The following is a 72,089-nucleotide window of genomic DNA, read 5'->3' on the forward strand; positions in this document are numbered from 1 at the left end:
GAAGGCACCGTCGATTACGCTGAAGCTAATGGCAAAGCCCCTTTGCGAAAATGTTGACAAAGGCATAGCTGGTGATGTCAAAGTTGGAGCCAAAGACCCTCATTTAGATGTTGGCGAACACATTGCCAATGAAGCTAAAGTCGATTGCAAAGCCTCTCACAAAGTGGATGGTGAAGCCCCTTGCAGATATGGTGGCGAAGGCGTAGTTGATGATGCCAAAGTAGATGGCAAACCCCCTTGCCGGTAGGTTGGCATGGGCAAAGTCGACTTAGGCAAAGTTGGTGGTGAAGCTGCTTGCCAATATGTTTGCAAAGGCATTGCTAGTGACGTCGAAATCGGTGGTAAGGTCCTTTGCCAAAAATGTTGGGTTGGCTAGTGTCAAGATCGCCGAAGTCAGGGGCGAAATCTCTTGCCGAAATGTTAGCGAAGGCGTGGTTGATGACATCGAAGTTGGTGATGGGGCCCCTAGCCGTAGCTAGACCAAAGTCTTGAACAATGGGTCGCCGAACTTTCAATAGCAAAGTGGGGAGCGAAAATGAGAGCAACATATGCATTTCATGGAGAGAGTGCTCTGATTGGATGCATTGGTGTCTTATCATGTTCTTTTTTAGGGGGTGAAATGGGCGAGATACCGCGAAAAGAGCCCCTCGACTTTTTCAGAGTGGTTTTGCGCCAACCACTCAAACATTTTGAGACGAGGGGGCTAGAAGCGGTGAAATGAGCCCCTTGACGCTTTTGGATTACTTTTGTGCCCCCCCCCCCCATATTTTGATGCGAGAGGGCTAGAATTAGCAAAATGAGCCTCTCTGCGCTTTAATTTTGGATTATTTTAGCGCTGCCTCGTAGTCAATGTCGCGGATGGCAAAGCCCTTCGCCGGGATGTTGGCGAAAGCTCAAAGGGATGTTTGGTTCCTTTGTCATGGCTAGCCTCACCTTATCTGTCAAGGATATATGTTTGGTATTGCTCTAGAATCTTGCTTTGCTTAGCAAGCTAGCTTGCTCAGGCAAGCTTTTTAGGCGAGCCGATTCGGCTCTCCGGGGCTGGCAAGGTGAGCGAGACTGCTGAGAAAAGCTACACGCTCTGCCAATCTGAGGCTCTGGCCGACATATGGGTCCATGGCATGGAGCAATACTATTTTAATTGGGACATGCATGCATGTTACTATTTTATTAGGTGAAAAACAAGGCAGCTAGCTGCTCCACTAGCCTAAAAACCAAACGCATATTCTTGCCTTGCCTACATTCGCTGGGTAAGGTTACCCAAGCTTACCGGGCTAGCTTGTGTAGGTAAAGAAACCAAGCAGCCTTTGATGACGCTGGTGCTAATTGCAAAATTAATTAAAATAAGGTTTGCAAAACATAGATTCACACGTTGCTTCTGTTACATGTATTTTTTGTGACGTGAAGTTACCAGGCTCTATCAAATCATTTTTCTTGGGTTGCTCATATTTTTGGTGACGTGAAGTCTCTGAGCTCTTGTTAAATCATTGTGCTTCGCTTGTATGTATTTTTGGCAACTTGAAGTCGCTAGATAAAGTTTTCCAAACGGGCCTGGCCCATCGGGCCAGCACGGGCACGGTGCTGATTTGGCCTGGTCCGAAAACGGCCCGGCCCGGCCTCTCCCATGCTCATGCCAAGCACGGCATGACCTCGTGCCCGTGCCTGGGCCGCTATGCTAGCCCGTTGGCACGGCACGGGCACGGCCCGCTCCAAAGGCTGGCACGGGGTCGGCACGGCTAAGAGCCATTGGATGAAGCCCCCGGCGAGCGCTGGCCGTTGGATGAAGGGCTGCGGTGGGGCGCCTATATAAGCCAGGAGCCACCCGGGGGAAGCTACTATGCTCATTTCTTCCCCCTCCGCGCCGCGCGCACCTCGCTCTTCGGCTCTGCTCTCTCGTTCGAAACCCTAGCCGCTCACTCTCTTCTTTTCGCCGTCCAGTGGCTGGTGACAGCGGCGGTGGCTTACATGGGCACACGGCACGTCCTTGTACACCCCTTCTCTTCTCTCTGACCGGCGATGTAGCTTAGTCGTTGAGATCTCCAACGAATCGTCTTCGTCTCTCTCTCGTCGCGCTCGTCGCACTCGTCGATCTCGCTGGACTCCGGTGTCATTGGGGCTCCACTATGATGCGTTGAGGTACCAGGACGCCGGATCTGAGCGATGTCATCGTCGCCGTTGCCTCTGGTGCTCCGTCAAGCGAGGTGAGTTAGATCTGTTTCTTGTTCTTCTTCTTCTTCTTGATTCGCTGTTCTTCTTCACTTCTTCTTCTTGTTGATCTTGCTTTGTTGTTTTTTACTTCTTTTTCTTCTTCTTGATTTAACCCTAGATCTGTTTCTTTTTTTGAAGCCACTGGCGTTGAGGGACCGGAGGCCGGCGACGACGAGATGTCGGATGAGCAGGAGGATATCGGTCTCTCCATGATGATCAACGACGAGTTGCGCCTCTGCGGGATGACCGAAGATGACGAGGACGATATTGTTGGGGATGCTGAGGAGCTCTTCGGTCGTCGTGCTGCCGAGGAGCTCAACAGTGGTACTGCTACTCACCCACTTCCCGTCGATGACGCTGACGGCCCCAACGCCGTCCAGGGTGACACTCAAGCCGCTGCTGATGACGGCTCAACCAGCCGGCCTAACTGCCCTTCTACCTCGGTTTGCTGGGAGGATTTCGAGAAGCTCTACAAGAAGGTAAATGGTAAGGATATCAGGTATGGCGCTCGGTGTCTTCACTGCCATAAGGAGTACTCTGCTAATTCTAAATTTGGGATTGGCCACCTTCTCCGTCATGAAGACTCTTGCCCTAAAAAGCGTGAGAAATGTCGCATGGCTCAGTCCCACATTACTTTCAATAAGGATGGTAGTATGCGTAATTGGGAGTATTCTACTGAGGTTGCTCGTGTTCAGCTTGTTCGTTTGCTTGCTAGGCTAGATCTTCCCCTATGTCTTGGTGAAACTGAGGCCTAGGAAGATTACATAAAAACTGCTCATAACCCTAGGTACTCAACTGTTTCTAAGCAAACTACAGCTAGAGATCTTTTTAAGTATTTCAATGAGAAGCATGGTCGTTTGATTGATGATTTGAAGAATAATGCCATTTCATCTGTTGCTATTACTTCTGATATTTGGTCTGGAAATGCTAAAGAAGATTATTTGAGTGTTGTTGGTCATTACATTAATGCTGATTGGCAACTTGAAAAAAGAGTGCTTGGCTTAAGGCTTATAGATGCATCACATAATGCTGAGAACATTGCTGAACGTGTTAGTAATGTGCTTAATGATTATGGTATATTGAACAATGTCTTTTCTGTTACTTTGGACAATGCCTCTGCTAATAACAAAGCTATGGATAAACTGAAACCTGTGCTTAAGGAGTATTTAGGTTCTGATTTGTTTTTGCATCAACGCTGTGCTTGTCATATCATAAATCTGATTGTTAAAGAGGCTCTGGTTGCTGTTAGTCCTTTGATTGATGCTTTCAGAACTGCAATATCATACATTAACTCTTCTAACCAGAGAGTTGCTGCATATAAGAGTTATTGCATGGCATCTGGTATTAGACCTAGGAAGTTTGCATTGGACATGGATGTTAGATGGAACTCTACATACCTGATGCTTAGGCATTTGCTACCACACAAGGAAACTTTCCATACTTTCATTGAGTCTAATTATCCTAGAGCTAAAGGTGGCCCCTTTCTTTTGACTCATGATCATTGGGCTATGGCAATTAAAATACGGGAATTCCTTGAACTATTTTATGACTCAACAGTTGCTTTGTCTGGTGTCTACTATCCTACTGCCCCACTTATGGTTCATCATATTGTTAAGATTGCTATACACCTGCATAAGTATCAAAATGATGAACATATTAGAACTGTTGTTCAACCTATGATTGATAAGTACAATAAGTATTGGAGAACCATACCTGATCTTTACTGCATTGCATTTATCTTGGATCCAAGAGCTAAAATTAAAGGTTTTAACAAAGTGCTTAGAAAGTTAAATTTGCTTACCGATGCTGATTATTCTAATAAGCTCATGCAAACTAGAACTCTTCTCTTCAAACTGTATCATAAGTATGATGATTTGTATGGATCTGTAAGGGCCAAAAGGGCTAACCCTCCAAGCCTATCTGGTAAGAAAAGAACAGCTTGGGCTGAAATATATGATGATGATGGTGGTGGTGGTGGTATGGTTGGAGCTGGCTGTTCTTCTCTTCCTCCTAATCTTGATATGTCTAGGACTATTCCTGCTACTGCTTTGCTACATGCAGCAAATTCTTCTAGCAGTAGTTCTGAACTATCTGCTTATCTGGACTGTGACACAGTGAGCCAGTGGGATGATGACTTCAACATCCTGAACTGGTGGCATCATCATAAGCTAACATATCCAGTTCTTTCTACCCTTGCTAAAGATGTTTTCAGTGTGCCTGTTTCTACCATTTCATCAGAAGCTACTTTCAGTACCACTGGCAGGATCATTGAAGAAAGGCGGCGAAGGCTAAACCCTGAGACTGTGGAGGCACTCACATGCATCAAGGACTGGGAAGCTGCTGAGTCAAGGCTACAACATATGGTGGAGGATAAGGAGCTCGAGGAGGCCTTTGAAAACCTTTATCTTGATTAGTCATTCATTTATGTAATGGTCTGTAATTTTAATTGGACTTGGATGCTTTGGACCTGTGGATTGGATGTAATGAACAATTGAATTACACTAAGGGGCTGGCTGCACTCTTTTTCTCTATCCAGGGTTTCTCACAAGGGTGAGTTTTACCTGGACAGGTTTTTAATGAGGCAGCCATTGCACAGCCCTTCCTTTTGATATTTTGTTGCCTGGTGTTCTCTTCTTGATTTTGATTTCTTCATATTTGAGCTATTCTCTGTTTTCTGAAATTTTGATGTGGTTTTGTGGGTTAGTGCCAAGGCACGGCACTAACACGCTGGACTGCCGTGCCCAGTGGCACGGCACGGCACGGTCTGGAGTGCTTAGTGCCGTGCCTGGGCCAAAGGCTGAGCACGGCGGCACTACACGGCACGGCACGGCAAGGCTACCGTGCCTGACCGTGCCGTGCCTGGCCGTACCGTGCCCAGTCGTGCTCGTGCCGTGTAGTGCCCGTGCGGCCCGTTTGGAAATCTTTATCGCTAGATATTATTGTGTACAAAGAGATCGAAAAGGATGCAAGCAGCGATCTACAACTACAGACTAATTTTGATCTAATCAAACATGTTTTGCCAATACTAGGGAGCCTTATGATGCTAAGGTGGCCCTTTCGGCTCATGTGTGCTCATGTGGTGAATGGATGTTATTAATAAATGTCATGATGCATGTGATGGATGCATTCACACATATAAAGAGAAAGGGAAATCATTTTTATTTGGCTTCGCCCTTGCATATCATTGGAGGGTCGAAATCTTAAGCGTTTAGGCTTTCCGTTTACCTTCGCCCTCACGTATTTATAGAGGGTCGAAGTCTTGAGCCCTTAGATTTTTCATTTAGCTTTGTCCTCGCGTATTTTTGGAGGGTCGAAGCCTTGAGCTCTTAGGCTTTTCATTTAGCTTTGCCCTCATATATTTTTGGAGGGTCAAAGTCTCGAGCCTTAGTCTTTTCATTTAGCTTTGTCCTCGCGTATTTTTAGAGGGTCGAAATCTTTAGCCCTAAAGCTTTTTATTTAGCTTGACCCTCGCGTATCTTTAGAAGGCCGAAGTCTTGAACCCTTAGCCTTTTTCATTTAACTTCGTCCTTGCGTATTTTTGGAGGGTCGAAACGAGCATCCAAAACCAAAAGAGAATTGAACTACCCAAAACAAATTCCCCATGAAGACCTCGATGCTTAATCCCTTCACATCGGAAGGTTCGAGCTGGAGCCTCATGAATTTGGGAATTGGAAGTAGAAACCTAGTGCGCAAGGTATGGCGCCTTAGACCCTCGCTAATGACAATGAGAGAATCCACCGTTCTTAGAAGACCCATGAAGGCGCTTAGACGCTGTGTCGATTTCAGCGAATATAGCATAGCCAACTTGGAATATCAGTTGTCTGTGAAGTGTGAATGGCGAATACACTTTCGCCATCTCGGGATACCATCGGCTATGGGCTTTGAATGTGCGTAGGGTGCCCGAACAGACTGATCAAGAGCCGAAACACTCAGCGCCCTGGTCGTTTGGTTTTGTTTGGCTTATAAGCCATGGCTGAAAGTACTGTTGGCTGGTTTGGTTTGAGAGAAAAATACTGTTCGTTGGCTAATAAGCTATGGCTTATAAGCCAAATACGACCAAGCGAACAGGCTGTAGGTTGTTTCTCGCTTGCCCGAGTTGTATGTGCAGAAATATAAAGAAGGTATGTGCGCGAAAAGATATAAGTTTTGTTTATCTGCAGTGAATGTAAGTTTGTCAGTGGTGCTTAAATGTTATGGAGAATCGCACAGGACGAAGATAGATTGTATATTATGCTTAAATGTTATGGATTTGGAAGAATCGTCGTCTGAAATTGTAACGCTGAAGAGGAACAAAAACCTGAAATTGACAACCCGATAAATCAGGCTGAAACAGCAGGCTGCAGCTGGCTCGAGCTTCAGATCAGTCACAAGCCAAACGACACTGCTTTCGTCTTTCAACAACAAAGGTAGGATCATGAAAGGCATGTCTGCTTCTTATATCACTATGAGTGGCAATATGGCATCTCTCCCAAGACACCGGTCAACAAAACTCAGCAGCAGAAAGCGATGCTTCGTCAGAATGGGCTGTTGGATCATCTAGAAGACATGTCGATGGATCGATCAAAGGCGGCGCCACAAAGAAATCATTCAACGCTGCACGTGCAACGCCTCATCCCTTGCCTTGCTTCATGGCCTAACCTTATCGGTTAAAGAAACGCAACATGCATCACGGCTAAAAGATATACTACTCGTAGCATGAAGATGGAGTGGTTCAGACTTCAGAGATATTCCACACATGTGGAGCTCGAGCGTTCAAAGAACGGTTGATGATTCCTCGTAGGGAAATTCTTCTCTAGAACTGGAATGTTTTGGTGATGATGCATGCATGTACATTGTACACTGAATCAAAACGCTTCCAACCGACAAGGGGGGAAAAAGAGAACGAGCATGCTGCAAGGCACTCAGTTGATCCACAATTTCTAAAAGAGCATGATCAGCATCTGTCTGCTTCTAGTCCAAAGTTACAGCTTGCAAGTAACCACAGACTTTGAACAGTCTGTGTTTGGGTTCATGACATCCATGGAATCTGACTTGGAACAACCGGGGAGGGGAGAGCAACCCTAGTTCAAAGCTGTTGCTTTGAAGTTTGAACTACCACTTTGCTCGCCGGCACTTCATTCGTCATTAGTTTGTTTTGGACTGCTTCCAGTAACACGAAAGCGATAGCACTCCCTGCTTGTGCTTGATAAGTAGGTTTTACCTCACTAATGTCTCTATCATATTTTTTGCATGTTGCCAGATTTGTTCACGCGGTCGCAGAAATAAACCGATAAATGGACTAGTGAAAAACCTACAAAATGGGGCCAGGTTTTACTAGTATTAGGTTGAACACTTAGTGTGATTGCACAAGTCAACCATGCAAATTCATACCCTGCAAGAGAGGGGAAACACAACTTTATCTGACAGGTGAATGAACTGCAAATTTTGTACTTAGCAAGTTCAAATACTAACGATTGGGTCAGATTGAATAACTCAAGTTACATGCTATTTCCACTAGAACCACCGTAAGAAAAGACAAAAAAAAGTCATAGATGAATAACAAAATTCACTCTGTCTTTATTATTATATGGGCATAACTTACGACATCATGCATTTGTGACCCCCACGTCGTCCTCGTGAGGCGACTCGGGGGGCAACCCGCCGCCCACCACGAGAACCCCCCTCCAGGCACCCCCTCCGACCGCTGCTGCTGCTCGCCGGCGAGCGGTGGCGGCGGCCTGCGGCGGCGCTAAAAACGGCAGCCTGTTGCAGCTCCTTCTCCCATCCACTCTCCCTCCTCCTCCCCCCGCTCCTCCCCCCATCCCCGACACCTTGCTCCTCCAGTGAACTGCTCGGTCGGCGGGGCGGATCAGGGCCTCCCATGGCCGGATCTGCCGTCCTCTGCCCCGAATCTACGGCCTTGCGGCCGGTGGTGCGATGCATCTCCCCCATCTCCGACGCCTACCTCCTCCGTCGAACCGGCCGGCCGCCAGGGCGGATCTGGGCCACCCATGGCCGAATCTGCCCCCTCCGCCCCGGATCTACCGTTTTGCAGTGGCTAGGGGGCGCGGCGTCTACTCCAACTCCGATGTAAGGCGCGGCGTGCGGGCGGGGGTGCCTGGCGCGGGGGTAGCGTTTGCGGAAGTAGTGCCTAGCACGCGGAGGCGGTGTCCAACCGTTGGTGTCGTGGCCGGCCCCTTCTTGCAGCTATCCACCCTCCTCGTGTATGTGCCCTAGTGCTGTGGTACCCATCGGTTCCTGCGCCTCGTGGGGGTGGTGCCTCTAGATGCATGGAGCTCTAGGTGAAAGCTCAGTACGGTGGTGGCCGGGCGGACGACGGTGACACCTTTGGCACCACATACCTCCCTGGATGCGTCGTTCTCCGTGCCCCATGCTCCTATGCCACCGGTTTCTGGGTGAAAGCCCTGCCTTAGAAGCCTCTAAGGCCAGCGGCGACGGCGTCCATGTCACTGCCATGGGCACCCTCCCCTTCCTGAAGGCGTCGCTGAAGAATCGGCCTAGTTCCTACCGTCGGTTCCTTGAGGAGTCCCTCACTGTGCCTGTTGCGCTTCATTTCCACTCGCATTGGTCTGTCCTGCAGCTGTTGACCTTGCCCGGTTTGTCATCGTGGATTTCGTAGCGGATGCTTTGCCACTGCTGCTTATCCCCCGACGGATGCTTGGCCGCTTGTTGGTTTGTTGGTTGATGCTTTGTCGTCGTTTGGTTTGTTGGCGGATGCTTTGCCGCCGTTGTCGTTGGCCTCCTCTTTGGCAGATGCTTTGCTACCGAGAGCGACCTGTCCCTTCCCCTGCTACGGATGCTTTGTCGTAGCGGGTGTCTTCGCTTCTTCCCCGACGGATGCTTGGCCGCTGGTTGGTTCGTTGGCGGATGCTTTGCCGCCATTTGGTTCGTTGGCGGATGCTTTGCCGCCGTTACTGCTGGACGGTCTTCTATGTAGGCGACCATTGCGATGTTGTATCCTTTTTCTTACATTCGTAGGTTTTGGTGTCATGGGCAGTCGCCATCTTTTGTATCATTTTTTCTTGTTCTTAGTTTCTACTCCAGGTCACTCACCACTAGCTTGGTAGTTTGTAATCTGGGCTATGAGGGTTCTCTCATAGCTGCGTCGTGTAATTCTCTCTGCTTAATAAAAAATGGGCTATATTCTCCTATCGAAAAAAAAAACCTTACGACATCATCTTCTCTAGAAAAAGGAAATATATTGTTCAGCAGACGGTAAATAGGACAAATTTTTGTTTGGCTTCCAGACAGTGCTAATAGGACGTAGTATTAGGTTGCGACCTTTTTGTTTTTTGAGGGAAAGGTCTACTAGAATACTTACAATTTACTAATGGTTTTCCAATCTGGACATTGAACCAGATAAACATATATTTGAAGTCAAAATTGTTAGGCAATTCTCTACGCTAGGATTGGAGCCGAGAGTAATGCCCATTTAATTTAACTGCACGCGCGGGGTCCAGTCTTTGAACAGATATATGCATGCGGACAAAGCTACAGACAAGTCTAAGTCCACTCCGTTTAAAATTACACGTCATAATACTGCCTGTTACTATTCGCCTGATCAAATCAAACTGCTTTTATTCATTAAGGAACGCCGCCTGTCTGGACTGTAATTTCTGCGTCTGAACCAAACAAAACTCCCTGTATGTTCGAAAAACAGCCAGACAGTCAACGTCGGCGCTGGCTTTTGCCTAATTTTTCCAATACACGAAAAGGGAAAAGGTATGCGCGGTAAAAGATTGCGGTGGAGGAAAAGCCAGTGGCCAGAGAAATTGGACGCGTTACGCGTATTGGTTGTTTCTTGCTTTACAAACTGAACTACCCTGAAGTCAACCGTGTGTAACGACGCATTTATTACTGCAGTTTGAACAGACGGGTAACCAGCATCCATCCATCCGTTATGTCAGCTCGATCGAGAGTGAGGAGGAGAGTGTTCGTGTCCACAAAAACACTATTATTAATTAACACATCATGCCCTCTTTCGCAACCAAAATAAAAAAGGGTCGTAGTACGTGTAGTAATCGAGCGTTAAAATGTGTTCCACATCATGCCCCTGAGTCGATCGTGTAACATCTCCCGAGCTTTTTTTTCTTTCTATTTGACAAATTGCTAATAAGCTCAAATTTTCTTGTTGTTTACCTCATGATGTGAGGGCCAGTCGGAAAGCAATGTATATAGGGTTTTGCTACAGTACCCTAAATAACTATGGACCGTCGATCTAGGTGGCTATAATCAAATATTGGCCCATTCGCTTGGCTGAAATTGACTGAAAAAAACAAGTCAAAACTGAATTGTTGTGAGAGAAAAATATTGTTCCGGCTGAAAAAAAAAGAAACTTAACAAGCCGGCTTTTAAGGTAAGCCGAACAAGGCCATTACCTCCTAAAAGGTAATAGGAGAATTTATTATTATTATTTTTAAGAAATCGGAAAGTAATCAAATTTGAGGTAACATATGTATCAATTAGAGGTCTAACATGCATGCAACATGTGACCGTGGATTTGTATTGGATGATTCCCAACGTGACATGTAACATTTTTTTCATTAATTAATTTACGTAGATTTGTAACTTATCTTAACATTAGATTTACATAAACGTTAATTGTACATAAATGTTGGTTTTATTTTTTTCCTAGGATGTGACAAACGTAGAGGTGCATTTTAGCTATTTATTTAAATTAATCTATGTTGGTATTTAAATTAATTATTTACTTTTATAATTCAACATTAGTATTCAATAACCAAAATGCAGCTTTTGACGTTGATTAGGCTCTAACCATCAATATATTCACATGACATGTTCATGTATGTGATGTACCTACAGCTCTACTTTGTCAGGTCCTGCATGGTGCTAGGCACCCTTTGCCTTGCGCGCTCCACCTGCATGTCGCTGTTGCATGTTGGTGCACTCCATCGGTTTCTACGGCAACAAATAACTGTTCTTGATAGTAGATAGCTTAGTATATACATTTGTTTAGTTTGTTGGCTTTTCTTTTTTTTCTTTTTTCTAAACATTTTAATCAATTTATAATTATTTAATTGTTGTATGCAACTTAAAAGTCAAGGGCTAAGATTTATTTGAGATCTTACCTCCTATAAGCAAGGCCCATGTATATATCATTAGGAGGGTCGTGCAACCTTTCCTCATTTTTTACACAAAGTTAATACGCACTCTCAAAATATGTGTCGTTTTCGCTTCACGAAAAACAACTTTGACAAAATATATATTAAAAATATTAATATTTATGGTACATAATTGGTATCATTAGAAAGATCTTTGAATATAGTTTTTAATAAATTTATTTGGAAATACAAATGTTGTACGTATTTTCTACAAATCAAGTTAAACTTACGACACGAAAACCAAAAGCGAGAGATAATTTGAGACAGACGAGTAGCTTTGGCCATCATCTCCATGTACTATGATCAGTGTGTGAATCCTATTCCTAGGGTAGCACTACAGTGGAGCTGAGTCCCTTGATTTGGGTAATGCTGCTGCCTGCAGTGGCTACAACACCACAAAGCGCAGTGTCAGCAAGACTTTCGCACTGCGCCTACTACAGAATCCCATTGTTTATCTTAAGTGGGCTGCTCGAGACGGCGATTAACCGGCGCAGGCGCAGCTACCTATCCAGTTTTCAACTGTGCAGATCATCCTGATTTGTACCGTAGCGATGTTGGTCCGGTAACCGAGATTCTCGGCCCGTTTCTGTCGTGTACCAGAAGGCGGTACTGGCTGACTGACTGACAAGTGGGGCAAGCTCAAGTCACACGTGGCAACTGAATTTCTTTAGGATTTTTTATTTATTCAGATTCAGTTTTTTTTTTTTTTGTTGAGAAAGGTAAGGATGGGATGGGAAAGTGTTTGAAGAATTGCTCGCGCGTTCATCATAACGCTTCCAACGCACTCAATTTTTTTTCAGTCAGGTCGTGGGCTTTCTGCCCATGCCCCATGTTAACATCACATTCACCGTTCTCTGTCCAGATCTTGTCCCAGCTAGCAAATGGAATAATCATGACACATGGAGTGGTGCCTAATAAGAGTGCGGACCGGTCCACAGTGAGCTACATTACTAGAGCCAGTGTGCAACACACTTGTCGTCTTGTCGCAAAATCATAGTACTCACCCAGGCCTGGTTTAGATTGCAAGTTTTTTCACTTTCTCTCCATCACATCAAATTTTTGGACACATATATGGAGTATTAAATGTAGATAAAAAAATAACTAATTATATAGTTTGATTGTAAATTATGAGATGAATCTTTTGAGCCTAGTTAGGTCATGATTGGACAATAATTGTCAAATACAAACGAAAGTGTTACAGTGCCAAATACTGATTCATAACATCAATCTAAACAAGGCCCCACTTCTAAATGAGTAGAACGGAAGGAGTACTACCTAGGTGCATATAAAAAATATGTTCCTATAATTCCTGTCAATTCCTGGCGTTAGAATTCGAGAAACAAAAATAATAAAGTTCGCCTTAATTTGAAGTACAAGCCCAAACTCTGCCTGCTCCAACTATGTTAATTATTTTTGCTTTATGTGAGGTCAAATTTCATTAACTATGGCCAACTTTATATAAAAAATCTGTCAACATTTCCGATACCAAATTTTTCTCAATTTGTTTTGTCAAATTCTTCATGAAATGTACTTTGATAATGTATTTATTCAAACTTATAGAGCTTCATACATTTTCCCAAAAAGAAATTGAAGTCAATGAGTTTTTGCTAAACACAAAAGTAAAGTAAACTATAATTTGAAACCGATGCAGCAAATTAATTAATTGTCCATCTTTTACATGGACAAGGACAACCTTGAAGAAAAATACTGTCCACATTTCCTGACTTTCGGATAATCTTGTTGACGCAAGCAACTCAAATACTACCTACAACCACATGATCACGCTCTGCATCAACAAACCTTCCCTTTTCATAATAACTTACATAGAATTCGGATCATGATCAACACCTAGCCCAAAGTCATATCTTTCTTGTTGTCGATTCATTCATTGTCAGTTCTGTACCATCTGACGCCGGCGAGTTGGCAGATCATAATTCAAGTCAAGTCCTTATATGATTTTGCAAACCTGCTCTTGGACCTGGATCCGGTGCAGTAGTAACTGCTACTGCAAGATAAGCAATTGTTCGCTTAAACGGCTGTTTAGCCTATTTAAACACCATGCAAACGCTACACGATGGTACGCTGTTTCCGTTTTATCATCCGTTTAGCCCGTTTAATGAACTGTTTAGCCCGAATAATGGCTAAACGGTAAATGACCGACTATTTACCGTTTAGCGTTTACGAAAACATTGACCTCAGCCATCCAAGGGACCACCGATGGATAGGATCAGGGCCCCTTTTCTTTCTCATTTTTTCTCCACCATGTGGTATCGGTCTCTCTTTTCTGAGGGAAAGAACAGTGAGCACAGAAGAGTTGACCATATTTTTCATAGGAACATCACGTGTGAGTCACCAACAGCGCCGGACTCAGGTATGAAAACTACAAAATTATACTATTACAGAGCATATATATTGAAAATTACGAAAATATATCTGGAACCACTAAATCTCAAAAAACATATACATAATATTAAAGAGCCAAAATCCCGCCTCCATTTTTGTCCATTCAATCTGACCGAACCGTTCGAGCCCAAAAAAGTTTGTGAATTTCAGAAAATGCTTATTCACCCCCTCTAGGCATTTCGATCATTTCAAATAATTTCTCAACATATATGCTTAAATGAAAATAAAATTATTTTTTCCCATGTGATTTTACCGAAAGTTGTTTTTTGGTGGAACAATTTTTAAAAATCATTCTAATAGTAGACGACTTCGTATTAGTAGCAAACATGCCCGTGCACCGAAGAACACGGTGGCATCAGCTTCTCGACAGAACGCAGGAACAGGACCTGGGAGGAGGTGGCGTAGAGTGCTCCATCTCAGCGCTGGCAGCTGCACGCGGGACTAGAGCAGCGACGACGATGCACGTGAGACGGAAAAAACTGGTGGCGCTGTGCGTGGGACAAGAGCAGCGGCGGTGTAGTGTGTGGGACGGCGGCGTAGGATATAAGCAACGGCGGCATAGGACGCGTAGCGCCGGAAGATGGACACTTTTTTTATTAGAGCGACGTGAGGTGGAGAGATGTGAGCTGAGCTGGACGCGAGTGAGTGGGCTGAATGGTTCGGTCAGATTGAACAAAAAAAAAATAGAGGCGGGATTTTGACTCTTTAATATTAGGTATATATTTTTGAGATTTAGTGGTTCCAGATATATTTTCGTAATTCTCAACATAGATGCCGTGTAATAGTGTATTTTTATAATTTTCATACCTGAGTCTGGAAGTTGTTGGTGACTCACACATGACGAGCAATCCTCCTGGAAAAAATAGCATCAACTCTTTTGTGCTCAGTTCTTTCCCTCAAAGAGAGACCGATAGCACATGGTGGAGAGAAAAATGAGAGAGAAAAGGGGCTACTGATCCTAGCTATCGGTGGTTTTATGGATGGCTGAGATGCTGCTACTGCATATCTTGCAGTAGTAGTTACTACTGCACCGGATCTAGGGTCTTCTTGAAAAAGGGGAGCCTTAGGGGCCGTTTGGTATGGCTCCGGGGGCAGCTCCTGGAGCAACCAAACGGCATCCGAGCAAACGGCTTCACCTGTGGATCTCCGCAAATCGCGCTGACTAGAGCCATTTCGACTGAGATGGAGCTGAAAAAACGAGCTTCACCGGCTCCAATCTCCATCCTTGTGGGGCCAGACCCAAAATGCCCCTCCGAGTCATGATGGCCAGGCGGCGAGGCGCAGTCCGTGATGGCCACGACGAGACGGGACCGCGGGCCCAGCAGCTACGGCGAGGCGAATCGCGGGCGTAGCCGCAACGGCAAGGGAGCGGCGCCGTCGGCTGGCCCGTAGCCGAGCGCAACCCCAGGTGCAAGGTCACGGAGGTAGAAGAGGAGACACGAGGTTGGACCGAACAACGGATAAGGTAGTAGGAAAAACGAAAAGAAAAGAAAAAAAAAAGAAAGGAAAAAGAAAAAAAATGCTGGGAGGCGTGCGAATGAGATAAAAGGATTAAGGATGGAAAATTAATTAATTAAAAAGAAGGAAAAGAGTAAAAGAAACAAAATATATGGGTATTGTAGGTATTTTACTATTTTCAGTCATGAGATGAAGCTGTTTTACCGAATAATCCACAGAAATGTTTTCGCTCCTAAGTGAATCTGTTTCGTAGGTGAAACCACGACCGAATCCGTTTTGGCTGAGCTCCCCAAACGGCCCTTAATAAACGCTGCGAATTGCGTTGCAACCGGTCCCCAACTCTGACTGTCCCCACGTTTTCAGGCCAGGCCGCAAACTTTTCCCCGCCCTGCTCGGCTGGCTCCTCCTCCTGCTCCTGTTCCGGTCCAATCACTAGACCTTTCCCTTTCGATGACCGCCCGCTCGGCTCGGCCTTTGCCTTTATCTTCTTCCTGCAACCATGATGCTCTCGATGCATGGAGCATGAAGCAAAGCACACGCCCCCGGCCCCTCTCACTTGCCCCTCCATCGCCTCCTCGGTTCCTCCTCGCTCCTCCCATCCCGCCATTCCATTCTCTCTCTCTCTCTCTCTTTCTCTTCTTCGATTGAGGAGAGCCCATACATTTCCAGCACTGTAGCCTGCCTCCATATTGTGTGAAGTGCAGTGCAGTGCAGGCCGGCGGTAGCTCCTGTTGTTTTGGCCGGCTTTGTGGCCATCACCTCACCTGCAGCAACTTCAAGTACTTACGGCCACAGCGGCTAACCACAGTGCAGTAACTCTGCTGCAGTCACCTGCGCAGTTTCCGTCACCTGTTACGTCGCCGTCGTCGCGTCGACATGGGGATGCATCATGCATGGGAGTGAGTGCTCGCGGCAATACCATCAAGAGCTCTTCTGGTACCGCGCGCCGCTGCATTCTCGCCTCGCCGCCCTGCCCTGTTTGTGAGTTGTTGGCGTTTTCAGCTGGTGGTGGTGTTGGCTCTTGATCTGGATCTTGCCTTCTTGGATCGCGGGCCTGTGCCGCGGCAGCGGAGCATGATCCCTGGGTGTTTCTTTATTATCGCGTCTTGTTGATCCGGTCCGTGGCGGTGGTGCGCGCACGCGAGACGCACGATGAGCATCCCGCACCTGTTCCGGTGCCCCATCAGCCTGGACATCTTCACGGACCCGGTGACGCTGTGCACGGGGCAGACGTACGACCGCCCCTGCATCGAGCGCTGGCTCGCCGCCGGCCACCGCACGTGCCCGGTCACAATGCAGCCGCTCGGCGACGCCGCGCTCGTGCCCAACCGCACCCTGCGCCACCTCATCGAGCGCTGGCTCTCCGCCGACCACCACCAGATCCCCGACGCCACCGAGGACGACGACGCGGAGGAGCCGTCGCTCGCGGCGCTCAAGCGCTGCCTCCAGTCCGCCGGCGCCGGCGCCAGCGCCAAGGTGGCCGCGCTCAGGAAGTGCGTGGCGCTGGCCTCTGAGTCGGACGTCGGCCGCGCGTGCATGCTCCAGCTGGGGTTCCTCCCCGTGCTGCTGCAGCTCGTCTTCCACGCGCCCACGCCGCGGGACCTGTCGGAGCAGGAGGACCTGGCGCTGCAGTGCGCGCTCACCCTGCTGCCGTCGAGCCCGGCGTCGCCGCAGCACGACTGCCTCAACATGCTCAAGACGGAGGCCAGCCTCACGTCCTTCGTGGGGCTCCTGGCCGCGCGCGGCCGCGCCGTGTCCAAGTCCGGCCTGTGCCGCCTCCTGGAGACGATCGCCACGGCCGCCGCGACGCGGGACCTGGCGCTCGCCGCCGCCGCCTCGCCGCGCGTGTGGCAGGCGCTGCTGCCGCTGCTGCGGCACGGCGACGACCGCGTCTCGGGCGCCGCGGTGCGCGCCGTCGCTGCGATCTGCTGCGGCGCCGAGCCGGCGCGCGGCAGCGCCGTTCACCACGGCGCCGTCCCCGCGCTCCTCGGCTGCCTGTCGTGGGCGTCGGCGGGAAAGGCGCGTGGTGGCGCCGCGGCGTGGAGCGCGCTGGCGGCGCTCGAGGCGCTGGCCGCGTCGGAGGCCGTGCGCCGGGCGGTGGCGCGCGAGCCCGGCGCGGTGCGCGCGCTGGTGAGGCACGTGTTCTTGATGTCGTCGAGCAACGAGGGAAGCGAGCACGCGGTGGCGGCTCTGCTGGCCGTGTGCAGGGAGTCCAGGGCGGCACGGAGCGAGGCTGCCGGCGCGGGGGTGGTCACGCAGGTGCTGCTGCTGCTGCAGAGCCAGTGCGGCACCAGGGCCAAGACCAGGGCGAGGTCGCTGCTCAAACTCTTCAAGTCCATGTGAAACAAGGGGTTAGTTTAGGTGTTAATGCTTAGATGTTCTTGGCTTCAAGCTGTAAGTTTCTGCTTCAAGAACGTCCGCTAATTAATTTCATGGCTACTTCTTTGTAAGCTGCGTCAAGAACCTCCACTAATTTCACGGCTTGCAAGCCAGGTTTCATGACTTGTGCAAGGCTCTGGACACCATAGCTATATGGTTATTTCATGGCCCCGAGTTACATCAAGAATGTCTGCTAATTTCACGGCTTGCAAACAGGTCTTGTGCAAGGCTGGACACCATAGCTATGGTTATTGCATGGCTCCAAGTTATGCAGAACTCTAGATGAAACTAAACTGGATCTTTTAAGATAATTATACTCATTTTGCAACAGCTGCACCAAGCGGGGATAGATCAGTTGGGAGAGCGTCAGACTGAAGATCTGAAGGTCGCGTCTTCGATCCACGCTCACCTATTTTTTTTTGGATTTTATTCTGTTTTTAAACCCTTTTTATTTTATTCCGTTTTAAAACCCTTTTTTTAATAGACAAATTTAGTCCTGCTGATTAATTTAATTTTCTCCTGTTTTGAAACCATTTTTTTGATTTTATTCTGTTTTTAAAACCCTTCTTTGATTTTATTCCGTTTTTAAACCGTTTTTCAATAGACAAATTTGGTCCTGCTGATTAATTTAATTTTGTCAACCTTTTGAATAGACAAACTTAATCCTCCATTTGAACCTTTCGAATGACAAAGTCACATAGACAAATTTGGTCCTGCTGATTAATTTAATTTTCTCCTGTTTTTTAACCTTTTGCATAGACAAACTTAGTCCTCCATTTGAACCTTTCGAATAGACAAAGTCGCAAGCAATTTTTTATAGTTTATATATGTGTATACATATACTTATATCTCGGTCCTTTGTTTGAGTCCTTTTTCTCAAGCCTTCTCAACCAGGCAAGGTCATAAATAGCTGCGAGCATTCTAGGCTTTGCCATTAAAAACGAGCAACCGGGTAGATTAGTTCTTTCTTCTTTACACTGGTCCAAGTTATATGTTCGCTTAGGCTTGTTCTGACAAGCCATGATTAAAAGTTTTGTTGACTGATTTGATATAGAGAAAAATATTATTTATTGATTGAAAAAGTACAACTTATAAGCCAAACAAGCCCAAACAAGTAGGATGATAGCTTTTCGATGAAAAAAATATGATCCTGCACTCCGCTCTCTTTAAGTTTTTTTTATTCAAATTACCTGCTTGAATCAAGAGATTGGAAATGAAACGGTACGTGTATATTCCTCAGATTCATTCGGAAAGACATGGTTACATCTGCCATGGAAGTCCTAACTATTGCTACTTCACAGAAATATCAGCTTACACAAGCTTACGAATTTACATCCCGTAGTCATCTGTAAGATTTTGTGAGGATTTACGTAGGACGTATATGTACGTATAACTATATATAGCAAGAACGACAACAAACCATAAAGCCTACGAATATACAGAACTTCCTGTTACAATTTCTCAAGAGCCCCATTTCGCTGTACTGAACCTCCGGTAAGTGTCGTATTGTAGTAACTATACAAGCAAGTTGCTTCCTGAACATCTCTGAATAACTACCTTGTCATGGAGATACTGCGCTCTTGATTCTCTTTTTCATAAATCGTTCTCAGAACCTTTTGGGGGAAATATTGGGGCTTTGGAGTTTCATCTGGCCAACATCCAGCCAAGGATCTGAAATGGCAGGAGCTGGAATGCGTCTTGCCTGATTTTGCGTGTAACTTAATGTGTTGCCAAGACCAGGGGAGAGCATTGGATGAGGTGGAGAACGCGTGCACCTCACGTTGGATTGCTTAAACTGCCGCAGCGGGCTTGAGCATGGTGAAACCGGCGTAGACATGTTTGCTCTTCCAGGAATAGGGCTGCTGTACAACAAACATTTTCAGTCAGTCAAAATTGTGGGAAACGGTACAAGGTAAGGATGGAAGTAGAATACCTGTGTGGTGAAGGAACAGCAGTGGAAAATCCAGTGAAATCTCTCATGCCCAGTCCAATATCCTTCAGAGGAGTAATAATCTTCCGAGATGGCAACTCCCTGTTGGACTGCAACAAGATCAAGGATAAGGAGTGTGAGCATTTAGGAGGACATATCCTGCGAAAGAAATATAGTACCATTTTTGTTCCCCTTGTAAAGCAACAATACTAGACTGAACTTTATAATGAAATAAAGTAACACTTATTGACATTGTCAGAAGGGCGGGCCTGGTGCAAGCGGTAGAGTCTTACCGCCTGTGACCGGAAGGTCCCGGGTTCGAGTCGCGGTCTCCTCGCAATGCACAGGCGAGGTTAAGGCTTGCCACTAACACCCTTCCCCAGACCCTGCACAGAGCGGGAGCTCTCCGCACTGGGTACGCCCTTTATTGACATTGTCAAGCTAGTAAGATAGGTTAATTATCCACCCCCCCCCCCCCCCCCCCCCCCCCCCCCCCCCCGCCCCCCGACCCAACAACCCCAAAAAAGGGGTACTGATAAATGTGCCATAATTGGTTCAAACAAGATCAAATAACTCGCGCAAAGGTGAAGTACTCAAATCAGCGATCCACTACAAGATGTTCTAGTTTTTAACTTTTTATAATTGCACTTGGAAAGTAGATAAGGAAATAGAACTATAAAAGAATGAGAAAAAACTGAGATTTCTTAACTAGAAACAATACCATTGTGTGTCTGCCATCTGCTGGAGAAGACAACGTGTTTCTCAATACACTGGATTTTGCAGCTCTCACTGCAGGATGATCCTGAACAAAAGGATGATCCATCAGCTGGGCCGCAGAGGGACGAGATGCAGGGTTACGTTTCAAGCAAAGCTGCAAGAAACTTTTCCCTTCCTCTGAGAAACTGTCTGGGATTTCAGGTATATCTTTACTGTTTGCAATCTTAAATATTGCTGCTACCTGCAAAATAAGATTAGATGGCAATGGCTCAGCGTTATTCATCACGGATAACTGGAAATGTAGAAATCCAGAACTTCTAAGTGAAGGCCTACCCCCTCATATTGGTGCCAAGGAGGTCTTGCCGTCGCCATTTCAATAACGGTACAGCCCAGACTCCAAATGTCCACTGATAAACTGTAGCCTTTACTGTTCATTATAACCTGAAGGTTTCCCAATGATGGGAGAACTTCATTCAGAGACGGATAGCAGATTACGAGAAACAATCAATGAAGTTCAGTATTAAAATAGCTCACCTCAGGAGCCATCCAGTAAGGACTTCCTTTGAAAGAGCGTATTTCAGCAAAAGATGATATCTGTTCAACAAAGTAAAAAAAAAAAGAATGGGTTCACAGAGGAAAAATAAAAGCAAGCACAATCAGTGCGTATCCTTGTTTTGGTGACCATGAAAGATCCAAAACTTGTTCATTGTTAAGAATCCTTTAGCTGGGCATGCACAGAAGGGAAACAGACCATTGGCACCCTTCCATAATTTTCCTTTTCCACATTTATGTGAGTAGGCACTAGGCAGATAACTGGATACTTCGGTTTATAAGAAATCAGAATTTGCACTTACTTTAATTCCTTTTCTATTAGAAAACATGGATGCTAATGCAATTGAGTAATATTTACTTCAACTGCAATTTCTCGAACTACTTTAACTGCAATTTGAAACTGTATAGTACTCTTTTAAGGATGCACATAAGCATTCCTCATCGAATTTCCAGGGTGCACAGGCAAAAAGGACTACTGTGGGTTGTACAAAATGGAGGGCACTCAAGACAAAATCAGTAGTTGACTTTTTAAGTCCAGAGAATACTAAATATTATGACAATTGAAAGTGCTAAACACAGACAGATAGACAGAGGGGGTCAGCAAGTAAACGCTGAATACATGCTTAGCCATGCCAAAGTCAGCAAGCTTGACTTCACCATTAGGACCCACAAGTATGTTTGCTCCTTTGATATCTCTGCCAAGAAAAAAAGTATGACATGATTATTGCATTCTGAGCTATATGACTATACCTATGGAACAAGAACACAGTTTTAGACAACAAAACAACCTGTGGACAGTGTTTCGCCCATGCAAGTAGGCAAGACCAGCAAGAATTTGCCCAGTGTAATTACGAATCACAGGTTCTTTAAAAGGGCCATATTCTCTTAGTAATTTGTGGATTGAACCCCCCGAAACATACTCAAGATAAATGGAAAGTGCTTCATCACTCTGCATACAGAAACAGGTACGATTAGAAAGTGTAAGCATGGCCATGTTGTAATGCAACACCAATAAAAGCTGATGAACACTGAGCACTATGATACTAGAACCACAAAATCAACCCTTGAAGTGGACAAACAATAGAACATAGAAGGAAATGCAAATAAGTCAAAACATTGGAGCACAGAACAACAGCAAGAACAAAAGAAAACAATTGAACAGTAGCATTTTACCAATTTCTGCAGCTCCTAATACCAATACCACCCAGACCACTGAATGAATTCCATATTCTTTAGGTCACTATATACAGTCACATACATTGGAGCACAGAATTAATGTTGCCATCGTATATGTATACAATAACAGATCTTTCTTTGACATGTTAAGTTCAAATAGTGATGAAGCCCTTGTAAACAAGTAACCTTTTTTGTGCATGAATGCCCCAACCCTTTTTTCTAGAATAGTCAATCAAGCACAAATGCACTATATAAGTTATCTGTGGAATCTCACTAAGGAATTCATAAATCATAACAACTTCTACTAGCTCACAAAAATGAATCCTATTCATATCAGACAACATATGCATGGAATAAAAAACATGATAGGGCAAACAAGTACTGGAACTAAATTGCTGCAGAGATAACTGAAATGGATTATGAAATAGAACTTACCAGCTCACTTCCATGATACTGCACTATGTTCGGGTGGGAGAGTTGTCTAAGCATATCTATTTCCTGTCAATACCAAAATTAATCATGTGGATCAGTCAATCAAACAAAAGATAAAAAAATACATTCATGAGATGGCAAACCAAGCCAATTAGGTAGACAGCAGCAGTAAGTACCTGATTTAATTGTTTGAGTCGTTCCTTTGAGTGTGGATCATCCATAATAACTTGAACCTCCTTAATCGCACAAAACTGCCCATTTTCACTGCATAAAGTAAGGATATTTTTTTAATACAATTGAATATATCAGTTTGTTCACACCGCCATGTCTCTAATGAATAACTGTAGCGTGAGTTGCAACTCTTATGCATTAAATTTCACTAGATATCACAAAGTTTCCATGATGTAAAAAGGGGGCACAAATGTGATACCTGTTAAATCCAAGGTAAACCTGGCCAAATGTACCACTCCCTAGCAATTTCCCTTTCTTCCATTGCGACTGGGACTGTGAGGAGGTAGTGGGAGATACAGGAAGAGGTGGGCAGGAACTGGGAGATGAAGGAAGAGGCGAGCAAGGACTGTGGGTTGGAGGAAGAGGTGAGCACGCACCAGAAGCTGGATGAAGAGGCGAGCATGCACCAGAAGCTGGGTGAAGAGGTGAGCAAGCAGCAGAAGCTGGAGGAAGAGGCAAGGGATGTGGTGGGCTCCTTCAAACCATCCATCTTTCTTACTGGTGACCTCGGGCTAAAACCAAATTCTCTAGAATTTCCATTGCTCACAGCGAATGCATGGCCTTTTGGGACAGGAGAGAGACTCCTTGTTCTCAGAGCAAAGAGATCTTCAGATACCATTCTTCCACGTGAACAGTTGGCTTCACTAGTTGAAGGTTCATCACTTTGCAAATGAAGTTCTCTAACACTAGACACAGGAACCTCAAAGAACTTCTGATGCTCCCGTGGCATACTACAAGACATGAAACGCTTGTCTTCATTTATGGTCCTATCTGAATCAGAAGGCATATTTCTTTCCCTCGCAAAAGCAACTGGATCCATGGGCCTAGAAATTACAAAGCAAGCAGTAAACATCAGAGACATATCAACATGACAATGCAAGGCTCCTCAATAATGTACTCATTTAAACAGGTATAGTGGAGAAATCCCCAAAATGACATATCTGAGAGCAAAAGAAAAAGAGATAAACTAACCCATGTGCATTATAACTTGCAAGGATAAACATAGAATCGTCCAAACTTAACCTGTACTTAAAGGTTGATACTCTAGTTTCGAACAGATGAAGCAGCAAAGACATGGCTGTGCACTCGTTATTACTGTAATTTTACTTTTATTATATATATATATTTGTCAACAATTAACACGCCTTGGTATCCTGATCTATCCAGTCCTCAATCTATGTTTACCAGAGACAGATGGAGAGGGAGAGATGGTCAGGATTGTCGAACTGGAACGACCTAGAAAAGGTCAACTGGTGCAGTTGGTGTGAATCCTCACAGTACAGTCTAACTCTTACCCTTGACTCAAACCCCCTCAAATACGTTGCACACCAAATTGAGGGGAAGACAATAAAGCAAGCCTACAGATCGACCTATCTAGGCACTCAACTCCCCCAATTTGATCAGAGCACCAGGCAATTGAATTGTAATTTTTGCAGCCCAAATGAGGAAACTCTAGCGACAACCAGGCCGCAGCAAATTCGGAATTGATTGAGCCATATAAAGGCACCAACCATTCCGCGATGAGTCACTCACCTAAACCCATGTTGATAGTGCGCCTCGTCCAACGACCCGGCCGAGCACACGCTGGACTCCTCCGCGGACGAGCAGCCGTCACCGGCAGCGACCGCCAGCAGCTCCTCGTACAGAGTCCCGACAGGCTCCGTCGCCTCCACGGGCATCGGGAGCTTGTACCCTACCGACCCATACCCCGCCGCGGCGCCGCCGGCGCACCGGCCGCGAGCGGGGACCGCGCCCGCGCCGGGGAAGTCGAGGCTGTGCGCCTTCCTGTCCCGCTGCGTGGGCGACGGGGACGGGGAGGGCGACTCGAGGTCCGCGGACTTGCGCGGGGACGACGCTGCGGAGACGGACCCGGCGCCCGGCTTGGCCTTGGACCTGGAGGACCTCAGCTTGCTGCGGGGCCACCACGCGGGCATCGCGCCGCCGTCGCCACCACCTCCGCGGGCGTCCGCGAGCTCGCCGGGTAGGGTTCAGCCGCCGAGCTCGAGCTGCCGCGGCGAGATGGAGGGAGAGGAAGGGGAGGGGAGGGCGAGGAGAGGGCGAGGCGCGCCGCGCGAGGAAGGCGCGAGGCAGGAGCCGAAGCCGAAGGCGCCTCGCTTTAGGTGAAGGGGAGACAGGAGAGAGAGACGAATGGGGGAGATATTTTCGGATTTCTTTCTTGTTTTGTCCTTATAAAAAATGGTGCGGAAGTGGTGGAGAGGGCAGTGTCATGTGTCATGTAGGCGTAGGAGTGTACGCGTGTGTGCGCGCGCGACTACGCGAGTTATACTGCGCTCAGATGGGTGGCAGCTGCGGCGACGGCGACTCCGCCGCGCCGCGGGGCCCGGCGTCAGCGTGCCGTCCTGGCCGTGCCGGTGGTGGCGGAGGGACGCGGTGGCGGGGCTTGTGGCTTTGGCCGCTTGCGCCGTGGCGGCTGCAGGCTGCAGCTGGGGCCGCCGCGCCCGTCGCCCGTGCGCGGGATTTCTTTTGGATCTGTCTGGGTGACATTAATTTTTTTTTTTTGTCTATCTTGTCAACATAATTTTTTCCATACACTTATATCGTCTTCTAGCTATATTTACATAGTCTTATTACTATATTTACAATAATTTCTTCAGTGCAATTTATTGGACAGAGTGATGTAAGCTAGGAATAACACAAATATATGTCAAATTTTTCAAAAAAAATACAAATTATTTTTATGGATTCTAGACATCAAAGAAATATATGTTAAATTATTCACAAATTCTTCACAATTTTTTAAAAAATACAAAATCTTCACAAAATTTTGAAATGTCGTGCCACGCTGCCGCCACCGACGCCGACACCGGAAAAGGCGTAGCGTCCGGCCTTGGCTGATACTGCGAGATATGGTACTGCCACATCTGTTGTTGGTTGTGGTGGTGCTGCGGCTGCGTCGGCATGAGTTGCTGCAACTGCTTTATCATCATAGCCGACGAGGTCGCAACGGGGAGGCCGACGCACGGGCCATACCCCGGGCTACACACGTGCTGTGGCATGTACGAGTTCACCCAGAGACAAAACAAAACGTGATCGATCAGACCCAATGCTCGAAGAGCGGGGGCGGCGTGACGCAGGCGGTAGATCGGGCGGCAGCTCTCGGGCCGGAAGTCGGATCAACACTGAAAATTCAGTCGACTGTCGCAAATAAATCGCACGGTTGACGTACAGCGTTTCCGTTTCTTTTTCGTTTTTTCCGCGCGTGCGGAAGCGGAAGGTAATGGAATCTTCGCGGATGGTGGTGTCGAGCCCGGGTTTGGCGCGCGCGGGAAAGCTTGGTGGCGTACGCCACGCCGGTGGGCCGCCACGGTCGGCCGGGCAGGACATTGCTGACGTGGCAGGTGAGTACTATGTGGAAATTTTTGTTTCCCAGATTTTCTTTTCCGGAAAAAAACAAGGATAGGCAGGCAAGGGGGATTCTCTGATGGAAATGGCATGGAAGAAAACTGCTCGTCTTGTCATGCCGCTTCCTAAATTAGGGCAGGGAGGGATTGATGCTTGGCAAACACTTGTAAATCCGGCGGATGATACAGCTCATCCACCACCTACACGCAGAGATGCTTTTTGGGTTAGGCAAGGGGATGCTTACACATGTGCTTATGGAGAATGACTGTATTTAGGCTCCGTTTGGCAGGGCTTCACTTCATTAGTGAAGCCATTTTTTTTTTTTTGCTTTAGCTCCACGAACAGTTCCACCGGTGTAGCTGAAGCGGTTTTGGTAAACCGTTTGGCAAAATGGCTTCCCTGTGAGAGCATGTTTTTAGGGCCTGGAGGAGGAGCCGGAAGAAGCCACTTTTTTTTTTGGCTCCACCCCACCTCAAATCACTGTGAGAGCATGTTTTTAGGGGCTTCACAAGTGAAGCTATTTTACTTTACCCCATTTGATAGAAAACGGCTCCGAACGACTCTTGAAGCCGGTGGAGAAGCCCTGCCAAACGAGACCTTAATTTATCCCTCTGCTCTTTAATCATTTTCTAAGGTGTCGTTAGCCATCACTGACGCCCCTCTAAGTTTGGAGCACGAAAGTTTAATTAACTACCACAATTATGGCATCAGATCATGTTGGTAGCGTCGGCTACAAATTAGAATAATATTATTTGCTCTATTCTTTTATAGTAAAGTCCGATTCACCCTAAACTAATCGCTGAATCTGGAAAAAAAACTTCCGCCGACCAAACAAAATATCTTCATGATCATTTCAAAATGGTTTCTTGGGTGATTTTAAATTTTTACTAACATGGCAGTAGAGCCCACCTGCCAGTTGGACACTCTATTTCTACATCGAAAAACATAAATTTTTCATATGAAATCATATGCATACAAACTTCATATCATAATTGTAGACCTCAGCACTTGATAAATTTTTTATTTGAGATATTTTTAGAGTCCTAAATATTTATTTTAAGTTACTAGATTTTAAATTTCAATTTCTTGAATTTTTCAGTCAGGTGTTCGTTTGCATCAAAATTGTAGTCCCAGTAAGATGCCCAAATATTCGTTTTAAGTTCTGTATTTGAATTTTTTTAATTTTTTTGGACAATCTCGGATCTTGATGTGGTCTACACCAAAGTTGTACCTCTCAATATATTGTACAACTTTATAGTTGACAATATTTTTATCTGAAGCAGCATAGAGGCCCAAATGTTAGTTTTAAATTCTCAAATTTTGAAATTCAACTTCCTTGAGCTTTTCAAATGTCCTCTGATGTTGACATGGTCTATACTATAATTGTAGCTCTTAATATGTTCTACAACTTTGTAGTTGGCAATATTTTTTATCTAGAGTGGTAGGCCCAAATATTTGTATTAAGTTCTCAAAAATTAAAATTCATTTATGATTTTTTTTCAAACAACTTCTGGTGTTAGCATAATATATACAAAAGTTGCATATTTCAATGTGATTTGTAACTTCACAAATTTGTAGTGCTCAATAAGGTTAAAACCTTTTAGTTGAAATTATTTCCATTTGAGATCATTTACAAGTCCAAATATTCAATAAAAAATGACATGGCAAAAAGCTAAAGATATGCTTGGCCCACATGCCACTTATGTGCCAGCCAAAACAACCATCAAAATCACTATGAACTATGAACTATTTTAGGGGCCTAATTTATCCGGTTTTAAAAGTTAATATAAGAGGGGTATACTGACCAGTAGTCGAGTTCAATAATGTTTTGTAAATTCCATGGCAATTTTAAGGAGGCAAATCAAACTTTAATCATCTTTTTATAATAAAAGGCAACAACACGCACCCGAGCTAAAATAACGTACGAGAATATATTGGCGGCCATAGAGTATTGAGTAGCACTTCTACGTACGCCGCCTGCTAATATATATTGCTTGCCAGCTCACAGTGTATCTGATCAAAATTGGTTGATTGGCTATTAAGTCTGTTATCTATGTGTGCGCTGATCTGGACTATTCTTTTGACGTGCGTACCATCTATATTTAACAAATCTTCGAGACATTTCACCAACACAAGCAGTGAACAATTTCAAAAGAAAAAAAAAAGCAGTGAACGTGTATGATAAATAATCAAATTCTTATGTTCCAAAAAAAAAGGATAAATAATCAAATTCTTCACAAGAGTTGTCTAACATTTTACTTATCCATAAATCAGGTCTCCTTGAGACTCTTTCAAACCCCATTGGCACCATATGGATGCTTGAGGTTGTCAAAGGGAGTTTGGGGCGGTGCTATTAGGCACAAGAAAAGGAAAACGAAGAGACAAGGGAAGCGATAAAGGGGTTATCGGATAGTGCTAAAATAAGGAAGAGGAAGTTCATTTGAGCACATAGATCCTGATCTAACATTAGAAGATAGTTAGCTTAATCAAACATTAAATGTAGGATGTGTCTGATTTGAGGAACGAGTTGGTCCATCATCTACTCATTCCTCACTTTTTTTTATTTCGTTTGTGTAATGAAATATGTTGGGTTCATAAATCCGGGTTCTCAATGGACCCGCTTTCCTATAAAATTCAGCCTAGCAGGCGGCGCAGCGACAACACGCGCCTGGACCAGCCCAGATACACAATGACAGGCTAAGACCACGATCCGGTCCCCGACCGGCACATCCGGTCGGAGCCCCGACCGTAGTCCGACTTCGACCCCTTTCTCCGACCGAGGATACGCCGGACCTCTGCTCGCTGCTCTTTCCCGACCGACACGGTCGGGGCCGACTGGGAACAACCGACCGGGGACGCCCACTCGGTGTGGGCCCGGGGAGCAGGCGGAGCAGATAAGGTAAGCCGCTCAAGTCAACCGCAATACCGAGGACCGTACCCTGCCATGCCCTGCGCACATGCAAGACGGCGCCGTCGGGCCATGTCAGACGGACACTAGCCTACCAAACGCGTCAGAGCATAAACAGTACTGTGGGCGCCATCGTTTGCCGTACCAGGCGAATACTTTACAGCCTTCCAGACACGTCAGAGCATAAACAGTATTGTGGGCGCCGTCGTTTGCCGTACCAGACGAACACTATGTAGCCTGCCAGATACAACAGAGCATGAACAGTAAGGTGGCGATGGCGGCGTAAACAGTATGGCAGGTGACGGCAGCCATCCCGTACCTGATGACGTGGACAACAAGACTAGACAAGCGTCCGTATACACTCTTTCTTTTTCTCTCTGACTTGTAAGGCCATCCCCTTCAACTATAAAAGGGGGTGCGCTCTCTCCTAAAAGAGGCCCCGAGAACCCGAGTGAAAGCATCTAGGCCCCTAATTGAGTTTTGGTGATTAATGACAATACAAGATTACTATGACTAACGTGTGTTTTGCAGAGGCAATTAAGTTAGGTCATGGTAATGGAGATCGATTGGGCAATCAAGGTGGTCATGCCCCTACGATGGAAATCGTTTCAGTTTTCAAAGGATGGATGACAAGGTTAAGGATGACTAGTTCTAAGTGTCGATTGGAGTTGGAGAGACACTTAGAGTAGTTTAGGACTTTGTTTTTCCTTTGGCCGTACTATTAAGGGGGGTATGGACGGGTAGCTTGACCTAGATGAGTCTAGTGAGTTAGGTGTGGTGCACACTTGTTAAAACTAGCACTAGGTAGCTCCACAACAGCCCTATGATCCTATGGAGCAAACTTTATTCACATATGTTCGAGAGTTGGAAGTGAATGGAGGGTCAAATGCTGACTGGACGCTGGCTCCGGTGTGATCGGACGCTGGCCGCAGGGTCCGGTCAGTTCATTTGACCAAGGTGATTGCGTTCAGTGCGACCGAACGCTGAGTGGTCGAGTGACCGAACGCTGAGGACCAACATTCGGTCGACTCTAGTAAGGTTCCAGAGAAGGAATTATGTGACCAAACGCGATTGGTCAATACTGACTGGACCCTGATGGTTCAGCGTCCGGTCGAGTACAGTAAGGTTCCAGTAAGGGTTTAATACGATCGGGCACGTTCGGTCAGTGGTGATCGGACCCTACCAGCGTCCGGTCAACACTTAATCACTAGTGTGCGGGTTGAACTGACCGGAGCATCCGATCAACTTGACCGGAGCATCCGGTCACCCCGTAGAGGCACATAACAGTTCGTTTTTCAGGCTGCCTTATAAATAGAAGCTCCACTCGTGTGTGGAGTCACTTTTGCTCATTCCAACAGCTGAGAAACATGTTTGTGAGTGCCAAGAAGAGTAAGGTCCTAGTGAGGTGATTGAGATTTGAGAATCCAAGAGAGTAGCCTCATTAGTGAATCAAGAGTAGCAAAGTGTGCATCCACCGTTCTCATTAGGCTTTGCGTGGTCAAGTGAGAGTTCGTGCTTGTTACTCTTGGTGATCGCCATCACCTAGATGGCTTGGTGGTGATTGAGAGCTTGGTGATCACCCGACGAAGCTTGTGGGTGACCCAACTCAAGTTGTGAGGGGTTTTGGGTGATTCACCATGATGGAGTGTCGAAGAATCAACACATAGAGAGCATTTGATCCTTGCGCGGATCAAGGGGGTGCTACACCCTTGCGCGGGTGCTCCAACGAGGACTAGTGGGGAGTGGCGACTCTCCGATACCTCAGCAAAACATCGCCGTGTTCCTCTCTCTCTCTATTTACTTTGAGTATTTACTTTGAGCATTTACTTTGAGCAATTCAATACTTGTTTTTACATTCATAGAATTGCTATGCTAAAGTAAGTTTGGAACATAGGTTGCAAGTTCTTTGTACGTTAGATTAATAGAAACACTTTTCTAGGCACAAGGGGTTAATTGGACTAACCGTAGAATTTATTTATTGCAAGAAAATTTAGAATTAGCCCAATTCACCCCCCTCTTGGGTATCTTGATCCTTTCAATTGGCATTAGAGCCTCGTGCTCATGTTTTAAGCTTAATCGCTTAGAGCAAGATGTCACACGGGGATGGACCTCCTCCTATTTTTGAGGGAGATGACTTTCCATATTGGAAAATCCACATGGAGACGTACTTAGAAGCTCTAGACGTTGGTATACTTAGAGCCACCACACAAGGCTTCCCAAAACCTCGGGATGCTACACATTTACAAGGTGATGAGGTTAATTATGAAAAGTGGAATGCAAAGGCTAGAAACACCATCTTTAGAGGCCTTTGCAAAGATGTGTTCAACCGCGTAAGGAACCACAAAGACGTCCATGCACTATGGTCGGACATTTGTGCGCTCCATGAGGGACCCAAGAGTGAGCATGAGGAATGCTGTCATCTTGTGATTAAAAAGCTAAATTCATTTGAGATGCTTCCCCAAGAATGTGCTAATGAGATGTATTCACGTTTGAATGTTCTTGTAGAGGAAGTCAATGGGCTTGGACTTATTCAAATGTCACCATCCGATGTTGTGAGAAAGATTTTGAGTGTCCTCTCCATTGACAAATATAGGCATATTGTGACCATGCTATACCAAGGTGATCTTTCCACTGCTACACCGACACAAATCTTGGGAAAGATCAATGCTCATGAGATGTACATGCACATCATGCCACAAGATGGCTCATCCTCTACCAAGAAGAAAGAGAAGGACTTAGCATTCAAAGCTAGCCAAGATAAGGGCAAAGCAAGACTTGAGTATGAGAGCTCAAGTGATGAAGAAGATGAAGATGAAGATCTTGCTCTCATGGTAAAGAAATCTGCCAAAATACTAAAGAAGCTAAACAAGAGTGGCATCAAGTTCGACGCCAAGAAGTTCTTCACAAGCTCTAGAAGAAAGCCAATCTCCAAAATGGATTGCTTCAATTGTGGTGCACTTGGTCATCTAGCACATCAATGCACCAAGCCCAAGAAAAACAAGTTCAAGAACAAGAACAAGGTCAAGAAAGATGACTCAAGTAACGAAGATGAAGATGAGAAGAAGAAGAAGAACAAGCCATACAAGAAGAGAGATGGCAAAAAGAGGGACTTTCACAAGAAGAAGAGTGGAAAGGCCTATATCGTCGGTGATTGGCTCACGGACATTGATTCATCTAGTGGATCATCCGATGATGATAGTGAAGATGAGAAGGTGGCTGCCATTACTATTGATCTTTCATCTTCACCGCCACCATCGCCATCATCCTCTATACACCTATGCCTTATGGCCAAGGGTGAATGCAAGGTAACTAATAATGATGATAGTAGTGATGATGAGCAAGCTAGTGATGATGATAGTGATAGCGATGATGATGATTCACCTTCATATGATGATCTTGTCAAAATACTAAGACAATACACTAAGATCATTAGAAAGAGTAGAGCTAAAAATGAAAAGCTTGATGCTAAAAATGATTCACTCTTAGCAAAATGCGATACATTGGAAAAGGCTAATGTTGAGCTTAAAGAGACAAATGATGCTATATCATCCAAACTCAAGGAGCTCAAATCTTCTAAGAAAGAGCTTAAAGATAAACATGATAAACTTGAGTGGGTGCACAATGAGCTCATCACTAGCCACAACAAGCTAAAAGATGAACATACAACTCTAAAGATCAATTATGATACTCTTGTTATTGCTCAAGAATTTTTGCCAAATGAGCCACATGATGCTACTAACTATGTTGTTAAGATTGATATAGCTACATTATGTGATGATTTGATTGATGAGAGCATTGAGCAAGGATCTAGTGGCAAAGGCAAGAAAGTGGTTGAGTGCAATGACTATGATGAATATGTCAAGCTCAAGAATACAAATGAAAAGCTCATGAAAGATCTTGAAGAGATGAAAAGCCACAACACCATTGTGCTAGAAACCCTTGAGCATGATGAAGAGTTGATCCTTGAGAATGAGAAGCTCAAAGAAGAGAACAAGAAGCTCAAGGAAGAGAAGAACAATGATATTCTCAAGGAAGAGAACAAGAAGCTCAAGATGGAGAAAGAGCATCTCAAGATGGGATTGAGCAAGTTTGCAAGAGGCAAGCATCTCCAAAGTGAGCTACTGATGAACACTGTTATAAAGATGGATAGAAGTGGCATTGGATATGTGGCAAGTGTAGAGAAGAAGAAGGCTCAAGTTCAACAACAACAATCAAAGCCAAAGCAAAAGCCAAAGAGATGTTTTGAGTATGGACAAGAAGGCCACTTTGCTCATGAGTGCCAAACTCCACCGCCACAACCCTTGCCCAAAAATGCTAGACCCTTTGCCTTCAATGCTCACTACATGCTTAGAAATGATTCTAGTGGAAAGATAAAAGTCATGTTCTTAGGACCCCCTAACAAGAATAGGCCTAAGAAGATTTGGGTGGCTAAGTCACTTGTTGAGAAGGTGAAGGGCCCTCAACAAGTTTGGGTTCCTAAAGCTTGAATCTCTTGTGTGTAGGTGAACTACAAGACTGATGGAAGTTATTGGGTTATTGATAGTGGTTGCACTCAACATATGACCAGTGATCCTCGTATGTTCACCTCACTAGATGAAGAGGTAGATGGACAAGAGAGAATAACATTTGGAGATAACTCAAAGAGAAAGGTTAAAGGATTAGGCAAAGTGGCAATATCAAATGATCATTCCATCTCCAATGTGCTTTATGTTGCTTCATTAAGCTTCAACTTGCTATTCGTTGGATAATTGTGTGATCTTGGCTTTCAATGCTTGTTTACCGAGAAGGAGGTTATTGTATCCAAGGTAGATGATAATCAAGTGATATTCAATGGATTTAGATACAACAACTTATATCTAGTGGACTTCACCTCCAAAGATGCAAATTTGAAGACTTGCCTATTCACCAAAACAACACTTGGGTGGCTATGGCATAGAAGACTTGCTCATGTTGGGATGAGCTCACTCAAGAAGCTTATGAAGAATGATTTGGTAAGAGGGTTGAAGGATGTGAAGTTTGAGAAGGACAAGCTTTGTAGTGCATGTCAAGCCGGCAAGCAAGTTGCAAATACTCATCCAACCAAAGCTTTCATGTCAACCACAAGAGTGCTAGAACTCCTTTACATGGATTTATTTGGACCAACAACATACAAGAGTTTGGGAGGAAATCTTTATTGTCTTGTGATTGTTGATGACTATTCAAGGTATATATGGGTATTCTTTCTTCATGACAAATCCAAAGTTGCATCTTGCTTTAAGAAGTTTGCCAAAAGAGAGCACAAAATGAATTTAAAGTGAAGCTCAAGAAGATTAGAAGTGATAATGGCAAAGAGTTTGACAACACAAATATAGAAGCTTATTATGATGAAGTTGGAATCAAACATGAAGTCTCCGCAACTTATACTCCTCAATAAAATGGTGTAGTTGAGAGGAAGAACCGAACATTGATCACTCTTGCAAGAACAATGCTTGATGAGTATAACACCCCTAAAGCTCTATGGGCGGAAGCAATCAACATCACATGTTATGCATCTAACCGCCTATTCCTTCAAAAGTTCCTTGGCAAGACACCTTATAAGTTACTCAATAGGAAGAAGCCGGACGTCTCCTTCTTTAGGGTGTTTGGTTGCAAATGCTACATCTACAAAAGAGGCAACACCTAGGAAAGTTTCAAAGACGTTGTGATATTGGTTTTTTTGTTGGTTACTCATCAAAGTCCAAAGCATATAGAGTATTTAATCATGCCACCGGCTTAGTTGAAGAAACATATGATGTGGAATTTGATGAATCTAATGGCTTCCATGGAGCATATGAGAATCTTGATGATGTAGGTGATGAACCATTGAGGGAGGCTATAAAGAATATCCCGATGGGAGACATCAAGCCAAAAGATGATGTACAAGTCATTGATCAACCTTCTTCATCAAGTGTGCCACAAGATGGTGAAAAAGATGGGAGAGTAGAAAATAAAGATACTCATATCTCCCATGAGCAAATGGTGATACAAGCACAAGATGTTGATGCTCCACAACCTCCCCCTCAAGTGGTCAATAGAAGAAATACACATCTCCTACAAGATCATCCACACGATCTCATCATAGAGAGTCCATCAAAAGATGTAATGACTCGATCTCAAAAACTTGCTTCATTTATTACTCATCGCTCTTTTGTCTCTTGCTATGAGCCTACCAAGATAGAAGAAGCTCTTAAAGATCTGGATTGGATCAATACCATGCATGAAGAGTTGAACAACTTCACTTGCAATGAAGTTTGGACTCTTGAAGAGCGATCAAAAGGTGCAAGAGTCATTGGAACAAAGTGGGTGTTCCACAACAAGCAAGATGATCAAGGTGTTGTTGTGAGGAACAATGCAAGACTAGTTGCAAAGGGGTTCTCCCAAGTTGAAGGTTTGGATTTTGGAGAGACCTTTGCACCGGTTGCAAGATTAGAAGCCATCTGTATCCTACTTGCATATGCATCACATCATGAAATAAAACTATATCAAATGGATGTGAAAAGTACATTTTTAAATGGCTTTATTAATGAACTAGTCTATATTGATCAACCTCCCAGGTTTGAAGACCCTAGATATCCTAATCATGTTTATGGGTTGTCCAAGGCACTATATGGGCTTAAGCAAGCCCCAAGAGCTAGGTATGAGCGCCTTCGGGACTTCCTCATTGAGAAGGACTTCATCATTGGGAAGGTCGACACCACACTATTCACCAAGAAGCTTGATGGACATATCTTCATTTGTCAAGTATATGTTGATGATATCATCTTTGGATCATCAAATGAAGACTCTTGCAAAGATTTGGTGAATTGATGTCGAAGGAGTTCGAGATGTCCATAATTGGTGAGCTTATATTCTTTCTTGATTTTCAAGTCAAGCAAATGAAAGAAGGCATCTTTATCTCTTAAGAGAAATACACAAAAGATCTTCTTAAAAGATTCAAGATGGATGAATGTAAGCCAATCAAAACACCAATGCCTACCAATGGACATCTCGACCTAGATGAGGGAGGTAACCCGGTTGATCAAACTCTCTATCATTCCATGATTGCTAGCTTGTTATATTTAACCACATCTAGGCCCAACATCATGTTTAGTGTGTGTATGTGTGCTAGATTTCAAGCTAATCCTAAGAAAACATATTTAATTGCCGTAAAAAGAATCCTTAGGTATCTTAAGTACACACCAAGCATTGGCCTTTGGTATCCCAAAGGAGCTATATTTAAATTAGTTGGCTATTCTGATTCAGATTATGCCAGTTGCAAAATTGATAGAAAAAGCACATCCGGAGGGTGCCATTTGCTTGGTAGATCACTTGTGTCTTGGTCCTCCAAGAAACAAAATAGTGTGGCTTTGTCCACCATCGAAGCGGAATACATTGCCATGGATGCTTGTTGTGCATAAATACTATACATGAAACAAACTTTGCTAGACTATGGTGTAGTTCTAGAAAAGGTACCTCTTTTGTGCAACAATGAAAGTGCGATAAAACTTACCAACAATTCGGTTCAACACTCTCGCACCAAGCACATAGATATCCGCCATCACTTTCTAAGAGATCATGTTGCTAAAAATGATATATCACTAGAAGGTGTGAGAACCGAAGATCAATTAGCAGATATCTTCACTAAACCGCTAGATGAGGCTACATTTTGTAGATTGCGGAATGAGCTCAATGTGCTTGATTTTAGCAACTTCACTAAAAATTGAGCTTGTGTTGTCCCTTGCATTGCATTGTAATATACAACATGTTTAACGCTTCATAATGCATATAGGGCTTGTCTAACATGGTTAAGATAACCACCGAAAAACGTGTGAAGAAGCTTAACCTTGGATCAAACTTGACAAGCAACTAGATTTACTTACAAGTATTGCATATGCATGAATGTTGTTTTGTCGTTTTGTTTCATTTGCCCTCTTATTGCCTATTTTCTTAAAAAGAATTATAGCCTAAGGCAAAATATTTTGAAAAATATGAGGGTTTGAGAGAGGTCACTCACATCAGTCTCAATTGGTGTTTATTTGGATCTTATTTGAGTTGGGACTTGATTGGGAACCGGCAGCGCGAAGGAACATTGAAGATTTGCTGGAAAAGAGTGACCGAATGCTGCACCGGACTCTGCAGTCCAACGTCCGGTCAGTTCACATGAGGTGAACTCACTACGAAGGAGTGACCGGACTCTGTCTTTCAGCGTCCAGTCAGATGACGTCTTAGCGTCTGGTCGTGTGAAGAAGACGAAGGCTAAGTTGACCGGACTCTGGCTGCGTCCGATTGGTGTCCACTGGACGCATCCGATCGCGATTCTAGAGGAATTGGACCTCTCTGGAATCGACCGGACGCTGGGTGGTAGCGTCCAGTTGCTACCACCGGAGCATCCGGTCAGTAGAAAACGTGTGTTTTCTGGACTTCTCATCCGTTTCCTTTTCTACTCACGTGGGGGACCCTTTATAACTTAACCACGTGCCGTACTGGTGTTATCCCGCATCTGCTCCTTGCCCTAGCCGCAAGCCACCAACATCACCGTGCCTCCCTCGTCCCAAGCCGCTGCATGCCCTAGCCACCGTGAGTCGCCGCAGCCACCGTCTCTAGTCGCCAGCGTGCACGCCACCGCCAGCCTACGCGCACACTGCTGCCAGCACGCGCGCATGCCACTGCCTGCTCCTGCGCCGCCAGAGCCTCACCAGCGCCGCCCTCCACCGAGCCAAGCTCCACCACAGTAGCATTGCCATTGCACTTGCCCCAATCGTCGAGCTCGTGTCCTTCATCCTCTTGGTCATCGATTCACCGCTTGCGTCACAAATCTTTGTCGAGTTAGAACTCTAACCCTAGTCGAGTCATGGGTCCCCACGGGTTGCTTCTCTTCTTCTTAGATCACCGGTTCGTCAGGTAGCAAGCCAGTCGATTCAATTTTGTACCTACATTACTTGCTCTCATAGGGTTTCGCATCTATTAGATATATCGTATTTACTTGTATATCCTTCTATTCCATCGTGTAGCGAGTCGGTGCTATTGAGGTGTTAGTGGCAGTTGACAGTCAACTCAGAGCCAAGCTCGTGAGTACGGATCGAGGCCAAGCCTCAAAAGTGTTAGTGGACAGTTGATCTTGTCAGCGGCAGTGGTTCTAGTCAGATCAGATGGCTCGCACCAAGAATGTTGGTGGTGGTCCAGGAGATGATGATCGGAGGCCTCCACCTCACTTGCCCGTAGGTACTAAAGGCAAGGCGACAAAGAAGGTTGCATCAAAGAAGCAAAAGTACCCTGATGTAGAGATAGCGAGAGCAGCAACAGTTGCAGAGGCCGCAGAGCGTGCCGAGAGAGGAGGTGCCCATAGTAGAGTTGTCATTATAGATCATCTGTCACCAGACGCGTAGGGCAGACTTGAGCAGATTGAGCATCTTCATGGTAGTCCACCTGGGACTGTCATGATGGCAGGACGATGTCTTCCCATTGTGGAGCCTCAGCCTCAGGGGGAGTCATAGCAAGACTCATAGCAGCAGCCCCCACCAGCAGAGCCTTAGCCAGCTCAAGAGACACAGGAGGGACAACCGTCATAGCAGACTTAGGAGGGCTAGCAGGCCAAGGAGGTCAAGGAGATCGAGCAGGCACCCTAGCCACAGCTATGCCGCTCTAGTTGTACCCGTGTTCTAGTCTCACCGAGGCCGCCGACATAGCGGAGGGGATCATGTCCACCGCCTAGACCACAGGGTTCGCCTCTAGTGATCCACCTTGACTTAAGGGCTGCCACGGCCAAGCAGGTTCGGTAGCTTCGCTTCGTGGAGTTTGATGTGTGGTTTCCACCTAGGAGGGATGAGAGAGCAATAGAGGGTTTCTATACGCCACTGCAGGAGGATTTTTATAATGCCTATCTGAACAGTGGAGCAGTCTTTAGATCTCAGAGGGTCTACAGCATAGAGGCTATAGTCGCAGTAGCTGGAGAGCACATTCGCCCCTACCTTACATATCTGCTGGGGCTAACAGATCTGATTGTCTAGATAGGATTGTATGTACCATCTTGGGTTCGACAGGTCTATGCCTTGCTCTAGATTGACCCACATCATAACTTTATACACTTTGCATTCAGAGGCAGAGACTATAGGATGATGAGTCAGAGGGCCATGGAGATATTGAGGCTATAGGAGCAGCCTATCAGGTTACATGAGGTATGTTATGGATAGCAGGAGCCTCCCAGGCACCCTCATGGTGGTATGGTGCCCCCTACAGATCTTGTGCGCCATTGCTTCAAGGAGCCCTTTGGTGAAGGGTCGAGGAGGAACCCCAGTGACATTACTCCTACAGCTAGAGTGCTAGAGGCTATCATTAGGAGGACACTACTTCCTAGGATGGGATACCAAGAGGGTTTGACTCGCCTCCAGCTTTGGCTCCTCAACGCCCTGATGCAGCAGACAGTGTTTGATATTTGGGACCTCCTTCTATCAGAGATGGAGGATACTATAGCTGAGGGCTTTAAGGGTCACAGACAGCTTCCATATGCACATTGGATCACATTCCTTATTCTCAAGGCTGTGCAAGTTAGGACACCAGAGATGATTGCAGAGTACAGAGGTGCCACCATAGAGTTTCTAGCTTATAACATGACACAGAGGATCAGGCATAGCACTCCATAGGCACCCACTCAGCCTCACTGTCATCTAGATGTACCAGAGTCCACAGCTCAGTAGGACAAGATTATTAGAGGCATAGCCGCTACTGAGGAGGAGCAGCTTGAGGCTTAGGAGGAGAGGAGCGAGTCTAGTGATAGTTCGGATGATGACTATTTGCCTATTCCTCAGATGCCTCCATGCAGACATGATGCAGAGGCCGACAGTTCTAGCTCTACTCCACCTGTACCATAGACGGACCCCGCTTTGATTGCTATCCTTGAGCGGATGTAGCAGGATCAGGCTAGACAGGCTTAGGAGACCGCTGCCAACTTTGCATAGTTTTAGGCTCGTCAAGACAAGTTCCATCGATAGTAGCAGGTCCTCTAGCAGCACAGCAGCAGCAGATGCATCAGCAGTAGTTACTCATGTAGCAGCAGCTTTTGGGATTCATGTAGCATGTAGTGACAACCATTGGGGCCCCACAGCCACAACCTTCGCCCTAGATTGGTTAGCCTACTACCACTATGATGACTCCAACAGTACAGCCTAGTGGGCTTCAGAGTCAGGGACAACCTCTAGCTCCGTTTGCTTCTCCCATAGTATAGGTGTCCCAGTGGTTATCCTCGCTAGTGGTAGCCCCGCAGTTCACACCACTTCAGACAGGCTTCACGCTAGATCAGTCACCCTCGCTATTTGTGCCTGACACGTCAGTCTCCAGGAGTCTTGGAGCATCTTTTAGTGAGTTGATAGGGATGCCTACACCACCACATATGTATGCCTTAGGTCCTTCTATAGCAGCTCCTATCGCCTTGACTACTCAGAGGCTCCCTTCTTCTGTTGTATCTTCAGATCCTACGACAGACATACCAGCAGCATCACAGGCAGCACCTGCCCCAGCTCAGACCCAGACCTCTTCAGCGACGCTTCTAGCCATAGAGGGTTAGTCAGTACAGAGCTCAGGGTCAGATGATGATGGCGCCCAGTTCCAGCTTGCCCCTCGTTCCTCAATGCCCGGCTCATCCGCTACAGCCCCGTCGACCGACCCTTAGGTTTTGGTGTTTGACACCAAAGGGGGAGAGGGTTCGAGTATGTAGACTCAAGGGGAGCGACTTTTAAGGGGGAGCCTAGTTAGCTTTTAGTCTACTATATATACATTTGGAGTTTTATTTGTGTGATACACTATTACTATTATGCATTCATGTGTTTACTTTCATGCATACTATTATATCTATGTGATAGTGATATCTATGTGATTGTGATATATGACATGTGTGCTCTCTACTTTGAATTCCTTTATATGTCATATCACTTGTGTTATGCTCATTTGCTTTTGCTTCCACGCTTTACTCCGATGCAAATGAGCTTCACCACTTGAACTCATGCTTATTTCATATCTTTTGAGTACATTGTATTGGCTTGGGTCATATAAGCTTGCCTATCTACTTTGTTCTTATTGACAAAAGCTTATATGAACCAAGCATGTCAAAAACCTCACTCTTTCACATACTCGAGGTGGTATTGTCATCAATCACCAAAAAGGGAGAGATTGAAAGCATCTAGGCCCCTAATTGGGTTTTGGTGATTAATGATAATACAAGATTACTATGACTAACGTGTGTTTTACAGAGGCAATTAAGTTAGGTCATGGTAATAGAGATCAATTGGGCAATCAAGGTGGTCATGCCCCTACTATGGAAATCATTTTGGTTTTCAAAGAATGGATGACAAGGTTAAGGATTACTAGTTCTAAGTGTCGATTGGAGTTGGAGATGGAGAGACACTTAGAGTAGTTTAGGACTTTGTTTTTTCTTTAGCCATACTATTAAGGGGGTATGGATGGGTAGCTTGACCTAGGTGAGTCTAGTGAGTTAGGTGTGGTGCACACTTGTTAAAACTAGCACTAGGTAGCTCCACAACAGCCCTATGACCCTATGGAGCAAACTTCATTCACATATGTTCGAGAGTTGGAAGTGAATGGAGGGTCAAATACTGACTAGACGCTGGCTCCGGTGCGACCGGACGCTGGCCGCAGGGTCCGGTCAATTCATTTGACCAAGGTGATTGCATTCGGTGCGACCGGACACTAAGTGGTCGAGTGATCGGACGCTAAGGACCAGCGTCCGATCGACTCCAGTAAGGTTCTAGAGAAGGAATTCTGCGACCAGACGCGACCGGTCAGTACTGACCGGACCTTGAGGGTTCAGCATCTGGTCGAGTACAGTAAGGTTCCAGTAAGGGTTTAATGCGACCAGACGCGTTCGGTCAGTGGTGATCAGACCCTGCCAGCGTCTAGTCAACACTTAATCACTGGTGTGCGGGTTGAACTGACCGTAGCATCCGGTCAACATGACCGGAGCTTCCGGTCACCCCGCAGAGGCACATACCGGTTCATTTTTCGGGCTGCCTTATAAATAGAAGCTCCACTCATGTGTGGAGTCATTTTTGCTCATTCCAACAGCTAAGAAACATGTTTGTGAGTGCTAAGAAGAGCAAGGTCCTAGTGAGGTGATTGAGATTTGAGAATCTAAGAGAGTAACCTCATTAGTGAATCAAGAGTAGCAAAGTGTGCATCCACCGTTCTCATTAGGCTTTGCATGGTCAAGTGAGAGTTCATGCTTGTTACTCTTGGTGATCGCCATCACCTAAACGGCTTGGTGGTGATTGGGAGCTTGGTGATCACCTGGCGGAGCTTATGAGTAACCCAACTCAAGTTGTGAGCGGTTTTGGATGATTCACCATGATGGAGTGTTGAAGAATCAACCCGTAGAGAGCACTTGATCCTTACGCGGATCAAGGGGGGGCTACACCCTTGTGCGGGTGCTCCAACGAGGACTAGTGGGGAGTGGCGACTCTCCGATACCTCGGTAAAACATCGCCGTGTTCCTCTCTCTCTCTATTTACTTTGAGTATTTACTTTGAGCATTTACTTTGAGCAATTCAATACTTATTTTTACATTCATAGAATTGCCATGCTAAAGTAAGTTTGGAACATAGGTTGCAAGTCCTTTGTGTGTTAGATTAATAGAAACACTTTTCTAGGCACAAGGGGTTAATTGGGCTAACCGTAGGATTTATTTATTACAAGAAAATTTAGAATTAGCCTAATTCACCCCCCTCTTGGGCATCTTGATCCTTTCACCGAGGACTCGATGACTCGACAGCTACACAGGCTACCAAACATGGTCTCAACAGTCTCAATAGCTCACAAGCTCAGGCACATACAGACGCACATAGAGCATACGCTCCAACACTTAGCATATGTTTGGGCCCCTGTCACTCTCTTCCACTCAAACTAGAGTCCGACCGGGTCTTTTACACCCCCACTTCATTCATCACTCGTTTGTAACCCCACAGCATACTTCAGGCACCTGGGCGCAGGAATAAAGTCACCAACCGATCTCAATTGGACGTAGGGCCCATTGCATGAACCAGTATAAATCCTATGTCAGTGAGTGCTATGCCACATCCGATCATAATACACGACAAAACTAAAAGTATTTACTTGTTGGCCACATTTCATACCGACAGTTGGCGCCATCCGTGGGGAGGACACCGTGCATTTTTTAGTCATTGGATGGCCCACCTTTCCACCATCTTTGGCATGGCAAGCTCGAGCGATACGATTCATTTTGGCTTGCTAGAGTTTTCCACACTCCCACTTGTTGGGTTTGGGTTCCTCCCGTCTTCAAGCCACCCTAGACTTTCCTCTTTGGAAGTCTGTACTTCATCACCGACCAGCACGACGTACTCCGTCTCCGTGAGGAGGCACTTGTCCCAGCATCCATTGGAGGAGGAGCGCCCTCCATTGGCCCTGGGTCACTCGACGACCTCAACATGGAGACACTCATGCTCTGCCTCGAGCCCATGCTAGGCTCAAACCCCATGGTGAGTAACGTAGATATTATTCTTTACTCACTGTTTAACACCTTCTGCCAGCTCTCCAGAGGGACCCCGGTGTCCCTACGTGATTGTCATGCAACCGGTTCTCCTATGGCTTCGTGTCCCCCGTGGACGCGTGTGCATGGGGGTTCTAGAGGATGCTGACGCTGTCCCCTCTCATGTCCAAGTTCATGGGGATGGCGGGCTATGCCCTCGCCTCCTTCTATGACCTCATCGATGATGAGGTCAAAAGAGACGGCTCTAGCATCGGCGATGTCATAGCACTTGGCCACCCTCTGTCCCGGTAGTGCGCTATGGCGGACACCCCAGGACAACTACCAGAGGTGGTGGAGTCTCTGTAGACTCACACCCCTCCTAACCCCTGTGCGCAAGCCCTAGTGCGTGCGCAAGAGCACGGTGAGGAGTTACGACAAAGGCGGCAGAGCCAGCCGCCACTTGTGTCGGTGCACTCGACACAGCATGTTGCGCCACATGCACATAACCCAGTGAGCAGCGCTTGGGGTCATGCCCGTTAGGTCCAGTGTAACATCCTGGATGGAGGGGACGATCCCCCTCAGTTTACCCGGGCTGGCCACAACATCGCTGCTGCGTCGATGCTTCTGCGTGGCCTCGCCGAGCCTGCCAACCCCTAGGAGCAGGTGATCCATCGAAACCTCTAGGCACTGGTTGAGATCATTGCTGTTCAGTAGGCAGAATGCTCCACATCGTGACACCAACACGTGGCCTCTTGCCTAGTTGGGGGACTGGGGCCGAACTAGTCGAATCACTCTGTCCACTCACCACAGCAGTTGTCGGGCATGGAACAGGAGGCGGCAACTGTGCCATAGCCCAACTCGGTGCCTGCTCCACACCGACCACCTATGTGTGAACGGCTTGGGCCGAACCGTGATGCTCATAGCATCATCAACCATCGACGCCACGCCCGGCATGATGATGACGTCCATCGAATGGCGGTGAGAGCAGGTGGTGCAGGCCCTGGCCTGACCATCGAGGAGTGCGAGGACATGCACCCTAGGCATGGTGGCTGACCAAACGACCGTAGCCCCAGCCCAGACGGCCCTAGGCCATGGGCCTTTGGTCGTCGCATCTAGAAAGCATCATTCCCACAGCGCTTCTGACCGCCCACAAACGTCGCTAGGTACAGAGGGGAGATGAACTCAATATATGGCTTAAAGACTTCTGGCTCACCTATCGAGCCAGAGGAGTGGATGATGACTACTTCATCATCCAATACCTCCCCATTTGCGTGGGGGAGCATGTTCGAGCATGGCTTGAATTCCTTTCGCCCGACAACATCCGCGACTAGGCGGATCTCAAGATAGTCTTCGTCGGAAATTTCTAGGGACGTACGTCCATCCTAGGAATTCCTAGGACCTCAAGAGTAGCCAGCAGGAGCCCAATGAGTCCCTACGGGATTACATCTGCAGGTTCTCAAATCAGTGCAACTCCCTTCCTGATGTCATCGACGCGGACATCATCAACACGTTCCTCTCTAGGACAACCTGCAAGTCCTTGATCTATAAGCTCGGCTGTGTGATGCCCTATACCACCCATGACCTGCTCGACATCACCACGAACCATGCCTCCGATGAGGAGGTGGTTGGGGTGGTCTTCAGTAGTGGTTAGGATAGGGGCAAGGCCAAGCATGAGGACCAAGGAGAGGGCCCCTCCACACAAAAGGGCATGAAGAACAAGAAGGATCGGCGTCGATTGGCCAACCCAGCTTTGGTCGCTGCGGCTGACCGCATGGGCAAGCAGCACTAGTAGGGCCAACCTAACTACTTCGACAAGCTCATGGAGAGTCCATGCACCAACCACACCAATCCCATCAAACACCTCTACAAGGACTATGAGCTCCTCAAGCCACCAAGCTAAAGGAAGGGAAAGGCAAGGAGGAGGCAGCCAAGAAAGGAGGCACGATGGGCAAGGATGAAGACGGCTTCCCTGACCCCGAGGAATGCCTCATGATCTTTGGGGGATCCGATGCCATCCACTCCAAGTGCTAGCACAAGGTACGCTACAGAGACGCTTGCGCCATCGAGTCGGCCATCCCCTCTTTCCTTAGCTGGTCGAACTCTTCGATCACTTTTGATCAGAGAGACCATCCTTCCCACGTCACCCAACTGGTCGCTACCTGCTCATTATTGAACCTATCATCCATAAGAAGCGCCTCGCCAAGGGGCTAATGGACGGAGGCAGTGGCCTCAACATTCTCTACGTCTACACCCTCGATGCCATGCGCATCCCTTGTTCGGAGCTCCACCCAGTGAGCTCTCCCTTCGATGGCATGATCCTAGTGATGTAGGCATACCCACTTGGGCAGATCGACCTACCCGTCGTGTTTGGTGACCGCACCAACTTTCACTCAGAGGTCCTAACCTTCGAGGTAGTGGACTTTCTGGGGTACTACCACTCCATCTTGGGGCGGTCATGCTATGCGAAGTTCATGGTAATCCCCAACTACACCTACCTCAAGCTAAAGATGTCAGGGGCCGAACGGCGTCATCACTGTAGGTAGCACCTTCTCACACGCCTACATGTGCGACCGCGAGCATTACGAGCTCGCCACTACCATCATCAACTCCACCATGCTCCTGGAGCTCAGGAATTCGGCAACTCTAGCAGTCCCCAACCGCAATGGGTAGACCTCCTCAAGCACCTTCCATCCAACCAAGGAAACCAAGGTGGTGGAGATCGACCCTAGCAAGTAGCAACCCAACCAAGATGGTGTGGATTAGGACCAAGCTCCCAGCCAAATAGGAAAGCGAGCTCGTCGACTTCCTATGTGCAAATCATGATGTCTTTGCAGTGGAAGCCTTCTGACATGCCAGGCATACTGAGGGAGGTCGCCAAGCACGCACTACACATCATCCTAGGCTCAAAGCCTGCCAAGCAACACCTACGTCACTTTGATGATGAGAGGCGCAAGGCCATAGGCGAGGAGATCGCCAAACTTCTAGTAGCCAGATTTGTCAAAGAGGTATACCACTCCGACTAGCTAACTAATCTTGTTCTTGTGAAAAAGAAGAATGGGAAATTGAGAATGTGTGTTGACTATACTAGCCTCAATAAGGCATGCCCAAAGGACCACTTCCCTTTACCACGCATAGATCAGATAGTCGACTCCACCTCAGGGTGCGAAATCCTCTCATTCCTAGATGCCTACTCAGGCTACCACCAGATCACGGTGAAAGAGTTCGACCAGGTCATGACTTCATTTATCACCCCATATGGTTTATACTGTTATGTAACCATGCCTTTCGGTCTAGAGAACGCTAGCGCCACCTATCAACGGTGCATGCAGCGATCCTTCGCCAACCAAATCGACCCATCTAACCAACTTGACCAAGTGGAATGGCCAAAACCAACAATCGACGTCTATGTAGATGATATAGTGGTGAAAATAGCTCAAGCTAGCAACTTGATCGCAAACTTGGCTGCCACATTCATGAACATCCGAAGGGGAAACTGCTTGGATACATCAAGTCTAAGCGTAGCATCGAAGCCAACCCCAAAAAAATCACGGCCATCTCCAACATGGGCCCTATACGCAACGTCAAGGGCATATAGAGGCTCACCGGCTGTTTAGCCACCCTAAGTCGGTTCATCTCCTGACTAGGCGAACAAGGGATAGCTCTCTACAAACTTCTCTAGAAGACAGACGCATTCATCTGGACAAAGGAGGCACAGTAGGCTTTGGAAAGCCTCAAAGCATCACTAACATCAGCCCCAATCCTCGTCGCTCCTGAACGAGGAGAATCCCTCCTCCTCTACATCGCGATAAGTAACCACATTGTGAGCGCCGCCCTCGTCATCGAGAGGGAGAAGCCGGGACACCCCCTGAAGGTCCAACGACCGGTGTACTTCATCGGTGAGGTACTCACCAATGCCAAAATTTGCTACCCTTAGGTTTAGAAGCTTCAGTACGCCGTGCTGATGGTGACCCAGAAGCTCCTACACTACTTCATTGACCATGAGGTCATGGTCATCACCTCATACCCACTTGGGGAGGTCATCCGTAACTACGATGCCACCGGTCGAATCTCCTAGTGGGCTCTCGAGCTCATGGGCCACGACATCAGGTACATCCCCCGCGCCACTATTAAGTCTTAGGCTCTTGCTGACTTCATCATCGAATGGATAGAAGTCCAGCTCTCGACCATGGACATCACCCATGAGTACTAGATGATGTACTTCAATGGCTCAGTCATGGCACCCGGATCAGGGGGCTGGAGTGGTTCTGATTCTCCCCAGATGGGAGCAAGCTCCGCTATGCGATCCGTCTCCATTTTTGGCCTCGAACAATGCCGCGGAGTATGAGGCCCTCATCATTGGACTACGCATCGCCATCGAGCTCAGCACCATGTGGCTATATATTCGTGGTGACTCAGAGTTGGTCATCGACCAGGTCATGAAGGAGTCCTCCTACAAGAGCCCTCTCATGGCGGCGTACTGCTAGGAGGTGCACAAGCTCAAGGATAAGTTCTAAGGGATCAAACCGCATCATGTCCCTTGAAAGGATAACGACACCGCTGACTTCCTCGCAAAATTAGCATCCAGACCGAAACCTCCTGCCGATGAGGTCTTTGTAAATGACCTCCACGAGCCATCTGCCTGCATCCGAGAGGATCCAACCTAGACGTGCTCAACACCAATCTAGCACTCAGGGGCTCCGACACCCCGACGTGCCCCCACCTCGATCGAGCGCTTGGGGGCTCTGGCCTTGGTGCCTCCATGGCAATGTCGCCCAATGACATCATCGTGATGGCACTTGATCCACCAACTAGAGAGAACCACTGCTCACCTACCTCCTCGAGGAGGTTCTCCCACTAGAAAGGACTAAAGCACAATGAATCGCTTGACACACCAAGACGTTCATCGCCATTAGTAATGAACTTTACAAGCGAAGTCTGTCAGGAGTGCTCATGAAGTGCATCCCGATCGACTAGGGGAAATAGCTTCTCCTCAAAGTCCATGTCGAAATCTATGGACATCACATGGCCCCGAGGTCGCTGGATGGGAAAGCCTTTTGCCAAGGTTTTTACTGGCTCACTGCGCTATGAGATGCAGAGGAGGTGGTCCGCAAGTGTGAAGGATGCCAATTCTATGCTCAACAAACTCACCTACCAGCGTAGGAGCTTTAGACCATCCCCATCACCTGGCCATTCATGATCTAGGGCCTCGACATGGTTTGACCCCACAGAAAGGCCCCAGGTGGCTTCACTCACCTACTCATGGTGGTGGACAAGTTCACCAAGTGGATAGAGACGAAGCCTATCACCAATATCTGCTTGGAAGAGGCAGTCAAGTTCTTCCTCGACATCATCTATCGGTTTTGTGTCCCTAACTGTATCATCACCAACCATGAAACAAACTTCACCGGGAAGAAGTTCTTGGACTTCTATGATGGATACGGCATTAGGATCGATTGGGCCTTGGTCAGACACCCACGTACTAACGGTCAGGTCGAGCGAGGCCAATTGCATGGTCCTCCAAGGACTCAAGCCCCACATCTTTGACCAACTCAAAAAGTATGCCGGGCGATGGGTTGCAGAGGTCCCAGCGATCCTCGAGCCTAAGAACAACCCCAAACCAGTCCACGGGGTTCACCCCATTCTTCCTAGCATACAGAGCCAAAGCAATGTTGCCATCCAACCTTGATCACGGCGCCCCAAGAGTAAAGGCCTTTGAATAAGACTGAGCCACGGAGGCTCAGCAGGACGTGGTCAACCTACTCGAGGAGGCTCGTGAGATGACCATCATCCGCTCCGCTCGTTACCAGCAAACTCTCCGCAGGTACCATGAAAGAAAAATCATAGGGAGGATCCTCGAGGTCGGTGATCTCGTACTTCAGAGAACCCAGTCAACCAAGGGCAAACATAATCTCTCCCCACCATGGGAAGGATCGTATGTGGTGGCCGAGGTGATCTGACCGGGCACCTACCGATTGAAGGACGACAACGGCAACGTTCTCACCAACACATGCAACATCGAATAGTTACATTGTTTCTTTCCCTAAAGCTCGGTCTTAAGGTTTATTTCCATTCATTGCTTGCTCCTACAGCACCCTAGCCCGAGCACTCTCGGCCTGGGTCGCTCGGGGGCTCCATAGAGGTGCAATACCACCCCCTTTTTTACTATCATGTAGTAACACTTTTCGCCCAAACAAAAGGCCATCGCCCAAATGAAAGGGCATCCCGTTCCTTTGATTATCCTATGTAACTTGGGCTTTAGCCTCCCGACCGATCATACCCCACCACGACCTATGGTTACGAGCAGCTAAGCCTCGTGGGCCACACCTGGGTTCTTAAGGTTGCAGCCTATGGGTCAACGGGCAGGTGCAAAAAAGAAAGGATAAAAAAACAAAGCTACGCAAGGATAAAAACAAAGGTGGACGGGATTTCATCACAAAATAAACTTAAAATATTCATGAATATAAAATTGTTCACACAGGGGCTCCCCCACGAATTTATTTTTTTACATAAACTGACTATTTCTACTCTAACTCTATTGTGGCCCCACGGCTATGTCGATTGACGGTGTGGTTGGCAAGGATGAAGGTAGCTCGGTTGTGGTCAGGACGACGGCACTTGGCTCAGCTACGGTTGGGATGATGTTCAGCTCGGTTGGGGGGCAGGACTACGCTTGCCTCCGACCCACCCTCCGCTGCCTCTGTAGGCTAGATAACGTCTTCCCGATGCACATCTACGACCACAGGCGAACGGTGAGCCTCCATCACCCACTACATGGTGACCTGCTCAGTGACCACCTGTGCGTGCGGCACCAAACTTTCCCCTAGTGCATGGATCTCGTCTGTGCTCCACCCATCGGCATATCCTCTACAGATGGCCATAAAGTCCAGATCAGGGTAGTGGGTTGCCACTGAGGTCAGCACCCCCGACGTCCCATAGAACATGCCATCAGAGATGAGCGCCTGAACTTCATTTAGGACCTCCGCTAGTTAGACAGCGGCGTACTAGTGCTCGGTCCTGACCCAAACACCTCAGAGACCACCACCTATGCAATGTTGCGAAGCTGGTCAAGCTCTCCCTCAAGAGCACATTGCTCCTCAAGGGACTAGGCTAGCGCCTCCATGCTCTGACCGACCGCCGCTTTGACCATCTCTAGCTCTTGCTCCAGAGAGACTATCTTTCCACCCAACTCTAGAAAAAGGACGACAAATTTAGGAGCAAGGAAAAGAAAATTCAAGGCATCAACCAAGGGCAGAACAGGTACGTACAGAGGTGGGCGCTTTTGAGAATGGAAAGCCCTTCCTCTTGCTAGGTCACCCTCTTGAGTAGTCGAGTGTTTGACTCCTCTACCCCGAGGATCTGCCCCCGAAGCGCGATGACCTCCCGCTCGGTGTCCGACGGGGCCTTCTACTCCGCTTCTAGAGCCTCTAAGGACTTCTTGAGCACCGCCTTGGTCTTCGCCAAGTGGGCCTTTGCCGCATCGAGTTTCTACTTGGCAATAGTTGCCCACTCGACAACACGTAGCTCCGCCGCCCGTGCTCCCGTCGCCTCGGCCGCCCAGTCATGGGACTCATGGTGGGTGGACTCTAGCTTGTGCCTAAGCTTGTTGACCCACCACAACACCACCACTTCTTGCTCTATCCGACCATGCTCCCTCTAGAGAAACTGGGACTTACGGATCGACATCATCTCCAGGTCCTACAAGACAAGAAGCAGGCGTGCTGAGACAACCATTTAAATGCCAAGGAATCAAAGACAGCACTAGGAATGCCTAAAAACTTACCTCTGCAACACATGGTAGGTCAACGGTCATGGTCTGATGGATGAGCTCAACCCACTCCATGGCCTCCTTGAGCTTTGCCTTAGTAAGGGCGAGATCAGACTCCATCGATAGTCCTCTCTCTCCGTGAGCAGGTGCAAAATCTTCACCTCCTCCTTGCTGCAAAGGATGAACTGGGCCTTTCTCGGCTCATCGGGGCAAGGCCACACCAGCTCATGGGTCACCCCTGACCCTATTAGAAGATCCAGCCATCGCAGTATCAAGTGACAAGCCGGATCATCACCAACTCCTAGGACGGTGGGATGGCAGGCGGCTCCACCCTAGTGTCTTCCTCGCTATCAAAGGGGATGTCCACCACCAGGACTCCATGGCTCGCCTATGGCTACTCTACCTCTAGCCCGGCCATGGCTCCTTCAGCCCCTCCAGCTCTGACTAGGCTAGCGAACCGTGCGCTCCTCCACCGGGCGAGACAAGGAGCCCAGCTTCCCTCCTCTCCTCCTCCGTAATCGGTGGGGGAGGGACCGCAAGAGTCACCCCCAACCCAGCCTCTGTCAACACCATGGGGATCACCGCCATCACCACCGCTGCTGCCGCTGTACTCATGATCGATCGGGAAGAAACGACCCTCATTAAGGAAGGTCATGCCACCACCAACCTACTTTCCCCACTGCTCGTCATGACCCACTGTAGGCTGGGCCTCCACTCTTCTCGCATGGGAGGTGGGGAGATCTCCATACCAGCTAGAGCATGGCCACTGCAAGAGAAGGCACAAACATAGGTTAGTCATGCCCAAAAACTCAACTATGAGGGCAAAGGGAAGCATGAATACATACCCAGACAAAAGCAATAGAACCTTGAAAACTCGACTGGTGACGACGAGCCAACCGGATGAGGATTGCTAGGGGGTCATATTCCGCGCCCCCTCGGATCGACCGAGGGTAGGGACGGCATGGCTGGTCCCCATTCGGCTCATAAATGGTCACGGCCACCAGCTCACGGCGAGACCACTGGAGCAGTCGGTGTGGCATCTCCCCATTGAGGGCCATGCACCCATGGTGACCCTAAGGGAATGGGCAGACAATCGCGCTCCCCCGACTGACCAGCATGCTCTGTCACACTCGGAGCAGGGGCCTAAGAAGCCAACGGCGCCTCCGAAGGGCGCGGCAACCATGCTCGCTTCGCCTCTCGTTCGAGGGTGGTGTCTTCACTCACGGCGTGCTTCCTCGACTCAGAAAAGTCACCGTGCGTCTCCGTACCATGCCCGCCACTGATGGCCCAGCTGTGGGCTCACGGTGCTCCACCAAGGTCACGGTAGCGCCCCTATCTCCCTCGTCCTCTGAGGAACTCACATCATCACCCATCTCTGTGGGCTCCTCTGACTGAAGCTCCGCCTCCATGTCGCTCCGGCTCTCACCACCATGGGCCCACCGGTTGATCTCCTTCTCCTTATCAAACCTCCTCTGGACCTTCTCAATTTTCTTCTTCTTCTTAGCAAGCATGGGCTCCCTCTGGGCGGCTTGCCAAACCATGCCTTCTGGCCCTCTTAGAAGATGCAGCTGGGATTTATAGCCCAGTGAGTCCCTTCGAAACGGGCAACTCAAAATCAATCAAAACATCAAAACAAGAAGAAAAAGGTCATAGGAAAAATGCATACCAAATCAGACAGCTTCGTGGCATGAAGGGGTCTGGGTGTCCCTTCGAGGGAGTCTTCATCCCTCAACTGCAGTGCCCAACCAAGATAACTCTAGACTTCATCTTTTGACAACTCCTCCGGTAATGCGTGGTCGGGATCCGTCGGGCCGGAGTATTCCCACATCGGCCGCGTCCTTTCCCCCAGCGGGGCAACCCGACGGTGGAAGAAGGTGTGGAAGACCCGCAACCCATCGAGGCCATTCCACACAAGCTTCCAAAGCTCCACCTCGATGATCGCCAACTTTTTCTATTGATGGAAAGGACCCCACGTCCAACTTTCCCCTCTTCTCTGGCCTCCCCCCCTGTAAACATCAGGAACTGCGCCTCCATCGGGTTCTTGATATAGAACCACTCGCCATGCCACCCCCGGTTGGAGTCACTGGGGAGTACGTGGTGTAGGGGACCAATAGCTTTAGCCTCTTCTGTAGGGCAAACCCCCTAACAGGTGTGGTTCTAGGTGGTTTCCCCTCAGACGGGGCTTGCCCGATGAAGACTCATCGGAATAGATCCACATGCAGCTCCATCCCGAGGAAGGCCTCGTAGATGGTGACGAAGCCGGCGATGTGCAGCACCCTAGTTGGGTTGAGGTGCTACAACTCTAGGCCCCACTCGTTGAGGAGACTATGAAGGAACCAATGCACGGGGTACTCGAGTCCACACTTGTGGAAGTTGAGGAAGGAGATGACCTCGTCGGTCTGGGTTCAAGGAACAACCTCCCCCGGCACGGGAGCCCTCCAGTGTGCCACCTCCTTCGACGGAAGTAGCCCCTTCACGGCGAAGTCGGCTAGCACGGCCTCATCCATGTTGGAAGGCCTCTAATTCGACATCGCACCTTGGATTTATGAACAAATCTATGAGTTTTTCCTCTCCCTCGCTCTACCCTCCTCTCTCCTAGAAACTGCCATGGCACATGAATAGGCTTGGCAAAAAGAAGGAAGGAGAAACGACAACGGTTGAAGAAAGGCGAAAGGACAGGAGGAAAACCTTTCCATTCCCCCTATTCAATGCAGAAAGGCGTGCGGCGGCACGTGGCCTGCCCGACGGGACATCGCCTGGCTAACGGGATGTGGCCTAGGCTAGGCCCACCACTACCGCAACCTGGGCATGGGAAATGAGGCGCAACCACACGCAAATGACCCTTCGCCTTCCTAGGCAGGGTTTGAAGGGGCCCATCGACGGAATCTCCATCGAGGAAAGGTCAGCGGGTCACCCGAGTCGATCAGATGGCTCGAGCGGCTGCCGAGAGACAAGGTAAGGAGCAGTGGGATGCCCCATGTGGGTTATGCTGACTCCATCACAAACGACAGACCCAAATTTCACTTGGACATATCCAATAGGAGCTCCCTGAACCCGTCACTCGAGCCATCGAGGTAACTTTACTAACCCCCGTTTTACTTTTCCAGTACATAAGCATTCATTCTCATGCATGCATTCATACATCCAAATCATTGCGTATGCAATCATTGCATCGAAACGCTTCGTGTCGCGTCACAAAGCGGTAGTCGTCTCATTCGATACGAGCAGCAACCGATCGGGGTTCGAAGGCCAGCCCGTGAAGGGCTCGAGGCCACCTCGCATCAAACAGAGCCAGGGGAGAAAACACAGATGAGCCCCAACGGCCCTCGCCCGACCCGCTCAAGAGCGGATAGGGTCATCTCAACCTTCTCGTTCGATCCTAACCTCGAGCCGTTCTCACAGAATCTCCATCGAGGGGAGGCCATTGGGCCACCTAAGTCGCTCTCTGGAACAACTTAGGCATCTGACGGGAGGCGGATTAAGGAGAAGTGGAGTGCCACATGAGGGCTATGTCGACCCTATCATGAACGACGGACCCAGATTCTACTCAGGCATGCCCGTTAGTGAGCTCATCGAAGCTAGCCACTCAAACCATCGAGGCAAGTGGCGTTAGTTTAACCCCTCTGGTTGTGGAAATCGCGGACGGGGTGACGTAGGAAATCATGCGACTGGCCCCTAGTGGCTTAGGGGCTAGAGCCGCCAGATCCCGACTCAGGAACCCGACCGACCGCATAGGTTGCGGTTGGAACGGACACGGGCGAACACCCCGACCGGAAGAGACACAATAGTCCGCAGCCCCCCAAAAGAGTACCAAGGTGCTCAGCCTCCGACTGACTCCCCAATCGGCCGTAGGCTCAGGGGGCTACACCCACCGGGTGCGCTCACGCGCACCCGATGGAAAATGGATTACCAGCGAGTCTCTCTTCAGGGGCTGGGCGCCTATGTCTGCACGGCACGCCTCCGTGGCCATCGCCAGTCCCCTTCTCAGGGGCTAGGTACCAATATCCCTCCGGCGCGCCTTTGCGACCTTCGCCAGTCCTCCCTACGGAGGCTAGGCACCTGTATCCACTCTGTGCGCCTCCGCGGCCTTTGCTAGTCCTCCACGTGGAGGCTGGGCGCCTAAATCCTACTCAGGTACCCTACGTAGTACAACAAACCAAGGGGAAAAACATCGAAGTTCCAATAACAGCCAGCCTCCACGGCACAATGGGCACATGAATTACAAAGCAAATACAAGCTTTCATTAAGCTAAAAGCACAAACCCCTAGCTTTTACAATATCACATAAAAGCGTGTGCAAACAGCCCCTTCACGGCTTCACAGAAGTCCCAAAGGGGCTCGGGGGCTTCTGTCGGGTTCATAAATCCGGGGTCCCCAATGGACCCGCTTCCCTACAAAACTCGGCCCAGCAAGCGGTGCAGCGACAGCACGCGCCTAGGCCGGCCTAGATACACAATGACAGGCCAAGATCACGATCCGGTCCCCGACCGGCACCTCCGGCCAGGAGATCTCGTCGGAGGCCTGACCAAAAGACCTGGCCGTGGTGGGACCGTAGTCTGACTCCGACCCTCTTTCTCCGACCGAGGATACGCTAGACCTCTGCTCGCTGCTCTTTCCCGACCGACACGGTCAGAGCCGGCTAGGAACGACCGACCTGGGATGACCGCTCGGTGTGGGCCCGAGGAGCAGGCGGAGCAGATAAGGTAAGACGCTCGAGTCAACCGCAATACCGAGGACCGTACCCTGCCATGCCCTGCACACCTGCAGGACGGTGCAGTCGGGCCATGTCAGACGGACACTGTACAGCCTGCCAGACGCGTCAGAGCATAAATAGTATTGTGGGTGCCAGTCATTTGTCGTACCAAGCGAACACTGTACAGCCTTCCAAACGCGCCAGAGCATAAATAGTATTGTGGGCGTCGTCGTTCGTCGTACCAGGCGAACACTGTGTAGCCTACCAGATACAACAGAGCATGAACAATAAGGTGGACAATGACGGCGTAAACAGTATGGCGGGAGACGGCGGCCATCCCATACCCGATGGCGTGGACAACAAGACTAGGCAGTGCCCGTATACACTCTCTCTCTTTATTTCTGACTTGTAAGGCCATCCCCTCAACTATAAAAGGGGATGCGCTCTCTCCTAAAAGAGGCCCCAAGGACCCGAGGACTCGACGACTACACATGCTACCGAATACGGTCTCAACAGTCTCAACAGCTCGCAAGCTCGGGCACACAGAGACGCACACAGAGCACATGCTCTGATATTTAGCATACGTTTGAGCCCCCGTCACTCTCTTCCACTCGGACTAAAGTCCGACTGGGCCTTTTATACCCAACTTCATTCCTCACTCGTTTGTAACCCCACAGGAAATTTCGAGCACCTGGGTTTAGGAATAAAGTCACCAACCGACCTCAACTGGACGTAGGGCCCGTTGCCTGAACCAGTATAAATTATGTGTCATTGAGTGTTAGGCCATATCTGATCACAACGCACTGACAAAAGTATCAATATTTACTTGTTGGCCACATTTCACACCGACAGAATAGGTTGATGCATCGTTAACTTATTCCTTGTAAGCTAATAATTAGTACTAAAATGAGAAATTAAGCCATTCAACCAAATTTAAAGAATAGATTCATGACATACCACTTTATCTAGAATGGTGTGATTCCTCAAACCAAACACACGAGTCTTGATTGAGAAGGGGATCGAGGAACGCGTAAAAATTAGATCGTGGGATAATGGTTGCACATACTATAATGTAGACAAAGTGCAAACTGGCACAAGATTACAAGGCACACACGAGAGCAAAATTCGTCTAATGATTTGCACTAGCCGCCGGAAGCATTTTTACCTGTTCATATAGCGTTGACTACATATACAATGTATATGGCTATCATCAAGATCCTTACATTTCAGATCTTGGGACCGATCGACGACCGACACAGTGAGGAATCATGGCTTGTATATATGCATATATAATGATTGTCTGATTTTTCGAATTTGTAATGATTGTCTGATCGATAGATTAACCAAAGTAATCGTTGAAGTCTTTAAGATAGGAATATACAATCGCACATATATACATGCCCTGATAGGCTGATAGCAACACTAGGAATCACATTCGGATACAATAAATAAAGCTGGATTAGGTGCGCAGACACAGTCACGCGGATACTATCTTAAGCATCCCGGCCTGTCACTTCACGGCGATCGATCCATCTTTAGCTTTGCTTCCTTCTTCACCCATCCCATACTGTATGCCATATCTTCCGTGCCGATCGATCGCCAGCGTCGCGGCAACGAAAATCCAAGCGGCAAGGAGCCAAAAACTCAGATAGATAGATAGCTAATCACAGCGGCCATCCAGAATGAAGAAAGAGTGGGAAGAGAGGGGAGGAGCAGCTAGGGCTAGCTTGGTTAATTATATTATATATAATAATTCGTCCGATGTTAATACCCCAACCGCAAAGATTAGAATAATCGGCGCGATCTCTCCGGTAGCTGACGCCGATGGAAGAAGATCACGACACTTGTGATGGATGCAATCTCGCCTCTTTTCATGTTTGTCAAGTCAAGACTCAAGAGTTAGCTTCACTCTGAGGCTATAGGAAAGTCATCGTTAACTTTCTCGCCCTCTTTTCAGACGTATCCTGCTTCATGACCCCCCTTGTCTCCAATTATATATTTTAGCTAAGTATCCTGCTTCTTGAGCCCTTGTCTCCAATTATTATATTATTATTAACTAGCAAAGCATGGACTAGTTTATAACTGAACTAGCTTAACGCAAGCTGGTGGTACGTCGTACTAGTCAACGGGTAATTAAAGATACACATTGTTTGTCAGAAGATGGTATATATGTACGTATATGTCATGGTTAAGTAAGATCATTGCTGACCTCAGTTGTTCTGTCGGTTTCTGGAGTCCGAAATCGTACGCGTAGCTTCAACCTGAGTTTACCTTCATGGCAAGACAAGAGGGTCTTAAGCAAAAAAAGAAAAAAGAAAAAAAATACTACCACGATATTCGTGCTTGGATTATTTGCTCCCATGACAACATATTATACAATAGAGTTGCTCCCATGATTACACATGGCCCAATTACTGTCAAAAAAGTGGACAAATCTTGTATTGGCTCACAACATAAAATCCCTAGACCACCACCAGTACAACACAACTCCAATCCAACAGCCCAACCAGGCACCAGATTTTCAAAATGAGGCTACAACAGTTCACCGATAAGATCAAGCCTGACCTTTTTTTTTTTCCGCCACTCACAAGAACACAACGCTTCATCCCGATTTAAACAATGTTAAATTGCTAATCGGTTAAACCACTCATCCTGTCACGGTGGAGACAATGCTTTGATTCGCCATGAACCGGCCTTGCTGTGACAGGACCCATGAGCCCTCAGCATTCTTGTGTAATGCTCAAGGGTGTGTGTGTTCTCGTCTACCTTGTCGCTGCATACTGTGTCCTCGGCCAACTTCACCGCAGCCCTTTGAGACACTTCAAATTTACCTGCAGCCTCCTGCACCTGACGGGCCCTGTCTTCTTTCCCCAGCTGTATTAGAGCCACAAGCAGGCTCTTGAGCTCATTTTGGGCACCACCTGTCAGCGCCATCCCCTTGAGGTGCTCCACAAGGGCCATTTCCTCCCCGGGACTGCATGCAAAAAGAAAGACATGGTGAGTCCACAGGACAAACAAACACAAATCAACACCAGAGGCGCAGGTTGCCGACCTTCCAGCTCGTATCTTGCCACCTTTTTTTTGCCGCCTTGCCCCTCGTGATTTGCTGACGTTGCTGGATATGACCGAAGCACTTGACTCCCTGGTTGACCTGTCCACACAGAATTCAGAGTTTCACACTGATAGGTAACATGACACATATAGGATTCAATTTTAGAGTTCTTTCTGAAACAAGATATTCTGAAACTATGTAGTGAGGAAACGATAAACAGAGATAACACGAGTTGTGCAACTCCAAATGGTGCAAGGTGCAGCCTCTTACCTTGTAGTGTATGCACTCATTTCACTGAAGCTAGCGCTCACTTCTGAAACGTTGTCATCTTCAACATCCATAAACCGATCATCTGACTGGAGTTTGGCAGCAAGCGACAATCTCCTCTGACGGACGGCCAAATAGCGTGCTACATATTTACCAATCTTCAACAGTCCTTCCTGGTACTCAGATATCAGTGATGTGGCACATTCTGAAGCTGCATCTCTGACAGTTTCAACCAGATCATGCCTGCTAAGCATATAGGCAACTCTAAGAGCCTCTTCCCATTCCCTTCCCATGATATAATAACTTACACCTCTTTCAGCATCTGAACAATACTCCAGTGCTACTCTAGCAGCATCTCCTGGCTTGCCAAGTGCCTGGAACTCATCACATAACTCGTGTGCAAGTTGAACAATTTCTTCCTTTTTTAACTCCAAAAGACCTGCAACGGTAAAAACACCTCTCCAGTCCCCACAAGCACGGTAAGCTCTCAGTGATTTCTGATATGATGAACAGCACTGATAAGTCAACGCGGCATGCTCAAAGCATTTCTCTCCAGAAAGATGGTCACCCCATGCCTCAAGAATTTGATTCCTTTTATCTGGTTCATTAAATAACTGGAGGCCCAGTGGGAACAGCTGAGGATTACCATTAAGGAGTTTCATACAATCCTCATGGTACGCATTGCCAGCAGAAACAATGTTTCTGAGAGCACTCTCATATCTTCCAAGCCTTAAATCAATCGTGTACCTCATGATAGCAGGAGGAAGGCTTTCAAGACTCTTAAGGAAAGGAAGGAACTCTTTTGGATCCTTTTGGGAATTCAAAGCAACGATAGCAGCAAGATTCAGATCATACAACCCCAAAGCAGCACCGGAAAACAGCTTCAGTGTCCGTTAACCAAAGCAAGTGCTTCAGTGACTCTTCAGCAGAAGGGTACAGCTTTCGCTTCGCATCATCAAGCCCAAGAAGTTCCGATTCTCGAATGAGTTTTATTCTATTCAGTGCCTGCTCCAACAATGGAGGTTCACTACGGGCCAAAGTGGTCAATATACAAAGTTCTCTTGATGAGCTCTCTTCTATTTGTTCCTCAAGGGTTTTTCGAACTGCCATAAGTACAGAAGTGACTTTGTTACCCAAAAATAAACCAGGTGAACTTTCATTATCCGCCATTGGGACTGCATACTGATCAGAAAATGATATATAGGCTTCATACAATTTGCTGCTGACATTGCTGTTCTTCATTGAGCAAACAAATTCAGTGATGTGGGTAAGGTTATTAACTTGTTTAACAAAGTCTGCTGCTGAATTCACAAAAGCATTCCAACCACAATAGTCAACAATGATATTGAAATCTATCCGATGTCGCCTCACCATGTCTATTGCATCTTTGAAACGCCTCTGAACCAGTGCTTGAACAATTGAAACAAGGACTAGCTTCCTGGGGTAGGTACACTCTAAGTTACCACGTGTTGTTTGCATTATGACAGCTGCTTCATCACCATGGAGAACACCAACCAACTTCGCTCCCTTTTCCCACACAGTGATGTGCTCTTTGCTTTGCTTTCCGTGAGCAGGACTACTGACAAGGCCATCAATTGTCACCTCGATGTCTTTAAGTAAGATCTCATTGACATCCACAATGAACAGAAGATCTTGCTTAGTAGTCACAAGCAAGTGGCTCATAACTGGCTCAGTGGCTCCATAAGCACTGGAGTAGAATGTGAAGCTGCTGCAGTTGTTGCTCAATAACCTTTTGCCCATATAAAGCTTGCCGCTTTCATCGAGTCCGAAGAGAAAGGGTTCTGCCATACCATTTTTACAGCACAGAACTGCAGTCATCCAAGGACATGATGCTGGAAAACAAAGGTCAGAACCAATGCCTACTGAATTGTGCTGGTGGATGCATTTTCGACAGATTTAAACTTGAGCAGTACTCAATAATCCTTCCTCCACTGATTTGAATGAAGGCTGAACCTCTTTTTGCTGGGTTTGGAGACACCCCAATGACTGAACTCTCCAATTGCACTTTCTTTGATACTCTAGCCTGCCAGCCAGATGAATTCACTGAACCTGGCACAGAATCCTCTGAACATCTAAGTTCAATCTCATTGATGAAAAACAGTGAATCATGTTTATCTACAAGGTTTCTGGTTCCACTGGACCTGATTGTTGTTAAAGAGTAGTCTTCACTATAGCAACAGATACCAATCAAGGTGCGTGTATCTATCCAAGTGAGGTGCATACAGTTATTCAAAGTGAAGTCAGAACAGCACGGGTCAACACTTATCCCATTGCCTTCAAATTCTTCCCAGGTATCTGGTGCTGGAAGTTCCACAATAGACAAGCTGCCATTTGACAGATAAGCAGCCAAGTGGCTCTTCGAGTTATTGGTCACAAAAGAAACCTCATTCACTGCACAAGGAAAGGCAAGGTGGAACAGAGACATGGGAGGTGGCATGAGGCCCAAAATAAGAGGAGTAACAAGAACATGGGAACCATCGATCACAAGTGCAACTGAACTCTCACTGACCGCCGTAGTCCAAGCAAACTTGTGAATAGTGACCTGGCCACTCAGTGTCCAGCAAATCAGATGCATTGGTTTCGTTGGATCCCAAAAGAACTTCACCCCCTCTTCCTTTGTGTACCGTAGTTCATGTTTCAAGTACCAGTGATTGTTCCTGCAGGTCCATATTTTGATAATATCATGCTGACCAGAAGAAACCAGAGCAGCAAGGATCTCAGAATTGCAGTTCCACTTTAAATCTTGAATGACAACCTCTGATGGCTCATCAATAGAAAAGTGGCTCCTCTCTAAGCCATTCTTCTCATAGAAAACAATGAGAGGGCACTTTCCCTCTGTCCTCCTATCAAGGGCTGTAGCAACCTTGGCTCCACTAGGCATCCAATCTAGCGATGCTCCCATAAAAGTTTTGGCATCTGAAGAAGAATGCACCTTTCCCGATTCACGTTCCCAGACATTAAGTTTTGTGGGGCTAGCAGAGCTATCGGGGGCCACAAGTGTAGCGAAATACTTCCCATCCCCCTGCCAAGAAATTGCACTTCGGATCTGACCACCGGTACTGTCTATGTTGTCAACGGTAGCATCCTGAGAAGAAGGATGTTTAGAATGGGGGAGAACACACACACACATACACAAGAACTTGTATAGTATTCAGTAAGACTTTAATATATAAAACATACTTGAGGGTCAAGATTAGTCTCAAACAGCACTTCCCAATCCTGTGTGATGACAAGCAGTTGGCCGAGTCCAGTGGTGACAGAGAGAAGAGCCCCATCGGGGTTAGAGGCAATGGTGTTGACACCACCTTCCAGTCTTCCGACAACTTCAGTTGTTTTCTCGTTCACATTATACAAGAGCAGGCAACCGGCTGACGAACCAAGGAGTAGAGACTCCCTCTCCATGAGATAATCCATGGCAACAATGCAATCTCCAGGATCAAGAACAACCTCCTCCATGTCGGAATGTTGAGTAGCAATTTTGCTCCATTGCAGCGGTTGCTGCAGAAGTGAGACGAAAGCAGGATACTCAGCACAACATGGAAAGCTACAAGATGAAGTTGTTGGCATAGCGAACGCTTTTCCTAGACTGAAAATTTTAAATCATTGGCTACACAGCAACATTTTAGTAAGTGTTTGCTGGCTTTTTAGCGTAGATAAAACAGGGATTGTTTAGCCTGGAAACAGTGAAAGAAACAAAAACTCGTCTAGGTCCGTAAGGGATGGGGGGGTGGAATTTGAGACCTGGTCCTGGGTGAAGGACGCGGGGAGTGAGACGGTGTAGATGAAGTTGGCGGAGGAGGCGAAGAAGGCGCGGCGGCGCTCCGCGTCGACGGCGGAGGCGACGAGGGTCTCGCCGTCTATCTGTAGCTGGAGCTGCTGCGGGAGCCTCGTCACAAGGCGCAGGTTCTTCATCTCGCCGACGCCAACGCCGCGCTGCCGACGTCGAGGGTTTTAGTAGGAGCTTTTTGGGGCCCGCTGGAGCCGGCAGCCGGCAGCGGCTGTGGGTGGGCGGGAGCCGGGAGGGGACGGCGGCTGTGTTTTGTTCGGTCGAAGAAATTGGCTAGGTCAACACGAGGAGGAAAGGAAAACCGCCGGAAGAGAGAAAGTAGACGGCCCGGCCCACAAGGTCCATTACAATGATTCGGGAGATTGTGTTGTTTGTTTTCATTCACTTTTGGAATTCCTTCACTTTTTCATCCAAAATAAGCTAACTACAGATTCAAATAAAAAAGCTAACTACCACGTCACTAATTATGATTCAAAGAAAATGCAGCCGTAACAAAAATAGCTAACTACCACTTCAGTTTTTCTCTAACATACCTCTGCATATGGACTTTATAGCATAACATTTTCTCTCTGAGTTCCCCGTGTTGAATATCAATTTTTTGGATCCTCGATCATCAGTGCTAAGGGTGCATTTGATTTGTCCACTGCAGCCACATCCAACATAGTCGAAGTGCATAACCTGCAATGCGCAAGTCGCCTAGTTCACCGTGGTTTTGACAATGGATTTAAACACATGTGGGCAGTTCGCAAAACTAGGTTTTTATGGCCAAACTGTATCATTTAGATCATCCTGGTACCTTCATGTAAATCTCATGCCACACCCGCGGAAAAAAAAGCCTTATTTGACGCTCTTTAAGGCCCCGTTCGACTTACCCTATATTCAACTTGTTCAGCTTCTTTTTTCAGTCGGAACAAGTGTTTTTCTCTCACAACAATTTAGCCGGAACAGTGTTTTTCAGCCAGTTTCAGCCAAAATTCTGCCGGCCGAACGGGGTGTATACACTAATTAATTATTGCATATGCCTACCCGCCACTTGGTTCATCAGATAGACACAAATACTTATGCTGATACAATGCCTTATGAAGTTATGCTTACTTAAGAACCACTCTTGCCTCATCTCATAGGTGATCCTCGAGTTCAGGATGCTAAGGTAATATGGATCGAACCAGAATCAACATGTTGGGTCCAGAACTCCAGTGCAGAGCAGAAAGGGGAACTGGCACTGGAAATCACAGTGGAAAAGGTGGCGGCTGCAGAGAGTGGTGGCACCTGGGGAGTAGCAATGGATGCATGTGTCCCTGTGATGGATCTAATCGACACCAAAAGGTCTATGCCTTACAATATCCAAGAAGTTCACAAAGTGTTTGGCATTTCCTGTGTCTTTGATCGAGTCACACAGGTCAGTTCTTTTCTTTCACCTTTCAGATGAATTAAACTACAAGTTATATTGAAATGTTTCTCATGTTCTATTCTCCTCTCCGGATCATCCTTTCAGCACCTTTCCAAGGCCATTGGAATGGTTACAAAATCAGTCATCACAGACCACCTGACAACCGTGGCAAGCAGCATGACCTGCACAGGTAGCTTGCATGGCTTCAATAGGTCAGGATACAAGTCCAGTCCCTGAAGATTCAGGCACCATTTACGGAAGCTACACTTCTGTAAGTGCCATCCATTTAATTTTGCACCAGTGAACTTTAATTTTGCCAACCATAATACAAAAATGAGGAAACATGCTGCAGAGACCAATGCAATGCTTTCGGAAGAGTGCAGAGAAGGTCGACTCTGATCAGCTGGCTAGTGTTGTGTCAACCTGCTCTTGGGGTAATCATGCAGCCATCGGCACTGGCTCAGCTTTCAAAATTCACTGGAAGGATGAGACCCAGGTACTTTGGCCATTTCACTTATCTATGTCTGTTATGACAAGTGGGCTGGCCGCAGGCCTAGGCCCACGAGCAGTACTGTAGCTCGTAAACAGTACCACGAGGGGAATAAGATTGGTTTGTTAGCAGGTCATTAGAGATAAGGTTGTTAGAGAGATAAGGTTATTTAGATTAGATTGGGTTTGTTAGGTAGCTGGCTATATAAGCACAGCCACACCATCCATTGTAATCAAGCAAGAAGAACCCCAAAAGTAGTCAGAGCCTCCAAGGGAGGGCGACGAATAGGTTCTTCGTGCTATCCCTAGTTCTACCATATCAATGTCACTCTATTTGCACAGGACAAGATCATCTACTATTTCCTATCTGTTCTGACCTTATTTTGGTCTCTCACAGTCTTCAAGCGATGAAATACTTGGAGGGTCTGGTTTATATGACTTCCTCGCATTAGTAGGAACAATAGGAGCTGCTGAACACAAGACAGTTACTCCTCATAGTTCATGCTTGTATGATGTTGACAAGATTCCGGAGGATGAAGTTCAGGAAGATGAGGTGGTATGTTTGGGTGGAAACCTTCCAATCTCCTGGACAGACAAGACAAAAGCCGAAGGAACTCAAAATAACAGTGACTGGAACTCAGTTGCAAACTGGAAAAAATGATACGCCAAGGGGTCCTCTGCATTCTGCTTTTGCAGGATCAACTAGCACCAACGGATGGAACAAGAGGCGGTTTACCGACCATGTGTTGGAGAGAAAGCAACCAAATCATAGCTGGAGATCAGCTGTGAGTCTGTGACACACCAAGATGACAAGCCAAGTTGGTGTAGCAAAAATGTTGCAGGCGCGCAGAAACATGGCATTACAGAATCATCTAGCTCGGGTGGATGGAACAGGAAGAATAGTGGTTTTGGTCGTGGTGGCTGTAGAGGCATGCGGAAATCAGATGGATCACATAGTGGAGGCAGTAACAGCCGGAACTGGAGAGCCCAGAATAATATATATCTCAAGCAGGTCAGACTTTGATCCTAATTTATAGCTCTTCTTTGATCCTAATTTTGTGAGGCCAGCTGACATAGTGTATCTGAGGTAGTTTTCAGATACAGCCAGCCGGAATATGCTCAAGCAGCACCTTGTTGGGGGTACTGGAGATACAATAAAATGTCCTAATCCTCCAGCAATAGTTAAGAAGGAGATAGCTGTTTACCTGAAAAAGAGTTCAAGGACTGTTCTTATGGAGGTACCTGCAGAAGATGAAGATGAACAAGATGCTGCTGGTGCAGAAGAACCTGCAAGCTGTACCAGTACCAAGTTCTGGAACCAAAGTTAAGCAAGCCAAGAAGAAGATTGCTCAGGCTGCCATCACTTCTTTCACTGTTTCTGCTGCAGCAAAACCAGCAATTCAAAAATAGTCGTGAGTTCCATGCTTTGCAAGTCACCAGAAGAAGTAGTTGCAGAGGCACAAATCCAAGCAAAGTCAACCTACAATTGAGCAGTGCACAAAGAAAAATAAGGAGGCCAAAGTAATTGTTGATGATCATGTTGCCGATTTCTTTTATGAGAATTGCATTCCATTGAACGTCATTAATTCAAGAAGCTGTGAAGTTTTGCTTAATTCAATTGGACAATATGGTCCTAGGTACTGCTCACCATCATATCATGATGTTAGGATTCCGCTGCTTGAAAGAGCTGTGAACAGAACAACGGAGTTGAGGAAGAAGCATGAGGAGGCTTGGAAGGAATATGATTGCACCATAATGTCCGATGGGTGGACTGACACAAGCCACCACCATCTCATCAATTTCCTTACTAACAATCCAGCAAGGACTTTCTTTCTAGGGTCTGTTGATGCTTCAAGTGAGATAGCAAATGCACCTATGTTGGCTGACTTGTTGGAGAAGCAAATTGATAAGGTTGGGAAGGAACATATGGTGCAGATTGTCACTGACAATGGAGCCAACTTCAAGGCAGTAGGGAGTCTTTTAATGGAGGGGATCCCGCATCTATTTTGGACACCATGTGCAGCCCATTGCTTGGATTTGTTGTTGGAGGATATTGGGAAGATCAAGGAATTCCACACTTGCATCAACATGGCACAGAAGGTGACCAGATTCATGTACAAGCATGGGAGGGTTCTAGATCTAATGCGAAATAAGATTGAAGGAGATCTTGTGAGGCCAGTTGTAACTCGCTTTGCCACTTCATTTCTCACATTGGCAAGCCTGCATAAGAACATGAGTGGATTGAGGAATTTAGTGGTTAGTGATGAATGGCATGCTACCAGTTTCTCTACCACTCAAGAAGGCCGGCGAGTTGAGAACATTATCCTTTCAATGCCATTTTGGAATAAAGTAGAATTATGCCTAAGAGCTTCACAACCACTTCTTGTAGCTCTAAGGATAGCAGATGGAGGTGAGACACCAGCAGCTCCTGAGATTATGGCAGCCATGAATGTTGCAAAGGCCGCAATCAAGGATTCTTTGCAACACAAACTAGATTTACTCAAAGAGGTACTAAAATACTATGACAACATATGGGAAAACCAAATGGAGCAGCCCTATACTTGAATCCAAGCAAGTTCTTTGCCCTAAAGGAAAAGGATAAGAGACAAGCAGGAAGATTGAGAATCATGTTTAATCAAGTTATGTGGAAGATGGTGACTGATGATGAGGAGCAGATGAAGATAAGCAAGTAGGCAGAAGACTATGAGAGGGCTGAAGGCGAATCCTTCTCACAACCAGGAGCAATAAGAGATAGAGATAGAAAAAAATCCTAGTAAGTTCTCTAATAACTATTTCCTTCCCTTTTTCTAAAAGCAATCAGCAATGAACTAATAATGAAATTCTATGTTTGAAATGGAATTATGGAAATTACAGTGCTTTGGTGGGCTGCATATGGTGGCCTCACATATGAGCTCCAGTGTTTAGCAAAAAGGATTGTTAGCCTTTGTTGCGCTACATCTGGATGCAAGCGTAGTTGGAGTGAATTTTCTGTTGTAAGTGCTAGTGTACTACTGCCGAGTAATTAAGTATGGTAGTAAGCTAGTAATATTGATATGTGATTCTGCAGTATATTTTGTGTAGGTCCATACAAAAAAAGAGAAACCGATTAGAGCACCAAAGGTTAAATAAGTTGGTATGTGTCAGTTACAACCGCAAGATGGAAAACAGATTTAAAAAAATTAGAGAGCTGGGTTCCAAAGGAAAGATATGCAATCCACTCTTGCTTGATGAATTTCATTAGGAAAATGAATGGGCCAATGAAAATTGTAAACCAGAACCAGTTCAGAAAGGTGGTGGCGATGCTATGACTTGGGCTGTTGTGGATGAGGCTATTGGTGCAACTCAGGGTCTAGAGGGACGTAACTTGCCTAGGGCTACTGCTACTCGTGCTGCTATTGCTGCCCCTGTGAGGTGTACTTATGCTAGGAACAGGAAGCGTCCATAGAACACAGTGACTCAAGATATTGATGAAGTTGATGATGAAGACCAAGATCAACATGTTGATTCAGCAATAGCAATGGAGGAGGATGAAGAATCTGCACCAACTGAAACTGAAGATGGACCAACTGGAGATGGAGATGGAGGCTTCAATTTTAATGTTGATTTGCTTAAATAGATGGCTAGTTGCCTACTTTTGTTGGACTGTTAAATGTCAATATTTGTGACTCTATGTTGAACACTTTAGCTTATGTGTACTGAACTTGTTTGGTTATGTAATATGCTGGTTGTGTGGCTGCTATGGTCTGCTATGTGCTAACTGCTAAATGCTAGTTATTTGCTACTGCAGCAGTGCTTGCTAATGCAGCAGTGCTGCTGTTGAGCTGTGTCAAGATCAAAACTACATTAGTGTTGCTAATTATGGTCTTCTTTGGTTTTTAGGCTTCCAGCAGCAAGTCAGCAAAGAAATAGAGTTTGGGACAGGAATATGTACCTCTGGACATGGCAGAAAAGAGAAGAAAACAACTCCCACAAGAAAGTCACCAGCTAAACACTAATGTAGTCTTGATGCTTGCTTTATTGTGTATACTATATAGTATATATAGGTATATATATATATAGTAGGTATATATATCCTGATATATAGGACGACCAGGGGTCAACTAGGCTCGACTAATTGGCCTGGTCGACGATTAATCACGATTAGTCTCCTGGTCTGTCCCATGGCGACTAGGTTCGACTGGACGACTTGAAAACATTGCTTCTTATACTATCCTAGATCCTTGAATTTTGGTTACCATGGTGCCCCAAATTAGTCCAAATTGCCAAATTGCAGTGCTAAGGATCACCTAAAGATGGAATTTAGAAAATATAAGAGTTACGGGAACAACTAGTCGAACAGAGGCTTAACAGGAGATATAAATAGTTTGAGGCACCATGTCATGTCTGAGATTCATGGATAAAAGGGTATCTATTTAGTTCAAGTCAAACTCCACCAACTAGTTTAGGGAACTCGAAATAAAGAATCGTCTGAAATGTGCATTACATCAAAATTATTCATGATTTGCCTAAACGACCAACATATTCACACTATTTTGTTGTCCTAAAAGCAAGTAATTAAATGATCTGCATAACTATTTTGGAAACAACCAACTCAAAGGAAGAGCGTACGCATTCATAACATTGCATATGAACATTAAATCATTGCCGCCTCATCAGGCAACTAGTGTTAAAAAATGACCTCCATAGGAAGATCTTGGGCACTACAAGGTGCCCGATAGCCCTTGTGGCAGCAAGGTGGAAGCCTGGATAAGGTGTAGACCTTAGCTGCTGCTGAATCAACGTCCTTTGCTGTCATTCTCACCCCTTGCTCCATTTAGACCATATCCCCACCACCAATAGTCTCCTTCACCTTCTCCTTCCTTCCACCACCTCTTCCTCATCCTCCTCCTTGACCACTCCATCCTCACCTCTCTCCTTCACCATCCATATGTCAGATCAAACAGCCGCCACCTAAGCGAGCTAGGAACTTGGCAACCCGACCGCCCGACTAGCGCAAATCGACAAGCCACCTAGGCAAGCTAGGAATTAGGCAATGATGGAAACTTCCATGAAGAAAGGGGCTTAAAGTTTTCTGCATCTAGGGATCCAAACATGCGTTCCTCCTATGGTCAATGGCCAAAATGTTAAGTTGAAAAAAGGAACAAACCTCGTAGTTCTTCCTCAGCTGACCGGGGAGACTGGAAGAACAGGATGTGCTCACACTCCTTGGCCTGAATCTATTGCTTCAGCTGCAGCCATGAAGAAAGGGGCTTAAATGCATACAATTTGTGATAAATCTAGGGATTCAAACATGCATCCCCTCCTACGGTTCAAATCCAGTCAATACTCGAAAAAGATTGAAAAATAAAAAGGAACAAACCTTAGGGTTGCAGCTCTCGCTTGATCTACCGACCGGTGCTTTGGCGAGCCTGCCGAGTCTTCAATTGAAGAGCTTATATGCACAATACCAATGGGGTGGAGATAAGATGGCTCAGAAGAGAAGCAATGGTGATTTGACAGCCTCGGGCGCCACGACTGAGAGAAGAGAAGCAATGGCGATTTGACAGCCTCGGACACCACGACTGAGAGAAGAGAAGCAAAGCGCAGGTGGGTGGATGGAGTTCCATTATTGCTAGCTGCGAGCCAACGACGACGACTAGGGGGACACAGTGTGGGAGTGGGACGGGTGGAGGGGGGAGGCTGATGGGCTAGGTTGAGCTGAGTACTTGTGCTAGGCATCCCTGCCGTCCATGCAGTTCATTCGCGAATACAGCAGTAAGGTTGATGCTTTAATTAAGGACAAAATTGAGTCGCAAAATGAGGAAAGAGCGAAAGAGAAAGAGGAAAAAGATCTTGTTGCTCAGCAGGTAAAGACAAAGTGCATTTGCCTCTTTGTTTCTGTAATCAGTCATTAGTGCTGAAGCATTTGGCATGACTAGTCGCATTCTGTTGTGTAGAACATGTACGCCCAGCTGCTTCCTCTCGCTTTGCCCGCTCCGCGTGATGACAGGCATGGGCGGTCCTCCACCTCCGATGGGTGGAATGGGTATGCCTCCAATGGGCCCTGGTCCGATGCCAGCATTTGGGATGCCACCAATGGGAAGCTACTAGGTTGGTTTTGCAGAGCGCTTAGATGATGATTCGGATTTTTCCAGTGTAAGCAGAAGTTGAACTATGGGGTTGTAGATGATCACAGTTTGGAATTAATATTCTTTATGGTACGCTAGTTTTGAGGCTTTGTATGTCTCCATCCTCTGCAAATTGAAAGAAAAAGGATAGTTTCTATTTTCTTGAAGATGGTTCAGATTTTAAAAGTATCAAGAAGAATGCCTCACTATTTGAAGGTTTTGGGAGTAGCAATAAAGAATCTATTGCTGAACTTTTTGTATCAATGATGATTAAAGTGAGTTGTTTTAGTTCCTTTTTGGCATTGTGTCTTCATATACACCACTTGTGAAAACTATGTACTTTTTAACAAATATACACCTTTTGACTAAGCTTGCATGTTGATTCAGGTTCCTCAAACTCCATCTTTAGTTGTTAGGTTGTTCTGCTCACTCCTGGTCTTGTCTCATGCAGCTAGTATTAGTGGAGGGTTTATGGGAGCAAGGGCTCTATGCCAGCAATTTTGAAGGATCATGGATATCAAAGACCTATGTACCCCAACAACTCATGCAGGTTGAGGACTTCTTGGACCACTCACAGAATTTCGCTAGATGTGTAGGGATAGGGCAGATGCGGAAAATCTGTGAATGCCTAAGGGCTACTGTATCTGATTTGAGCAAGTTCTTTATGGGTAAAATTTCCGCGCCTGAGCTAAAGGCCCTTTTGTTTGGGCTTTGAACTAGATTAAGCCAGTCACTAACCCTAGTCCAGAAACTTGTGGATGTTCACATCATATGTTTGTACAACCTCAAAAAGTTTTAGCTCCAAATTCTAAATGAATATTGAGAAACAAAAAGGCAAATGTTGCTATGAGAGGGAACATTCTATCAAGAGCAACGGAGTGCATGACTAGAGGTAACATACAATAAAAAGCAATGTAGAACCGATCGGAGGTAACATAGTTGAAGGAGCAACGTAGTGCCGATTAGTGGTAACATTCTACCAGGAGCAACAGACTTTTTAGCCGACGGGCACGTGAGCGTGAAGAGGCTCGTGACATCCAAGATGGGGAGGAAAGCATTTGCTTCTAGGGGTGCTGAGAGTTCCAGGAAGAAGAAACCACAGCTTAGGGTTTTGAAATGGGAGAGAGTGAGTGGAGAAGCCCTTTCAACTTC

The 72,089-nt window shown here is 46.8% G+C and overlaps 2 protein-coding genes and 1 pseudogene across 2 annotated transcripts; 1 reads left to right on the forward strand and 2 right to left on the reverse strand.

Annotated features, from left to right (window-relative positions):
• The first annotated feature begins 15,584 nt into the window (after positions 1-15,584).
• LOC136498492 (U-box domain-containing protein 25-like) lies at positions 15,585-17,906 on the forward strand. The gene has a single exon (XM_066494414.1). It carries the CDS (start codon positions 16,344-16,346, stop codon positions 17,532-17,534), a length of 1,191 nt encoding a protein of 396 aa, XP_066350511.1. The 5' UTR covers positions 15,585-16,343; the 3' UTR covers positions 17,535-17,906.
• An 871-nt stretch (positions 17,907-18,777) lies between these two features.
• LOC136495339 (mitogen-activated protein kinase kinase kinase 3-like) lies at positions 18,778-24,787 on the reverse strand (annotated as a pseudogene).
• Positions 24,788-58,159: 33,372 nt separating this feature from the next.
• On the reverse strand, positions 58,160-63,211 carry LOC136496378 (elongator complex protein 1-like). Its single transcript, XM_066492038.1, is given in 7 exon segments — positions 58,160-58,798; positions 58,877-58,975; positions 59,147-60,015; positions 60,017-61,024; positions 61,026-62,249; positions 62,345-62,662; positions 62,906-63,211. Coding segments are annotated over 7 exon segments (4,008 nt in total). The 5' UTR covers positions 63,077-63,211; the 3' UTR covers positions 58,160-58,479.
• Positions 63,212-72,089: the final 8,878 nt, after the last annotated feature.

The sequence above is a fragment of the Miscanthus floridulus genome, chromosome 12 (assembly GCF_019320115.1).
Source record: "Miscanthus floridulus cultivar M001 chromosome 12, ASM1932011v1, whole genome shotgun sequence".
Taxonomy (NCBI): domain Eukaryota; kingdom Viridiplantae; phylum Streptophyta; class Magnoliopsida; order Poales; family Poaceae; genus Miscanthus; species Miscanthus floridulus.

What these genes read in the sequence shown, in the direction of transcription:
- LOC136498492 (XM_066494414.1), top strand. Translation starts at nt 16,344, where the DNA reads ATGAGCATCCCGCACCTGTTCCGGTGCCCCATCAGCCTGGACATCTTC.